General features: G+C 32.9%; 2 protein-coding genes and 2 long non-coding RNA genes across 4 annotated transcripts; 2 read left to right on the forward strand and 2 right to left on the reverse strand.

The window, feature by feature from the left end:
- Positions 1–435: 435 nt before the first annotated feature.
- LOC148602418 (uncharacterized) lies at positions 436–11,266 on the forward strand. The gene is made up of 3 exons (XR_015916842.1): positions 436–616; positions 1,201–1,361; positions 10,896–11,266. It is a non-coding gene; the product is annotated as an uncharacterized LOC148602418 (long non-coding RNA).
- A 2,590-nt stretch (positions 11,267–13,856) lies between these two features.
- On the reverse strand, positions 13,857–26,575 carry LOC148602419 (uncharacterized). Its single transcript, XM_088552497.1, has 3 exons — positions 26,154–26,575; positions 16,397–16,486; positions 13,857–15,693 (listed from the first exon to the last, which is right to left on the reverse strand). The coding sequence occupies exons 1-3, from the start codon at positions 26,205–26,207 to the stop codon at positions 15,418–15,420; spliced, it is 420 nt and encodes a 139-aa protein (XP_088408623.1). The 5' UTR covers positions 26,208–26,575; the 3' UTR covers positions 13,857–15,417.
- Positions 26,576–42,487: 15,912 nt separating this feature from the next.
- Positions 42,488–49,942, reverse strand: LOC148602420 (retinal homeobox protein Rx-A-like). The gene is made up of 5 exons (XM_088552141.1): positions 49,827–49,942; positions 47,227–47,290; positions 45,285–45,408; positions 44,610–44,679; positions 42,488–43,098 (listed from the first exon to the last, which is right to left on the reverse strand). The coding sequence occupies exons 1-5, from the start codon at positions 49,846–49,848 to the stop codon at positions 42,791–42,793; spliced, it is 588 nt and encodes a 195-aa protein (XP_088408267.1). The 5' UTR covers positions 49,849–49,942; the 3' UTR covers positions 42,488–42,790.
- A 1,698-nt stretch (positions 49,943–51,640) lies between these two features.
- LOC148602421 (uncharacterized) lies at positions 51,641–57,179 on the forward strand. The gene is made up of 2 exons (XR_015916448.1): positions 51,641–51,772; positions 56,103–57,179. It is a non-coding gene; the product is annotated as an uncharacterized LOC148602421 (long non-coding RNA).
- The last annotated feature ends 9,214 nt before the right edge of the window (positions 57,180–66,393 follow it).

Genomic DNA, 66,393 nt, shown 5'->3' on the forward strand with positions numbered 1-66,393 from the left:
AGTTTCAATAAGTTTGGGGGCATGTTTTGGCGAAAAATGTTGACGATCTTTAGAAACAAATTTTACTACTTAAAAATGGACAAAAATATCAAGAATGATTTTCTAGAATGTTTGCGTTTCTTTAAAGCTACTTAGTTGTGGTCCAGGAAAGAAAGCTTGATAAACGTTTTGACATTGTAGATCGTATTTTTTGTTTTTCGTTGCAGTCTCAACTTTTTTTGTCTTACAATCTTTTAAGATGGCTATATTTCTTAAATGCAATTCATTTTTTAAAAGGATTTTTTTTCACACGTATATACGGTATTTATCAAACTTACCCCAAACGTATTTATATTCCAAAAAGGTATCACACTTCGCAAATGGTGTGTTTGTTAAAGTATTTCAGCATCGGCAGAAAATCCAACGTAGCTCTTTTTCTTTTCTTTTTAGAAAAAAACATACCGAATTTTGAGGTTTCCCTCAAAGTAGAGAACTACCATGTGTTTTATCGTTTTATTGACCATTATTCTACAAACGATCTGTTTTAATGAAAGGTATTTCAAAGACGATACAATGGCTCAGTGGGTTTTTACCGATCTTGGCAGGTTTGGTTTTGCGTATGGCGAATATTGGATAGGTAACTACAAAAGAGCTAGAATTTATCAAATTATTAGAATAAGTACAAAATAAATTTCATTTTAAGAAATACATAAACAACACCCCTTTCACATCCAAACATTAAAAGAAAATGGGAAACCACAGCGTCTGAACCCTAGGAGCATAGGTCCATTAACTGATGCATTAACTGACTTGTATGATATTTCTAAACTCAGAAAACGCTGAGGCTTCATACCATGCATTGAACTTTGTAGAATCTCTCGATGCTGGATTTGGCTTTCTGTTTCGATAATTTTGAATACTTCCTTCCAGCTCTAGCTATAGTTAACGATTAAGTTGTAGATCTTCCTACGTAGTTGATTCTAATACTGCCAATGAGTGGTTACTCCTAGAAACACGTGTACGACATACCATACCGAAATTGTCAATACTAATTATATATATAATTTATGGTGTTTTTGTATTTTAATTATTTTGTACAAAATGTAAAAAAGATGTATAATATAGACTTCTATACTTCATGTCAATTTAAAAGTCTACTGGATATAAAATTTTTTGTCGAATGACATTACAGGACTGTTTCTAAACGTGTTTCATATTTAGGTAATGACATCTAATATCAACCAATGGAAATCATGCGTTAACAATGCACATGGAAATAGAAAATGGAGAACATCGTACAGCCAATTACAGTAATTTTATGGTTGCAAATGAATTTTCAAAGTACCAGCTTACAGTTACAGGGTACAGTGGAGATGCTGGAGGTAATCATCCATTTCTCATCATTTACCTTGATTACTGTTTCACAAAAAAAAAAAAAAAAAAAATGTAAAATGAGAAATCGCTGTAAATGTTAACATGAACCCCAATATTTACGGGAAATGAACCTGGGTTCTTCGGACGGTTGGTATTTTCTGCCCATTATAAAAATTTTCACCATGCTTTTGTAGAAGGTCATGGCTAGTTAAAGAGAATAAAACGGGTATCAGGGGTGGTAGGGTTATGAAGTTAATTTAGAAACTGAAACTCAATTTATTTAATCAGTTCATGATGACCATTGAACTTTTGGAGTGACGAAGTTACCCTGTGGGCAATACCAACTTGTCTCAGTAGCTTCTGTGTAAACCACTGAGTCTAACTTGCATTTAGTCGATTCTATGGCCACCATTTTTAGCACAACAGAGTTTTAGATCAAATATTTCTTAAATTTGAAAAAAAATGAGGTAGCATTGTGCGTTTTTATTAATTCTGTTCTCTGTAACAACAAGCTTATACCTGTATGCACCATTAATTTTTCTGGAATTATTCTATATGTTCATTTGAGTATTATGTGGTCTGCAGCGTGTGCTAATATAGAGCATCAAAGACGGGTTTTCATTGACATTACAGTCTATTGAATTAAAACAAAAATGATATACAGAATCGGGGCAAATAGCGAGGGGCATCGTGCAGAAATTAATAGTCAATATACTGTGATAGTCTTTATACTGCAATCTTTATGATGTTTTAAATCAAGTTTATTCTTAATATCACATGTAATAGGTTGGATGACCCTGACGGTAGCGTACTATTTGTATACAGAAGGCATATTTAATTACATGAGATTAATGAAGAATATGGGGCTTGTTTGCTGTTTATCGAAAACACACAGATTGATTAAAAATTAGCCTCTTATTTAAATGCTGTACAATAAAATGAAAAACATACAAAATAAAGATTACAAAATATATTCACGATATACAAAACCATGTTGCCAAAATAAGCATCCCGCCACCCGAGTGTATGCCTCAATTATTTTGCAGCTGACATCTTAACTATAGAATTATTCAGCTGCATAAGATCAGTCTGAATACCTAAGTGATGACATTCTTGCACAATTTAACTACATGTACTTGTATATTGATATATACGGTATGTTGCACACACATTGTCTTAACATCCCAGGTCTTAAGTATTTCCCCACATTCCGTAACTTAATTAGCTAAATTTTATCATGCATCAGAGTAACCTATCCGCCTAAAACGGTCTAGTAATACCTGTTTATTTAATTAGGAGAATGGAGAAAACTAAGTAAAGCTCTGGTCACCTAAGTCAGTCAAAGCATTTCTATAAAATTTGATAATTCTATAGATAGTAAGCAGTTTTGAAAATGTTCCACTTCTAAAAAGAACCTCTGGATCCCTGCTATGAATTAGAGGTTTCCTTGTGGTTACTGTGTGTCAGTCTTGGCTGTAAAACCTGATCCGGCAAGCAATCATCACTTCACTATAGACTGTGGACATTGGTCATTTTTTTTCTGCTGAAGTTTGGATCTTTACTAGAAGTGGACAAATTAACTTCACCAGCATTCATAGGCGTATCTGAAGGGGCTTCCCCCTTCTCACTAGAGGTCTATGCCTTGCCTTTTTCATCCTGAACTATACAGGCTTCTGATCAATTAAATGTCGTTCTTAAAACTACATCAACCTGGAATATACAGGCTTCCAATTATTTAAATGCTGTACTTGAAACTACATAAACCTCGAATATACAGGTTTTAAATGAACCAAATGCTGTACTCTTGAAACTACATAAACCTGGGCTATACAGGCTTTCAATAAAAGAAATGGTGTACTTTTGACTTTATAAACCAGGCCAATAAAGCTGTAAATTTGAAATCGTACTAATGATGGACTATCAATTAATTAACTTATTAAAGAATTGTAATGAAGTACCACGTACTCATTACCATGATCAATTACTGCAAAATTATCCAATGCAGCAATACCTGTCTTCTAGTTAATAATGTCTTATTTTTCAATAAAGGTAACAAACAAATTTAAGAGTACTAATTCAATCCATAATTAAGTCAAGTAAAAATTAAAATTAACAAAATAAATATTACATCACCGGAGTAGCTGGTACCGCAATGGTCCTGACTGTGATACAGGCATTTCAAACGAAATGGAGTGTTAAATCAAGGTTTTACAGCGCGCTTAACCTCCCTCTTCTATCTTCTATAAAAGAATACTTGAAACTACTATTTTACACCAGTATGGTAGGCGCTTCCTGGGCAAAACCATGAATTGTAATGAAACTTATATCTTAGTTTGTTTTATACGAACATTATGTGCACTTATACCACTTACAAGATTATTGATATAAATATTTAACATAGTAAATGACAATACACATTTCTTTGCTGCAGACTTTTATTTATATCAGTCTTCGAGACGTACAATAGTAATAGATGCTTGTAAAGCTTGCCCTTAAACTGAACTAGAAACTTTATCTTCTAGTTTTTTTTAAATAAATAAATCCTATAAACAGAATCATATGTCTTTTTAAAATCTGTTAAATTCGTAAAATAATATTTTGCTTAAAATGTAGATAATTTACATTTAGTCTGGTTTCAATAACTGGCGTAGAGTGCTGATATTGTATACATTACCTCTTCCCTTAATAAAACAATTCTCTTAATCAATGAGTATATGCTTATTTAACCAATTAAGTATGAAGAACGTCACAATAAGTAATTGGTACCTGTTGAAAGTGTTATATGCCTCTATACGAATACCCATCTCTTCATCTTCAGTAGATCTCAATGGTATGGAGATAATGATTCAATACTCCGTTTAATTGGGATTTTATGAAATTTTGATAGTATAAAGTATAAATTACATGATGAATTTTCCACAATGCAAAAGCCTTACTTTGATAAGGAAAACAAGACATCAGACAGACAGACACACAACCTAAAATTAAAGTACAATTTAAACTCCTACAAAACATGGTAAGCGTGTCCTGTGGCGCCCGTCAGTGAGTAATATTCTGGTAAAAAATGCAGCTCCCTGACACGAGTCACTAAGGGGACCCGTCAAAACGATTTACTTGGGTCTATAAAGTATTATGAGGTAAATAGATTATATAATATGGAAATTTTAGAAAATATTCGAAATCGACATATTAAATTAAGATAATATAAAATCGCCAAGATACATGGGGCCATATATCACATTGCTTATTTTCCTTGGCTTGATATTTCCTACATTCTTCGTTAGAATCTTGAACTGTTGTTTTTTTTATAACTATAATTATAGAAATTGTTTTTCGTCTTTCATGACCAATTCCCTATACTTATATTTCCCTTTTCTAAAAATGTCTGGATAAAATATCGTATCCTGCATTTAAATCAAAGTCACTATATTTTAAAAATAGAAACGTAATGCATATTTTCGACCATTTTTTAAAAATAATTATGGATCCCGTCGTTTATAATATCGAATTATCATTATAATTATAACTGTTATTATTACCACCCTATTTTAACTTAAATACAATCCCTTGCCGTTTTCAAACAACCTTTTCTGATTTTTTCTGATTTTACAAGGCTCTAAACAGATTGTGTACATAGACAGGTAAGTGATAATTAACATTACATCTAATATGACAGTACTAAAGCAAGTAAACCATGACTCCTGTGGGCACCTATGCACGAATAATTTTCTTGATTTCATTGATTGAAAAAAAAAAAATCACTGGAAGCCTAAAAGTTCTATTGTTCTCATATTGTTTTCTTTAAGATCCAGCTCTGTACTGCTCATTTCTTAATATATCTTAAAAGTTCCATTAATACAGCTTGTTTCTTACCCGATAAGTTTGATATTGAGGCAGGGAAAATATTTAACTTGACTACAGCATGACTCTCCGTAAAACATTAAAACAAAAACATGCAAACATATATTGTTAAACTTGGGAAAAAATTTAAAGGCATTATTATGAAATAACAACAACACAAACGAGTTTGTCGTATAGTCTGTTCATGAACTTTCCTCCTCTATCGATCCTTAAGTGTAGATCAAAATATAAGGCAGACTTCATAGGGTCTGTAGTTTATCTCAAGTCCTGTAAGGAAGATGCGATGTAGGAAATCCCCAAACCTACGATTGTTCAGAAACAAACGTCCTGTGTATAGCGGAAACTGAGATAAAAAGATCTGGCTAATTGATGTTTCTTTTTTTATATTTAGAGCAGCTATAAAATCAGCCTCGCAATTTATTAAAAGTGTAAATAATAAGGGGATAAGCTTTATTGTGTTAAAAATTAGAAAAAAGAATTTATTGATTTCATTATTTTTTATGAATTATTTTCCAATAATTTTCATATTATGTTACAGAGGCCTAATTGTATGATGTCTAGAACAGTACAAATAAAAAAACTGTTTTAGCGGCCTACGGGCCGAACTGTCACTTGTTCTCAATTTTCAAACGCAAAATCGTAAAACTCAACTAATTTATAAATGCCTTTAACAAAAGTCTGGGACAGATCTTGTTTCCAATAATGTGCCGTGAGATATAAATAATCTTTCAAATTTTGTGTTGTGCACAAACAATTTTTTTTGTGTTTAGAGGCTTTCCGTGTCAAAAGTGAAGAGCCATGGTCTCTCTTGACTAAGATTTATTCAAAACCTTGGAAGACCATTCGTTAGATCGTTTTTTATGTACCACTCTATGTAAATAACATGCAATACATTTAGACGAGTTTGTACATCAAAAGGCAAGGTACAAGTCTCTTTATGTCTTACACTTGTGGTCCTTGTTCTTCCTAAGTTGCTTTCTGACATGTTTTAGTGATCAAACGTCTTTTGTGCCATGCCTAAGGAGTTAAATTCATCCGATCTAGGTGCATCTGCATGGGTTCTTAACGAGTTGTAATACCGATATATTACTTTCGGTCCCCTTTATGGTTTATCTAAGTAGATTTCTGTTTAATGAAATCAAAAATTCATTCCATAGATAAGTGTGTTCATTTAAACATTGATAGCAACATCTTGAGTTCATATATGGTTGACAGAATAAGAAATAAATTTTTAAAGAAATTTCGTTGTTTTTTTTCATCTATATATTGGAACTTGTATATGTAGTTTATTGATATATCTTTGTATAAAATTCTCTTTCTAAATATCGACAAAATAATAAAATCTGGAATATTAAATCAGAAAGACTATACAGAAATTTTAGAATCCAAAGACCAGATTATGTACATATAAAATGTAGACGATCACGACACACAACGCAGACAGCAGTAAAAAATACAAGAACGAATAAAAACTTAGAATAATAGGTTTGTTTGTTTGTTTGTTGGGGTTTAACGTCCGAGCAGCAATATTTCAGCTATATTCAGACGATGAACATGAAATTGATGATAAAATGAATATGAAATGATGATGAAATGACAGAGGGATGGGACACAAGGACAATGGGGTCGACAAATTTTGATTGCCTCTGGAAATAGGGAGAGTTTGGTAGGGTCGGGCAATTTAGCCTCCTGTGGCGGAGCCCTATGGTTCCTACTCCGGGAGAATACCACAGTAGGGTTCTTTAACGTGCGAGGAACGTGGCATCTTTCCCAACACGGTGCACCACTATTGTTTGCTAGAATAATAGTTAGATGTGATGTTTATCTCTTGCTTTATTCTTAGATTGAGTTATACATACGTAAGACTTCGCAATTTTCACCTGTCATTTACTTATTTACCAACATTGGAATTATGTTCATGATAACATGTACTTAAATATGAACTTATAAGTTTAAGGGACAAATCATAGGAATAGTCCAGAAATATGAAGAAAGGTAAGACAAATGGTGGCTCATATTATCCATCATTTTCTTACAATGATTTCAGGAAAACTCAAAATGTTGCGAATAATTTAATAGTGAAACATCTCAAGGCATAAAATGTAGCTAAATGGGTATGTAATAGTGTTTTCTGTATTACTTTAGCCTTCTTCATTATAAACCTTCGACGGAAACATTAAAAATCTGAAATAATATAGCAACCAACTGCACGCCTTAGCCTTACTCATTACTCAGTATCAAACACAAATGATTTAATCCAGAAATAATTTATAGTACAATGTATTAACACTGTCCTAAATGAGTACCCGCTTGATCAGACTGTTACAAAAGGTCTAAATCTACGTATATACTGCTCCAAAATAATTTACGTCCTTACAGAGCGCACATAACAAATCTGAAAATCATCTCAATTCATAACTATTGTAAAAGTATTATTGTTCGAGGGATACTAATATTCGTAGTTTTTAGGAGTTTGGCAAACCACAAAATTTGGCTTTCAATGTAACGGAAATTTTCCGTTCGTTTGTATATTCAAGAATATACAAACTGGATTTTTCCCTCATCACCGAAAAATGGAACCCACGAGTTTGAGTTTTTTTCACAGCAGTTCTCCCAAAAAATATTTAGTCATGAATTCAAGAACACAAAACCTTAAAATTCCTCCTGAAACAGTACTTTGACAATCGATAAATAAAACAATTTTGCTGAGTCTACTGTTCAAATGTTTAAACCAATACTGCAGAGATTTAATAGCAAGTTTTTCAGAAGTTGCTGTGACGTCAGTTTTAGTACTTGCCATCTTTTTGTAATTGACAGGTAATTGTTCATGGTCAAAATAACTCAGTCATACAACGTTTGCAATGTTTATGGTGCTAAACAAATAATCAGGATTTTATGAGATGTTAAAGGCATTCAATAAAACATGAAGGCCTGAATGACCAGGGTTTAACAAAATGTACGTTTCAAAGTAACATACTTATGATCAGGACATCACTGTACAACTAATACAAAAATGTCGTTACTCCTGCGTATACTGTTCATGTGAATTTAGTGTCAAAATTCTCATATGAAATTCACGAAAATTTCACATGCAGGCTCAAACATCCGAATTTCACGGGAACTCTATTACATCTATTTTATTTGATAAATTTAGGAGATGAGATACGGGTAAAAACCAAAAAATCATGTGGAAAATAATAATTTTTTGACAGAGTTAAGCTTTTACCGGGCTTGGGATTAAAAAAATCCAAGTACATCAAGATTACGTATAATATGTTATTTTTTTTAAATTCGAAGATGATAGTGGAGATGCCTGAGAATTTCATTTAAAAAGAATACCCGTCTTACATTTCATGTTCTAAAAGAAAATATAGGGCAAACGAATTCTAAAAACACAATTTTAATTACAAATTTCCCGTCTATCATATCCCCGTGAAAGTGACCTATAAAATATATGTCTAACGCTGTCATTTATATATAGTAGTTTGTCCGAAAATTATTTTTATATACAGGTACATATATATAACTGAAAACGTACAAGTTGTTGCAAAATACCTATAAAAATGGTTCATTTAAAAGGTCAGCTCAGTTGGCAAATATCGTTAAGATGTCAAATCTAATATACCGGATACAAGGGATAACCGCTCATCTCATCAAGAACAAAATACAACGAAAGTTTACGATGATCTACAAAAAAACAATATAGGCTAGAAACCGCTAATTCCACTTCCCATAGGCTTCTATGCTAATTTCACAATATTCAATGGCTTCACTGGACTTTACCTTAACTTTAACCTGCAGAGGACTATATATCAGCATGATTCTACATATGTCAGCTCACAATCCTCAGAATGGCATGTGGGGTTAGCAGACTTGCAGTGCAGTATTGGTCACCGGAAGTGAAGGGTCTATAAATAGCATGGGAAATCCCAGTGTTTTTACAAGATAGGGGTATATATAGAAATCATTATGGAGATTAGGCTTCAAATCACAAGAAGCAAAATGCACCTATAAATTGTACAGAAATGTTTTTCCTTTCAGAAACTGTTTAATTTTTTAAAATAAGATGAGAACTTTTTTCACAGCACTATGAGGAACAGGGGTAATTTCTGCGTAGGACTATTTTTGCGTACGTTCCAAATGCTCATTGGTTGAATTGGTGGTCTGTAACCTATATACAAGAAGTACCCAAAACCAAATATATCGACATTTGAAGCCAAATCCTGCACCGTTAAGTTCTATCCAAGTTTTTCAACATTTGTAGTATGTTATAGATTTCGTTAATCTGAACTCATTTTTGTTTAACAAAATTTACTTTTGTCTTTACAAAATTGAATTTTGTATACAAAACCACAAGTCCCAATCGGCGCCCCGTGGTAATTCGGGAAAAAACCATCCAAATACTTACCGATATATTACACATGTAAGTTATTCATGCGATCAAAATCGAAATTTAAATTAGCTTTCGTTTATATTTGATTCGTTAAATAATATGGACTTCAGTAGCACTCCCACTAAGAATCAGGCAAAATGTAATTCATGGCTGGGAAGTTTACATATTTTATTGTTGATAATTTGTTTTAAATGTTATTTTTAGTAAACAGGAAGTAACATATAACTGTTCAAATAACCCTTGTTCTTGGGATATAAAATTATATATATTATATTATATCTTGGGATATAAAATTATATATAAAATTATAAAAGAATGTACTTTAAAATTCAAATTTGAGGAAGAAAAAAGGCACACAAATGCAATAGAAACTGTTGGATTTTCAGTGTGAATTATCTCAAAAGAACAGATTGGAATGAATAAATGCATTTCATCACATGGACCCACAAAACAACTTAATAACAAATATAAAAAATGTGTAGCATTTTTTGGGGTGTATTACATATTACAGAATTTGTATGACTCTTAGCTGAAGGTTCTAAGGTATAAAATGTACCACAATTATCATTAAACATTATTTTATAAAAACAATACCACTTCGTCGGATTGGTCTACTTTCCTCGTAGAAAGCAGTTATTATTCATAATTAACTGATATGCATTAATCGAATATCAAATTATGTACATTGCCCCCGAGAAATAATTTTGTCTTAAATGATATTTAAAAAATGAGTCTAGAATGACCGAGATAAGTGGAATGTCCGGGAAAATGCATTATACACGCGCCTTATCAACTTATCAGCATATTTCAAACTATGGAAAAGTGACCATTTGATTTTTAACTGAGATATGATGCAGTCCAATAGTTCATAAATAAATAGTTTTATGGTCGTCATCATGAACTCGTGGATCATTATGGTGTATCCATCAGCACCATGAAAACTGATGTATTCAACGGGTCATAGTTTTCCTTTCCTCGTTTGTCTACCCCAGACTTGACTTTTTATGAGCAACTCGACGGGTGTTTCTAGAGAAGCAGAGGACGCTTACCCTACCGGTGCACCTGGTCCATGCTCCCAGTTTTTAGTGGAGTCCGAGTTGCTCATTTACTTTTGTTACTTTGTATTTATGATTTTAGTTAATTTATGTTCTTTGTTGTGAATGTCTGTTTTCCATGTCTGGTCTTTGTCCCTGGATTACATTCTTTTGATTACCGCTATAACCTTGGTTCCCTTGATTACTCTTTCATACTTTTCATATTTGTTAACTTACCTTATTTCTATTTTAAGCTTGTTTATCAACCGCATTTGTGAGAAGCACCGTTTTGGAAGAAGCGGATTATTGTAGCCCTCAAGTTTCATACAAAAGTAAAGAATACACGCGGGAACCTATGGCCCACTAGCAGTTGCATCAACCCAGAGTTTTCTAATAAAAACAAAAATAACAGTTATATAAAAATCACAAATTTCAGTATGCTGTGCATGTGTTTCAAGGACTAACCTCTCATCAATAGAATAAGAACCAAGTTAGGAAGACATTAGTACTAAATCTTAGTATGACCTAACGTACGACAGGAAATTCAAGAGATTATGACTAATAAAAGTCTTCTAACAACGAATACATTGCCTTCAAAACGACAAATGTTTGAAGATCATTTGCTGATATTTAAGGTTGCACCATTCTCGTTTTAGGTATGACACACCTTAAAAGCCTCAAATATTTATTTCGTGTTACATTTGTTTTGGTCTAGAAGCTTATTTTCTACATAGACTGAGATTTAAAAAAAATGAGAATGTTATCAGAAATCAGTGAAGTTCTAAATTGCCAATGTCTATTAATTTCCGAGGAACTTGTGCGTTCCACTGATTATCCTTGAGATTTTAACCAAAATGCAGTTCCTCGACAGTTCGTTATTAGTGTGTAATAGCCCCTTTAAGTCCCATAAACAAAATTACAAATTTATAGGAAGAACGTTTTTTTTCTTCTAATTTTGTTTTCTTAATGTTTTATCAGATATAATATCTATTTTAAGTCGAGAATATTTTCTTAAAAGAATAATGCGCTTGACTTATTGCTTTGCTGTACAGAAACCCTTGAAAACGTAAATGACGTTAGCAGTGATATCAAATTTAGTCTATATCAGTAAAAGAAAATGAGTTATGCCTATAAAATGTATAAAATTTATAACGAATTCTAAGAAGGCCCCCTTTTTACGATTTTAAAAAAACTTCAAAAGGAAAATGTAAGCACTTGAATTGATCAGATATGTTGTGTACATTATTATTCTAATTATGAATGCCTTAAATAGAGTGATGTGTTTTTGTAATTGTTTTGGTACCACTGAAAAGCTGAGACGTTGGGCTACATGATGCTTTTTTTTTATATATATATTTAGTTTTTTTTACACGTGATGTCCTAGGAAGATTAAGACACTAGAACTATTGTGTCCCAAATCTTGGATTTTTGTGCCAGTAGGATACAACTATAAATTTAAACTGAAACCTAAATGAAAATATTCTTTGACGACCCCCTTATATAGTAATGGGAGGTACAAAGGTACATGAAAATCATCATGACGTTGATGAGTGTGTGTGGGGTTGAGGGCACGGTGGAGTACTTCTTATACATGTAATTATATTATTTTTTAAAATATTTTTTACAAAGTCTTTTCTGTTTTAGGAGACAGTTTGAATTATAGTTGGTTCCCTATTTACAATAATAACGACAATTCATTAAATTGTGCAATTCCACGAAAAAGTGTATGTAGTCGATTCAATACAGTAGACCTACATAAAAGAAGAATCGGTGAAATGTTATGGACCGACTACAGTTCTTCAATAACAAAGTGTTTTTTGTCTATAAGGAGAGTATGACGGATTTTCATGGGAAACGAGAGGACTTGATATGTTTGAAAGGAAAGTCATATTTTAAAAAATCACTGGATTTTATGACTTATTAATTGAAATTTTTGAAAGCTCAAGATTTCACTGTGTTAATTATACATTATCGAAAAGAAAAGGGTAGTTTTCCCACTTTTTTGTGAGTGTATTTTATCGTTTTATTTGCTATTACGTCACAAATCATTTTTATATTTTTCGGATATTTTTTGATTTAAGTTTTTGTAATTTAAAAGGTGTCAAAATTCAAAGCATGACTACATGAAGGTATGGCGTATATGTCAGAGAGAGACAACAACACCACCGGGATGAAAATGTCAGCCCAAGGTCGACTATTGGTCTTCAATGAACGACGAGAAAACCCTCATACCACAAGCCCACCTGGGCAGACTAAAGCTGGCTTAATACACACATAATACACACTTAAAAAAGAATATTGGAAAAAAAAAACTTCAGAAAGGCCTAGGACAAGAATGTTCGTGAGCAAAGGTTTACGGCTCTCTATAAAACTATGATATAACGGAGAGAAATGAGAGTACATGAGGAAAAATATTTGTTTATTTTAAAAATCATAGCCATAACAGTTCAAGAACATGGGAAGACATGTTGGTAAAAGTATACATTTGTTTTCTAAAATTTGAAATTTTCTGCATACATTTCATATTACTTAATTTTTAAAACTTTTTAGCCACTTTGACCTATTCAGAAATTGTAAAGAATTTAGTCACCATTGCGGTGTGCGTATATCATTGGTGGTTAAATAGCATTTGCATGCTATTGTCATAATCGGTAAACCAGCGGTCACATCAGCACAAACGGTAAACCAGCGATCACATCAGCACAAACGGTAAACCAGCGGTCACATCAGCAAAACGGTAAACCAGCGATCACATCAGCACAATCGGTAAACCAGCGATCACATCAGCACAATCGGTAAACCAGCGATCACATCAGCACTAAGAGTACTAGTATTTACAAAAAAGCAATCATAAATCAATATCTTAAGATAGATATATAGATTTGAAGAAAATTGTATGTAAAGTTATAATATTTTAATTTATGTTTTAGTGATCATTTTTTTTATCTAATTCCTATAACTATTTTAAAAAAGTTATTTTTAGTTTATACAACTTGTTAAAAGAACTATTTTTTATAATTTTCAACGATAGTTGAATTTAATTTCAGTCATTGCTGTGTCTGTGTAATTTTCATGTATTTTTTGTCATTCTTTTGTTTATTTTCTTTTCGTTTTCTCCGTTGCGCTACGTAATGTTTCATTAGGCGGTATTCTCAGTGTTTTTTTTTCAGTTTTGAAAAAGACATAGAAACACCTATCTAAATAAAAAGCAATAGTTTAAAGTTCTATTTTCTGTATTTGCTCAATCATCACTCATAACAAATATATACACAAACATTTTAAACAAACATATTATAATATGAGGCATGTATTGTTTAACCTGTAAAAGGACAAAGTTGGAATATATTGAAATTTTTATGTCTTTTACATTTTTAAATTTACTGTGATTTATTTTTCGTTTTTTGGTGTAAACTAAGACTTTGAACATTTGTTAAAGATACGAAACTGATAAAGATATTTGCTCTGTGTTACAGGTTAAATTCAAATTGATTTCCTTCGTCCTCTATAATATTGTACTTAGACTTCTACTTAAATAAAAAAAAATATTATTAAGTCTGACCCGAACATTATGTTTTTAGCAAAACCAAAAACAGAACAAAAAAGAGATCAAAAACAAACAAAAATAAAATGTAAACAAACAATGTCAGACGCTACTTTTCTTTGAATTGATGTAAATTAAAAGGATACTTCTATAAAATGCATCATCCAAATTGAATTATCTCCCCTACTACACCTTGAGATTTATGAATGACAGTATTTACATAAATGCTAGGTCATTGCACATTAACAGACGACATATGATAAATAAATAATAATGATGAATTACAAAGGACTCGATGAAAATAAAACAGTTATATAACAAGTCAATCTACATCATTTATTTTACACTCCATTTCAAAATTTGGCAACACTGCAAGGCTAAAGTTTTCATCTCCAACGCAGAGGTTATACATGTACGCTATTTTTAGGCAAACGGAACTACTCGGCCATTTCCGCTACAGGAAAACAATTAGCCTGAGTATTTCCATTTGTTTCATTTCTGCCAGATTCACTACTAAAGCCCACTTCGTACTGAGTATAATACACCGAAAAGTGCTCATATCGTAGTTGCGATTTTTGTTACGTAATGCTTTTTAAAGCAAGCGGAGTGATACGTAACTAAACTGGAATCGGTTATATGCTCTGCGGAGGAGATTGTTCTAAAATATAACAAATTCGTTCAAAGAAGTTATAATATATGTTTTTACAAAAAAAAAAAAAAAAAAAAAATATAGCTTTATTTGATAGATTCAATATTTTCAATGTGATTGTATTATAAGGTTCTTTCAAGTAGACATTATTTAGGAATACAATATTTATTATATTAAATTATTTTAAATTCAAATTTAAATATAAATGCAATTGTTTGCACAGTTTCTAACACTTTTGACCCGAAAGAAGTAGAATGATTAGTTCTATAAGGAACATATAATTTTCTTTAATAGAGAGTACACGTGTGTGGTTTATCAGAGTGTTTTTTAAGCACTCTTGCATTAAAGCAGTAGTTCGTGGTCAGGTTTCTATTAATATGTCAGTAAAAGTTCCATGAAATGGCGACCGTAACATATTCAAATATAGTTTTGTGATTTATTGAGTTCATTCCCTGGAAGCACTGGTTCATAGAACCAATCTACGTTATTATCTGCTTCACAAATTTATTAATTAATGACTAGAGTAGGCGAGCGCGTTTTGTGCCCATTTGCATTCCTGTGTGCGAAGTCGAGACTACAAATACCGTTACGGTGATCCGACTACTGAATCTGATTGGAAGTTATCTAAGTCAATATCGTGTATAACGTCATAATTGTTGTCCTTGCTGCACTGACTTTCAGATGAAAGATTGGAGTCTATACTTGACCGCGAAGCGGCGCTATTCACGGAGCGTTTAGCCCAGGTGGAGCCATCGTCTTCCGGTACTATTGAAATTTCTTTAACTTTTGTCTCCTTGTCCTTACGTCCTATCCGTATATGATTTTTCACATATTTATAGAATCTTCTTGAATCGCTCTTTATCTGTAAAGATATAATAAATGCATTTTTTTATTCTATATAGAATAATATGATTTTGGCAAATGTTCATCTTTATCGTTGTATATCCATCTAAACATACCGAACATTTCAATGTCAGATAAATATCAAGCATGTATTTCAATTGGACAATATTGGAAAATTTCCAGTTGTCCGATGGATTCTCTTTTGATGTTTGAAATATCATATGGCTATAAATTTTAAAATGCACATTCATTTGAACAGAATATAACTGTTTACAAAAATATCAATTATATGAAAATACCGGGGCATGCAAATTCAAGGCCTCATTCAAATATTGAGAGCTTAGTTTGAAGGCTATTGAACTTTTCCATCTTTATTCATCATAACTTGACAAAGTACAGTTGAGTTATTTACATTTCATGATATCAATTGTTTTTTTGGTATTTTGATATTTCAATGACAAACGTCCCACGTGACCAAAATAAAGGCGATCTGATGCTACAAAACACAACCTTTAATGCGCGTTAATGTGTGTGTTCCATTCATTGGTGGTCGCAATTGAATTTATATAGTTCATAGTTTGTTTGTGTTGTTGTTGTTGTTGTTGTTGTTGTTTTTGTTATCTTTAGAAATGCTCTCAAAGAGCTGATACTGCACGAATCTTTGCTCAATTAATCAAACATTTATAAAAAAAAAAAAAAAAAAAAAAAAAAAAAAAAATTACATTACTAACTGTCTCGGTGAGTGTTTCTTTTGTGGTTTTTTGTCGGTTCATCTTTTTCTTTTCGTCTTCAACGTAAACACTCTTCAGTTCCTGGAAACAAAGAAAAAAATGCTTAAAATTGACTGTAAAGTTGTTAAAGTTGCTGAAAATATACAGCAGTTGATTTAAGAAAAACGCTCAAAATTAAAATATAAGAAAATGTTATGATTGGGCTTTTGCTTACTAACATGAGCGGCCTTCAAGCAGGATTAATGCTTTATAAGTTAATTTCGTAGGATGTGGTTACATGTGAACAAAACAAACCAAAATCTATTTCAATGTTACTAATATGTTATCATATAGTGCAGGATAAACACGATACGTATCATATGCTTGTAACTACCAAGTAAAGGTTTGATATCGCTACTTATTTACGAACAATTGCGTTACTTTCATTGTTGCATGTAGCAAATATCGAGGGGTGCAAAACGCCGAGCGGAATGTGTGTTTTTGGCGTGGTTTAGTTACTCCATGTATACGATTTACATACTTCACAACCCACGCTTTGCCGAATAAGGGTAACAACAAAATTACAGAACACTTGCAGTCAAGTTCAAAACAACTCTGGAATAATAAATATTACACCTCCGGAGCAGGTGGTCTCACAAAGGTCCTGACTTGGTGCGGCATTTCAAACGAGTGGGTTAAATCTAGGTTTTACAGTGCTAAACCCCCTATTCCATTGCGGCGTGAATATACCGGCGGTAGATGAAATAGCTTTTACATGTATTGCGTCATAATAGGTAAATCTGAGGTCACATTAGCACAAAGAACGATTTCTATATATTAAAAAAAAAAACAATCATTACTCATCATTTTAGAAGAAACAGAGTATTTTGTCAACCAAGGACTGATATCTAAAAAAAGTAATTTGGTAAGAGACCTTTTGAGACGCATTTCCTCATACCCCGGATTCAGGAATCTGTCAATTGAAGGAAACTTAAGGTACACATTTGCATGTAACATGCCCCCGTTTACATCAACCCTATTTTGTATGCCCTTTTGTTGGAAAACTGAATCTTTCATTAGTCTATCATATGCAAAGATAAATCTCGAATAAATAATAGCCTTGTGATACTTAAGGACATGTTTACACAACGTCTCTATACTGTTAACATAGGGTTAAACAAACTAGGTTTATATTGTTAGGTCTATCAATCAAGTTTCGACAATATCTGTCTCAATATTTTAAAAGAACTTAAATAAACTGTTTACTTTTATATATATAAAGTTTGATATATAGTAAATTAATAAGCTAAATATAGGGCCAAAGTGTTGGTATCTGGAAATTAATACAATTTCTACATTTTTGTAGTTCTTCAGTATCGTTAAAGCTAATTCGATAATTTCTGCTTTGAACTACATGTACTGTTAATTGCTAAACTAACACGTTATGAATTATACTGAAAGAAGACATGTTTTCTATTACTATTTATTACCATGATCGGTATAAGAGGAGGTTTTTGTTTTACAAATCTTTAAAGTTGTAATTTTGGAACATGTCTTTTTTATCATTTTATCAAATTTTACTTTCTCCTGTGTTTATTTCAACGTAGTATTTAAAGTTTTAATCAACATAATAACGAAGTTCCACTTGAATGATTCCGTTTTTATTGAGAAAGTAGTTCAATTTTTTTCTTTCAGTGAATGGTACATGAACAAATATCCCACGAGTTCAAGTGGTATGGTGTACAATACTGAATGAAACCGTGTGCGGGTTTAATTTAAAAAAAAATAAATGAGATTTAAATTTTTGAGGTACAATAAATAATGATTCAATTTTGGAAAAGGCATGTCATTGTTTAGGACTATGTTTTACCGGTTGCTACCCACGTGTGAAGTAATATCAAATTATCAAGTGCCCAAGTGGGGTCTGCAGTATCGCCTTCAACGAGATACCAAACTTAGGATTCGACATTATATATGTTTTATTGTATTGACACAGTATACTCCCTGCAGTTATAATGATCCAATTCGGGGGAAAATCTCATAGATAAGCTCTACGCATGACTACCCTGTTTGAAATAAAAATAGAATCTCAATGAAAGAGGAATTACATGTACGTATAGGTCTGCCTAAAAACCAGACAGAAGATTATGATAAGTGATTCACGCACATCCTAATCCCAAAAATCTTTTGTTTGAAATTTTTCAGTAGAGACTGTATTCGACAATAAGAACGCAAATGAAAGTTGGTTTCTTGGGATCTAAACACTAAATGTACGGTTACGTTCTACTCTAAATAAAAGAAAGGGGAAATTTCCCGCCAAAATTTGTACACCAGAACAGTCAAAAATAGTTTCACGATATACAGCAGATCCAAAGAAATGGGCATAAGAAGAGTTGTTTTTAGGACGTTACATGTACAAATGTGTTTGAACAGTTTCATTGATTATCTTGAGAGATAATGAATACCTAGTGCCTGATTTTTAGAAAGACCCATATTATTATGTAAAAAAATGAATAAATAAATAAAAATAATAATGATAATAAACCCCCCTCCCCCCCAAAAAAAAACAAAAACAAAAAACAGAACAGTGTGGATCTAATATAGACTTGCTAAAACGAAAAATGAATGCATAATATTGGCAGTGGTAGGTTTTCCTTTTAAATTCGAATTAATACACACTTAGTTTTCCTGATAAAATTCAAAAAATTAAAAGAAAAGTTATACTTCAAATTTGTATTTAACATTGGCATATTAGGAACCATTTCTATAACATTAGGTCTGTTGATGGGTTGGTTATCCTTCATGCAGTAAATCTTCATTAAATATTATATTATACATGCAAGTATCCAACGCTTCCTGGTAACAAAAAATCTTATCAATTAAATTATATGAGTATAGAAAGTGACTTGCAATTACAAAAATTCCTTTCCCTCCACGCATCTGATAAAAAAAACGCGAGTTCGCTTAATTCAGCTTTAAAAAATAAATTGTATATGTGTCGCTCACTTATAGGCACTTTAGAACAAAGAAGTCAAAACCCTAAACCACAAATCTGGACACTTTCATACAATCGATTTCTTTTTTCTTTCAGCGCAGACCGGAATTCCGACTCAATAAAGTGTCTAAAATCACATCTAGTTCCTACCTTATCGCTTTCATCTTCAATATAATTATCATGTAGAACTTCTGCCATTTTTGTATCTATATACATCTATTTATTATGAATCATAATTCCTTATTCAAACAATAATCTAATATATTTGCACTTAGTTACAAAATATACAAACATGTACCATTTCACGATTCTGTGTACCGAGCACGGAATCAACTGACATTATTTATGTCTGATATACTCTTGTGTGCTGGCGACAAGTTATCGTTTCTATAGTTACAAGATGCACCAATAGCTTCAAACTTCGATTGCACTAAGATTCTCCTTGATATAAAACAACTATTAAGAATTAAGTATAAATAATTAATATTGATAGGACGATTCAATCTAAGCTGTCATGCAATAATGGCAGCCGAAAACGTTCTAGGTGCTTAAAAGTGCATTCTTCTTTTTTTTTCACTATACACGGCTACATTTTGTTTGATATTTTCCATACATATGTTTTCGCAAGATGTACATGTATCCGTGTCTAGTCAACTTAGTCAAACGAAACTCATATAGCACTTAATTGTAACATGGTCTCACATATATGTACACGTTATAAAAATAGTTTCGTTTGGAAATACATGAATGATAATGGCAGAGGAGACAATTTTTCTCGGCATATCTTAATTAATAGTATTAATATTTTAGATATTTCGGTCTTATCAAAAACTTGCTGAAATAAGACTAAAAGTACTTAAAATTAAAGAAAACACTACAAATCTGTGGTTCACAGGCAGACTAAATAGTATAAAAAAACTCTTTTAGCAGGACTGCACCGGGGTCTGCATTTTGATAGTGGGTGCAACCCGGATGCAAATGCCATTGATTATTTCATATTGCATTTTCATGTGTCACTTTAAAATCAAGAAATTGTTAATATTCAATAGCATGATCTTTATTTTACTGAAATTTCTCAATTTATTTCTGATATATTTTGTTCAGTCAAGTTTAATAGGCTTTCGTCGATCGAATAAGGTCTTGTTTCTTTTCTGTTTTCCTGTAATTGTTTTAATTATGTGTTTTATGAATGGAACCCGATAGATAATATCCTTCAAGCTAAAATGGATTTCGAACCGTTCCTAAACCGGAAACTAAAGATTGATCGGCAGTTCAGAAACATTGTCAGGTCACGTCTCAATTATTTCTTCATCAAGGTCAGTAGGTTAGTGCATACACATTAAAGTTAAGTAATTATTCCTGTCCCAAGTAAAAACTTCGTGTACCGAAACATAAACTACAGTTTTTTTTTATGGAGTATTCATTTCTTTTAAATAAAACTACTCTGAAGACGAATTCAATGATAAAAGTACCAAGATATACTAATCTTAAAAGCAGTTTAAATTTGTTTTTGAATGAACGAACTAACGTTAACATGCAGTGTGCAGCCACCTTTATGAGGTTTTATGGCTGTATATGTGTGCATAGTGGAAGCAAACCCCCGTGTTCGAAATGGCAATGTGTAGAGTGTATCTAGGTACACCAGCGGTTTTTATTTTGCAAAACTGTGCTCTGGCACAATGGCCGACTATCTGAACTTCTTATGAAAATATTAAATTCATACAGGGTTAGTCAGATTTAACGATTAAGCATGTCATGTTTTTTTTTACAATGGCGTCAAAAGTACCCGTATTATTGTTTGTAATGTAAATCATTGTTTTATGGGCGGAATGAGTTGAAAATCAAAGTTTGACCGGGTTTTGATCTGGCTTATTAGATTATGAAGTCGTTTTACTTGGTTGAAAAAAAAACTGAAGTTAGCAACAGTGCAAATCCGGGGGATGAGGGTGTTGAAACACCCCTCTGTTGGAAAATTTTGTAAATTTTGGGCAACGTTTTGGTGAAAATGAGCAAATGTTCGTCTGTAACCTCCCTTTCATAAATATTTGGATCGGATCCGCCCCCTTGTGGATCAGTTATCACATAGGATAACAAACATCAAAACTACTTGGCAAATACAATAAAAGGCATTCGTTAGGTGTACCTTGTACATTTGTAAGTGATTTTAGACTTTCAGTTTTTTTTATATTCTACCTACAATGTACACTGTATGCATATAAAACATTGGATCTAACCAGCAAGTTAAACTCCTGAATATCACAAACTCTAGATTCCACCTTTGAATTCATGTTTGGCCGAAATTTGGCTGTCGTGCAATACAATGTACCACATCACTCGGTCATCTTATTGTGCTTTTTATACACAAGCCAATATATACCATTTTATATCAAACTCACACATAGAAATATTGCCATGGTATTGAAACTTGAATTTTCCGCTTTAATCTGGAATGGAAGAACCTGTGGAAACGTCACATGTGTAGCGTGAAAGTAAGCCACTTTTACGTCAATGGTTGTTGTGTGAATTATTGTGTCCCTGGGTTCATTGGTACGCTTAAAAATATATATTTTTTTATTTTTGTTCATTAGTCTAAAAATTAACTAAGAGGAAGTTAATTTGATATTAAAAAGGCGTAAGATATATTGAGTTAAGGGTTGAATGACTTGCTTTTTAAATACAACAAAATCATAACAGATGACAGTAACTCACAAAGTAGAAATCTCATTCACTTTAAATAACGTAAGTAGATATACGTATTTATTGATTTACATGGAAATATTATGTAAATATTGAAATAGTAAGCCTTGTTTGTAAACAAAAACAATTAACTAGAAATCGCCGATGTTTAAACTCATGGGTGTCATCTTCAGCATTAAGAAATGGGTGAGATAGTTCTAACTTTTCATAAGATAAACAATTAATGTGATATCGAGTGAAAGGTACATTTAGTGAAAATTGACCACATCAATGTGAATCGGAGCTGGATTTGATCTTACGTATGATTACATGATGTACATAATTTATTTCAGGGAACATACATGTAGTTGACCCTCCCTTAATTATAGATAGTAAACTGGACAATTGACCAGGATAAAGACCTAGCTAACTTTCATTACTCCTTGAAATACGGATTGCTTATTCGCCAAGTGAACTTTCGAGGTAGTATAAGTTATATAGTCAAGGACTTTGAACATGCCGTTTACTTTGAAGGAGAGTATGCATATATGTACATGTATCCATACAATAAGGCAATCATCTATTCAGGCACTGATTCCCATGGGGGCTGACTCGGCGTACACCCTTCACCTTTCCATCAAATTCTGATATTTTTTACATGAAATTTAAATTTTTCACAAATTCTACCCCAAAAATGTTCAGTCTTTAATACCAATTACATATACGCTCCCCCAAACCTAAAATCCTGGTTGCGCCCAAGCTATACATTGGTATATGTATATGATTGGATTTGTCCTTATATCACGTCCCCATGATGCTCGGAAAGTTTGGTTGCTTATAAAAGGGGAAATGAAAATTACTTTTAATGCAGTAGGCGGGACCCTTCTGGAATTTTTGGTCTTGATCCGCAAAATGAGAACGCCGTATTAAATGTATTTACTAATCAGTCAGTGCTAGTTTATAGAGGTAAAAATAATTTTAAGCATCTAGAAAATTCTCGGGACTTTAAGAGACACTTTCTATGTGACATTCGTATCATGTTTATATTTCGACAGTCATAGTTCCTGCTACATAGAATCAAAATCTAACATTCCGATCTTTCCGTATTGGTTTCGGGTTTACAATAGGATTTTTAAAAAAGGTTGGACAAAAATAATGAAGCGAAATTTGATCAGGCAACAGGGGGGTCACTTTAACTACCACCAATATCATCGTGTACTTTATAATTAAAGACTTTCGATTTAAATATCTCTTATCCACTTGTCAAATCTGAGGTTTTTCTTAACAATTTAAATCAGTTTTAATTCGATAAACAATAAAAATAGTAATTTTGGATATTCAATCTCGTCAAAAATGGAAGGGTTTCGAAAGAAGATCATAAAAATGCTATATTAAGTGACAAAATATTTCTGTTCTGCCTATTTCTCAAATTAGTAATACAGTACTTGAAATAGACATGAACATATGCGTGTAAAATAACTTTGAACAGAGTACGTTTTATCAATCCTGCTAGCGGAATGATACATAGTTACTCGAAAGGGGGTTATGGATATGATGAGGAGATTGCAGTTGATAAACTGCATTACTCTTCTTCAGATCTCTCAATACTTTATTTTCAACATTTCATACATAAGTAAAATGCGACATTTTTATAAAAAAAAAATAATTACTTCAATTAGTTAAATCATAATCACGCGCATGGTGATTTGCATCCTCACAAAGCCAGGGCTCCTGTGTCCAGTTGTGACCTTTTGTCAGGGGTGCCACGGAAACAAGTTGACACAGGAGCATTGACATTATTGTGAAGATGGATGATTTCTTAAAATTAATTTCTAGGCGATTCCAACAGGTCAATACAAGCAAACAAAAAAAATCGGAACAATGTTCAAAGTAGTCCATAGTGTGCTTCAGAAGCAGTTTAATATAAAAATTTGAAGGTGACACATTTTTACTAAGAATACTTTTGACGATCCCAGATTAATGATCGTATCGTGTAATGGGTAACATACCTTCCACATAATGGATACATTATTTTTTAAAATCATTTTTACTATTGTTATTATTCTAACAAACCGAAGTACGTATTGGATTGTCGTCTATTTACATCGTGCAGCTAACTGATTTATGACGGTTAGACATAAATTATATAGATCCTTTATTATTCCTTTTATATACATAAAAGGGTAAAATTAATAATTAAAGGGAGTCTACAAATTAAGTGGGTGTAACGCTGGTACACCACCATAAAAGACATATTTTAATTAAATCCAAGATGAAAACAATTCCTCAAAGACATAAACAATTCAAGCATACATCGATTTCGACATTATCTCTTTGTAATCTTAGTACCAATTTCACTTAATGATTTTGTATAAAAGCTGTTAAGTGTCGATGTTATACGGCCTGTTTGAGAACAAAAACCTCAATGATTAAAGAATCTGTTGTCAAGTTGTTTTTTGCTTCTCACTACATGCATATTATCTTCAAGGTTTTACACTTCGGAGAAAAAATCAGAACTAGTTTAAAAGTAAATGTGTTAATTCGTTTAGAATATTTTTCATCTCTTAATTTCAATTTCAATAGGAAACTGATCGAACAAATCTATTCAATAATGTCGATGTCAAAATGTAGAATTATTCTGAATCATGACATATACATGTATAGTGACTCGCATACATTTTTGTACATCAACTTAATACTAAACTAACCAGTCGTTACATCTGATAAATTAGTTTGATTTTCAATAGACACTTTTGTCAAAATATTGTATTATGTTTCAAACCATTTTGTCAAGATTAGATGGCCCTCTGACAAAAAGACGTGAAGTACCTCATAACAACACTGATAAAAATCTACCAATCAAAAGAAATATAATTTTGATATTAAATATTGAATAACCTTATAATTCCTCTTTTAAGCGTTGTGTTTGTGCATTTTAAAGAAACATTTGCTCCGTAAATTAAAACCACACAGGGTTTCGTATCTGCATATAGGGGTTGCAATTATTTATAAAGATAGAGATGTTCCGAAAAGAGCATTGAGACTGACGACACGCCGCAAAGGTACTTTAACTATTCAGTGGAGGTCACTGATAGTACTTAAGATTTTATCAAAGGTCCCGAAGAACAAAAAGTCCCATTGTTGTCGATCTTAGAGGAGGTGGTAGATGTACGATTTTAATCTGAACTTTGGAAGTTTAGAATTAATTTGGCATAAGATTTTACTACTTTTTGCAATGATAAACTTTACCAATTTTATCTCATGAACAAAAATTAAGATCATCAGTGATTTACATATTTATAAGATTAAAAGTACATTATTTATATAATACATATTATAGGCAAGCATTTTCAATAAAATCAACCAATTTTCGGATACCTCTGGTATTTCATCTCATTAAACGTCATTATTGTTGCATACATGAGCCAAATGATATCAAATTCTTCATAAAAAGTGTTCATTACAAACTCACCTCAGTGTAAAGATCACTATTGATGCATCATTTAGAACAGAATGATTTTACTTTGTTTTGTATTTTATGTTTCACCACGACCTTATAAAGGACCGTGAGTTTTCCTGCGGTTGCGACTGATACAGAGCTAGATGGTAACAAATGGCCTCATATAAATGAAGTTAAATATGTGTATGCTTAGAATTGTAAATGAAGTTAATTAACTTGCGTTCACACGTCGCACGTCCGAAGCGATCTCTGAATATGTGTACCTTTGGTGAAAACAAATTTACATACGTGTATTTGTAAGAATGTACATATGATACTAAGATCAGTTTCATTCAATGTAATTTTTCGACTTTTTGGAAAGTATGTAGTTGATAACAACGGCCTACAAAAAAGTTTGTACTACTTGCACTGACTATCTGATGCATAGGCTGGTACCAGGGCACGACCCTCTCCTTTCGCTAGAAAAACATGGTTGATTTTATATAAAAACAAGAAATAACTGGTTCCCGCCCACACCCCCTCAACCCCTTTCGAAATTTTTTGACCCACCACTAACGGTTATATCATTGTCGGTTTTTTTTTGGCAATAAAACCAACAATAATATAATGATAATGATAATAATTGTGTAAAAACTCACCTTCAAAGTATTAAACATACTGAAGTCCGTAAAAGTGTGGTCCGTTTCACTCATATTTATAGCTGAGCTTTTTCACAAAAATAGTACAATGCCCTGTATAAATAGATACTTCACTTGTCTCTAAGACACAAAATTGTGACATCAAGTCCTTCTATTACAACTACTGTTTTAAACTATTTCCAACATTAAATTCTGAATCAATGTCTTCAACTTCCTCCAGACATTCACGGTCAATGGAATAGTTTTCTTATCAAAATCCTCGGAATCTTGGCTGCAATTCCAATCAATGATTATTTCAACGAGTGTGAAATACAAAATCAAAATTAATGTCTAAGACTGACGATAATTAATGAAGTTTTAATTACATGTAATGATTCCGATGAATAACGGTTAACTGAAATGTATACCTGTTGTAAAAGACATTTAAAGATCAAATGAGCACCTGACCCCCTGCAGTTCACCTTGTCAGGTAAAATACTTTATTATCAAAATATAGCAATACAAAAATAAATCCATAATCTCGGCATGCGACAAATAAGATCAGAATTGTACACTTCAATGTACGATATACCAAAGCGTTGATCAGCAAAACATAGCAACACACCCTGTTGAAAACATTTATCTTTTGAACAATACTCTCAACCTTGAACATGTAATCTGAAGAAGATTTGTAAAGGATGATTTATTGTTGAAGTGCAAAGGTGTCCTACTGATTGCACTTGGGTTACGTGCAGGTGACACTGGAAACAATCAGTCTTCGTCGTGTCAACAAAATCTATCATGTTAATTTTGAGACGCAATTTTAGCAATAAAATTTAAAAAAAGAAACAAACCAACAAAGAAGAAAATGCCTTTAACGTAAAAAGACAGGTAATATTTTAGATGCTTTGTGACTTGTATTATAAAGATTTTCTCTGTAGAAATTATAGCTTTAGATGTTGGACCCTGGACCAAATTTCTTGTCGGCGTCTTTGTTGTGGTTATTTTACTTGTTTGGAGGATTTACGTAGATACGAATACGAAAACTTTACATCTCTAAAACTACGTAGAGACACACATGTATGTAGTTACAGAGAGTATATATTAACATAACTTTTCTTCCTTATCTGTAACTCTTTGTTAAAATAGTCTGATAGCGCTGTCCATTGTATATGGACTTGTAAAAATTTTCGCTCCGGCGTGTGTGTTCTTTAAAAATGTTTTTTTTACCATATTTTTAACAAGTTTTATCTCTCCTATAATTTGTTGCCGCCCCGTGCAGGTCCGGGTGTTAAAAGAATAGGCCTGCAGCAGCGCTAAGCTTGTCGTAAAAGGCGACTAAATAGTGCTCAGAAACCTAGCCGGAGGCTAGGCGCTCTGCCCACAGAGCATCTGGGAGGTGTACCCCAGGTGGTGGACTGGGGTACCCCTGGCGTGTTACATGCTGGGGTTGTCAGGCTATAATACGGAAAACCTGACCGCAAACCATAGTGGTGCACCGTGTTGGGAAAGATGCCACGTTCCTCGCACGTTAAAGAACCCTGCTGTGGTATTCGATAGGAGTAGGAACCTTTGCGCTCCGCCAAAGGAGGCTAAATTGCCCGACCTTACCCATCCCCATTTTTCCAATCAAAATTTGTCGACCCTATTATCCTTGTGACCCATCCTTTTTTTTTTTCATTTCATGTTCATTTTATCATCCATTTCATGTTCATTGTCTGAATATAGCTGAAATATTGCTGCTCGGACGTTAAACCCCAACAAACAAACAAACAAACAAATAATTTGTTGCCGTCTTGCAATCACAATTAAACCAATCTTTATTTTGGCTATTGCATTTAAACCTTTTCACTATTTTTATTTATATGAAATGCATCAAAAGTTGTCTTAGCAGAACTCGACAGTTTTTATAGCTTCATCAACAATTAACAGTCATATTCAATACTACCATTTGGCATTTAACACAAGACTTTCATCTCTTATCATCCCAGTTAATCTCTGTATGTAACCAATTGTCTGTCTGTCTGTTTGTCCATCGCTCTTAGATTAAACTACATGATTTCATGTAGGTCAATATTCACAATAATTGAAAATGGCCCGGGAACTTGTCAAAGCGTAATCAAGGGAACCAAGGTTATAGCGGTAATCAAAAGAATGTAATCCAGGGACAAAGACCAGACATGGAAAAACAGACATACACAACAAAGAACATAAAGTAACTAAAATCATACATACAAAGTAACAAAAGGAATAAATGATAAATCAAATTTCAAAACCTTTCAAAAGATCTAAATGTAGGTTTGTACAAATAACTTCTTTGGACGGACTCATTGCACCAACAGCACTAAATATTAAATCATACCAGTACGTATTTATATTAATGTTGCGTTGACATGCGCAAAATCTATTTCATACCCTTGTGCATATTTACATTTATGCATTTACATCTGGTCCCATTTAAAGTGATATGTAAATTAATTTACATATGGTGTAAATTTACAAATGTATGTATTTGCATTTACATGCAGTATTTGCACCCATGTATATTTACACGCGTGTGTAATAATACATGTGCATGTAAATGGGGCTAGAAAATTTCATCCCTGACGTTTCGGGTCGAGCAATAATTACCCGATTAACACAACAGGTTTGTTTCAATTGTATGCTATAATGTGGGCGTCATGCTTTACTTCATATTTTGGAAATATTCTTTTTTTTCGTTGCATTTCATTTGCACCAAAGACTAATTATGCCATGTGCGCTATTTTCCGGTTAACAGAATTATAAAGTTTCAAGTAAATTGTTTTAAATATAACAGTACATGTAAGCCTCGAATGTTGAACCAGGGACTATATGATACTAATTATGAAGTCATTTGGGATAGAACAGACCTGTAAAGTAATTACACTAGGTTTATAGTAAACAAACATATATAGTGCTTTTAGGACGTTTTAATATGACGCAATACTCTGTTTTATGCTGTACATGCAATTTCAGTGTTTTAACCTTCAACATTATATGACTGATATCCTGCTCAAAGTCTAACCTCCTCAGGGGCGGATTCAGGCGGGGGCATGGCGGGCGTGCGCCCCCCTAAAATTTGCAAAGCATGGGTTGTCAGGGGTAGATTTAGGCGGTTCTAAGTTGAAACTTTAATTTCTCGTTAATTTTACCACAAAAGATATATACATTCCACTCACTCTAGAAGAATATTTAAAAAATTAAACCTCGATTTTTTTTCGCCTCGCTCCGCTCGGCAAAATTTTTAACTGTGCATCCCCCTAATCTAAAATCCTAGATCCGCCCCTGCTCCACTTCCGCATGGTGAGTAGGGGTACATTATGTTAATCAGATATGCGGACTAGGAGAAACCTGTAATTTGCGTAAATTAAATAATTTATTTAAATATGGTTTGCGGTGCAAACGAAAGATTTTGTGGCGCCAATGAAATACTAATTGGCACAAAAGCAATACGTCGATACTGCTGTATTTATCAAGATTACCACCAGAACCAGGTATCAGATCGTCTGGTCATTACACAAATTTGATTTTCGTTCAACCCTATTTAACACAAACAAGAATTCAATTTAGAAATCAACCACCATAACATAACCATGAAATACATGTATCCAACATAACCATGAAATACATGTACCCAACATAACCATGAAATACATGTACCCAATATTCACCTTTAAATCTTTAAGAGTCGAAATAGTACCATGTTCATTCAAACCGATTAACACAAACAATGTAAACAAACAAACCTATACAGTGCTTAAAAAGAATCAATCAATGCATTATTACTAACTACTCATCGCTGAATTTAGAGATTTTAATCTCCTGCGGGGAGATCTAAGACTTAAAGACAACTTTAAGCTAATTTGCAAGCATTAGAAATGTTACAAATTTGAAGACTCGTGAATAAAGGATAGTGGTAAATATGACATGTTTGCTAATGTTTAAATAATCTCATTGTCTAATGACAACATTCAATTTCCCAACAACAGACTGAATTGCGAAATTAATATACAATACATATTCAGTGTCCTAGCATATCGGAAATATGGGTACGAGGCCAAGAAACGGGAGTTTCGCGAGGCTTTGCCGAGCGATTTACCCCCGTTTCGAACCGAGTAACCCATATTTATGATATGCTAGGTCACTGGTTTTGTATTGTGTTTATCCTGCAAGTAAAAAAAAATATTGGTTGAAGTCAATTCTATGTAAAATCGCTTTTTACGTGGTTTACAAAAAGTACCCCTATCGAGCCTCTAACGACACAGCGCGAAGTAATATCTCATCGACAGTAAGGATATGCAAATCCGTACGAGTCTGCCAATTCATTTTAAAATAATACTTTCGGGAGAAAATGCTTTCTGTATTTATAACCTAAATATTTTTATAAATGTAAATGACTTTAAAAGTATTTTGAAAAATATTTTCTTTGTAATTCCATGCCCAAAAATGATTCTTATACAACACTACGGATGCGGGGCTGAGTTATTTCTTGTTTGCGTAACCAGTGACGCACTCTTCTGAAGAAATTGTTGACAATGGGCGCTAAAATGAGTTCATAAATTTATGATTTATTTTGAACTTAATATCGTGAAAACCACATGTCACAATACTATAAATGAAAGAGGTAACTGTTTTACACCTGTCTTGTCAAACGCTTTTACTGTATCATGACGTCACGAAACGAGTCATTCGTGCATGGAATTCGACGGTGGATGCATGCAAACATTAAGATTCTGGAAATTCAACATCGGCGACCAGTCCATCTTAAATTGCGATGCAGGCTCCGTTTCTCCGTCGGAAGACATTTGTGGACGACTACCGGTCGTCTGCTGTGGAATGCGGAACGAGAGGGATAGACCAGCATAGGGTTATACAAAACACAAAAAATACCCAGACACCATTTATTTATACATCACATAAAAACAAGTCACGCATATAAAACATGTGAATAAGTAACTTTCACAAAGCTCTAGAAAAACATTGATGTCCATCGGCTAACCGGCTAACCAAGTCAACATTTTGTTCTCGGATTCATCCAGACAATATGTTTGGGTCTTTTGGACTGAGCTGTGATCTTGGTTCACGTGGTGTTCTATTTTGGTTATATGATATGAAAACAAAGTTAAAACAATACAACTTTTTGAAATGTTATGTTATGGTATGGCGGCCGTTGTCCAAGTGGTCGAATTAACCAAACATAAAGTTAAGTTTTCATTAAGTTTTCATTAACTAAAGGTTTAAATTTGGCCTTTCACAGAAAACCAAAAATGTCATGTGCAAGATGTGTTAGAGGTGAATATCACTCAATCATAGGTCCTATACCTTTCACGTCTTTCCAAATGTGCATTCTGATCCTCGGATTTAACTTTTATACAAAAACTTAGAATAACATTGGTTTTACAACACATACATACTTTACACATCCAGAACCAGACACTGAATATATTCCATGTATCAGTGAAAAAGACACATGAAAATTAAACCAGTGTTTCAAGTTGAAATTAAGGTGTCACACGTCAAGAACACCATTGTATTCATAGAACCCTTACACAACCTACCAAACGCAGTCACAGGTTCAAAATGCTTACATGTATTATCAAACTACATGTAGATGAAACTGGTGACTCATGCATCAGGATCGTGAATCCAACAAAGAAAGGCATACATTTACCAGCAAACGAAGTTGTCGCATCTGTCTGTCAAGTTGTGTTGCATCAGTCTGTCAAGTTATGTGACATCCGTCTGTCAAGTTGTATTGCATCAGTTTGTCAAGTTATGTTACATCCGTCTGTCAAGTTGTGTCGTATCAGTCTGTTAAGTTGAACCCAATTCAATTATACCATTACATGAAACACCAAATGATACAGATCAACATACCACAATGAATCTAACAGAAGATGGATCATGTTTTAGATTTCGACTTGAGTCACTTAGACATGACAGAATAACAAAAATCATTGGTCCTAACATTTTTGCACAAAAATATAAAAGCATTTGCGTGTTCTAGGTGAATTAGGATTATCAGATCTATACAAATGACACAATAGATAAAGAAGATGCAAAACCAATGAGAATTGTTTAACAGACTATCACCAAGTCAATGAACAAACAACTAGAAAACATACTGAATCATGACATCATTGAAGAATCAAACAGTTACTGGGCATGTGCAAAAAGAAAGAATCAAACAGTTAGTGGGCATGTGCAAAAAGAAAGATATACAAGTATGGATATTACAAAATATACGTACAAGAAGAGATGATGGCTTGTTGTTTTTTTCTTATCACAGAGATCTGACAAAAATGAACTAGAAAAATACGGCCAGCCACATATACTTGATTATAACTGATGTAACAAAGTAATTCTAATATCTTTTTAGACCACAACAATGGTAAAAAAGTGATAAACACATGACCAAAATTTCCTGCAACTCATAGGCTGCGTCTACTCAAAACTATGAAAAAAAAAACAATCCTACTAAAAGTCGAAACAAATCACGGAAACTCTATTTCATCATTGTTTTATCACATGCTTGTCGTTATTTAACCACTCGCTAACGCTCGTGGTAAAACAATGCGACATAAATGGTCAGCCTGTAGTAAAACAATGATAAAATGGAGTTTCCGTGATTTATTTCTTCAATGCAGTGCGCGATGAAGCCGAACATTACTTAGACAGCCTAAGAGTGAAGGGCAACATTTGCCTTTCATGGTCGGGCATCTTTAATTGAATGTAGTTTTAACGATCTTTATTGTCTATCTGGGTCTCACAAGGACGGGCCTCTATAAATGATGATTAGGGTTTTCACGGTCTTAACTGTCTTTATGGATCTCGCACGCCTGCCCCTAACGCCCATATATATTAAGATTTTTTTCATAGAAAATGATGCAAGCAGCTTAGAAACAATTGCTACAGAAGGTTAAGAAGGAATAGGGTTTTTGTAAAAACACACATATATATATTTAATGCTGATGATACAATGCCAATATCTGAGAGCGAAGAGGGCTCCCAGAAATGCCCTTAAAACATTTGAACAATTTCGTAATGAGTATAAACTCAAGGAGAATATTCACACACACACACACACACACACACACAATTCAGAACTTCGAATTTCCCACCAAAGTCTTACACAATTCAACACTAAACTTTATTCATTTCAATAACTCTGCAATATTCCACTACTTCCCAAAAGTGCTTATGTTCAATTTAATTTCAATATATAGATAATATACATTATCCACATGATTCTAAATAATATACAAATTGGGCAAACCATGGGCGGACTGTTTAGTACATGTGCTACCATCTTGAGCTGAATCCAAGAGGTACTAATATTGATATTCTTGAGCGGGTGTACGATGTACGTCAAAACATGGAGGCTAATAAAACTTTCCTTATTTTAACTTATTTTTTTAGCTGCATGTAATTTTGAACTTGAATTTTGGCCATATTTAAAGATGTATCAAAATAGAAAAAAAATGTGTGAGTTTTATTTACAGATTCAAAGACAGGAAAGAGGAACGATATCCAGTTGATAGGGAGTACTGCAGCACAACAACAACACCAAAGTGAAAGTAGAAAACATGTGCATTTGACTTCACGGTTTGACGATTTTCCCATCTTCGTGGACTAGTCTAGGTTTTTAAAAGTCAAAATCAAATTTGAACATTTCCTGAAACATGCTATACGTATGAGAAGTTTAATTGAATCAAATTTTCAATTTTTAAACAAAATTTGAAACATGCATCGTTAGCATTGGAGCCAATGGAGAAATCTATACGATACTGAGACCAAGAAAATATCGCCTGGAAGAATTTAATTGCCCTGTATTTCAAGTTCCATAGTTACATTGCTCTGACAATATTCTTAGTTTACTCCAACTCAAAAGTTTATCCTACCATGTGCCAAGGTTGGCACATACTACCTCTCCACTGTCCAGCGCCCAACTAACTGCCTAAATACTACATCAGTCAATAGCTCACAGAACCGTTATTACTTTTAATTAACACCCGACATAAGACCAAAGGGGAATAATTCAACGGGAATATGAAGCGTGTTACAATCGATTACAATTCCTGTTTATTTACGACCTGAGTTGTTTGATTCTCTTGTTGCCCCTAACCTTGTTCACTCTTAAACTGTTGACGTAGTTGTTGGTTTAGAAATAAAGAGTTGCCCCTATCCTTGTTTACTCTTAGACTGTTGACGTAGTTGTTGATTTAGAAATAAAGAGTTGCCCCTATCCCTGTTTACTCTTAGACTATTGACGTAGTTGATGGTTAAAAAATAGAGAGAAGAAAAGATTGCATATTCAATTCTGCAAGGAAATTTTCAGTTTGAGAAACAATACACCCAACTGCATGGCATACGGAGAGTAAGGAAAGCTTCCAGTTGAAATTAATATCAAACTGATAGTGTCAGTGGCAGATTCAGAGTGGGTGCAGGCGGTTGGTACCCCCTTTTTAATTGAAAAAAATCCGTTTGCAAGTGTAAATTTACAACATTGACAAATAATGTTCTAGCATTCCCCTTTTTCTGATAAACATTGGTTGGCACCCCTCTTTTTCAAAGTGTCTGAATCCGGTCCTGAATGTTAATAACAGACTGTTCAGGATGGTCGCTGCTCTATTTAAGAATAGAATGTCTTTTGTACTAGAATAATACGAGAAGAGTCTGCTCGTTTTTTTTTTATATATAAACATTTGAAATTTTGGCGGGATAAGGATTTGTCTTGATTTTTCATAGGTTTTGTCTTAGTCTCATTAAAACCGCGAAGAAATAACAAGGATTTCATAAAATTGTAAACATTAAAATTAATAAAAATGGGGGTCACTGTGAAAAAAAATATATATATATTATATGAAACGGATAAAACCAGAGGAGTCCGAAAATCTAACAAAATCGCTAAACATGAACAGCAAACATCCTGAAGTTACTTTTAGGAGTTCAGTAGAGTAATTAAGGTTGCTTCATGTGGATGTAGCATATGTAAAGTCAAGTTTTGATGATATAGGATTTAGCTTCATATGGAATGATCAAGTAGATGTATAAAAAGTATTTTTAAAATCAAATATGAAGCAGAAAATAGTTGACAAGTTCTTTCAAAAAAATGGTTTTATTAGATGAATAAGTCGTCAAGAGGAGAATTTTTATGCATCATTCAACCTTATTTGCTGAGGATGAACAAATCTGACAAAATACGTTTATTTTTAAATTCAATTTTCGAATATAAAATTTTCAACAGAGAATACCACACTGTACATGAATATCCGAAGATATATTACAGTTAATTTGATTATAAATATTTTAGCAGTAATCCTTATGCACAATATATTTATTTGAGTATACGTAATGCAAAACAACGTGACTATAGGACACTGGAAAATCACGTGAATTTAAATGCAAAATGTACCACCAAACCACCTTCAAAACTTGTAACTTCTATACTCACAACTGTCAAAGAGGGTCTGCAGTCCTACCACAACACTTGTTATTCCCGTAGTAGTATTATTTCAATGTGGGTCCTGAAAAATTCGAAAGATCTTTTGGAGACAATCAGTTCAAGACTATTTTCTGAATATAATAGCATTAAAACCTATGATTTTTCAACACTGTATACTTCTATTCCCCATAGTCAGTTAAAATCCCGACTTAAAACATTATACATCTATGTTTTATCCAAAAAAGATGGTACACCTACACAAATATATAGTCCTTGGTAGAGATTTCTCATACTTTGTAAGAAATAATTCCAAATCATCTTCCAAATATACGGAGGAAGATGTTTACAAAATGCTGGAATTTTTCAACAAACGGTCGGCATTCCAATGGGAACAAATTGTGCTCCTTTACTTGCTGACCTATTCCTTCATTCTTATGAGGCTGAATTTATAGCTGATCTGATCCGAAAGAAAGAATATTGTTTGGCTAGATCCTTTAATCTCAGTTTCCGCTATATAGATGACGTATTATCTTTAAACAATCCTAATTTCGGGGATTTGATACATCGCATCTAACCCAAAGAACTTGAGATAAAGGATACTACAGACACTGTTAAGTCGGCCTCATATCTTGACCTACACTTAGAAATCGATGGTAAAGGAAAACTATTGACCAAACTTTACGACAAACATAATGACTTTTTATTCAGAATTGTCAACTTTCCTTTCATCTGTGGCAACATCCCTTCAGCACCTGCATATGGAGTGTTCATATCGCAAATCATACGTTATGCCAGAGCTTGCCGAAACTATGCAGACTTTTTGTATCGCGCTAGAACTCTAACAAATAGGCCTCTGGAACAGGGTTATGTTGCTACAAGATTGAAGTTATCACCACAGAAGTTTTATGGTCGTCGTCATGAACTCGTGGATCGTTATGGTGTATCCATCTGCACCACGAAAACTGATTTATTCAACGGGTCATAGTTTTCCTTTCCTCGTTTGTCTATCCCGGACTTGACTTTTTATGAGCAACTCGGCGGCTGTTTCTAGAAAAGCAGAGGACGCTTTTCCTACTGGTGCACCTGGTCCATGCTCCCAGTTTTTAGTGGAGCCCGAGTCGCTCATTTGCTTTTGTTACTTTGTATGTATGATTTCAGTTAATTTATGTTCTTTGTTGTGTATGTCTGTTTTCCATATCTGTCTTTGTCCCTGGATTACATTCTTTTGATTACCGCTATAACCTTGATTCCCATGATTACTATTTTAAAGTGCATTTTTGTTCAATTCGAATTAATATGACTATTGTCAAAGTGACCATACAGTGGCCAGATTTAAAGAGATGGAGCGTTGTGATCACGACAAAGTACACTTAGCTAACCATGTCGCATTTTTGGGCGCCTGTCCCAAGTCAATAATTTCTGGCATCTGTATGTCTTGTTTCATCACAGTTTTACTTACAGTTTAAATTATGTTGCTGGAGTATATAGAAGCAACTATTTCGGTTTTTTTTTTTTTTTTTTTTTTTTTTTTTTTTTTTTTTTTTTTTTTTTTTTTTTTTTTTTGGGGGGGGGACAGCTGCAGCCTGCCCTGTAGTGTGAGGGTTTCCTCGTCGTTGTCTCTTTTACATATCCATTCACCTTATCATTTGTTTCAAGTAAATGATTCTGTTAATTTATTTGGTCAAGATGATCCTTAATGACATTACAGGTAATGAATTGAAATCTGACATACGCATCAGTTAATGCTATGCGTTGTAAGTCACATACTTTAAAAAAAGTCATTTTTAGTTAAAATTCAATATCTAACATTGTACTGAATACATGTTATATACCTACTACTCTGTATTTTAACACGCACGAGGTCAGAAATTGTAATGTGAAATATTTCATACATTCATATAAATTTATGTTAAAATAGTATGATATCAATTTTTGTATGTGCGTGTCCATGTGTTTCTAGTTTTCTTGTCTTGTGATGCGACTATTGTGTCATATTTGTGCTTTTTTCATGCTGTGTAAATCTCCATCTTTTATGGGAATTCAAGAATATCAATAAAAAATACCCAATGGTAGACAAACAGGTGAAAATACAGACCCATTGCCACGGAAACATTCCAATGATACACCGATTTACACGGGGATATCAAATCTAGCGATAAAACTTAAATAAAAATAAAATATCCATTTGTATAGTCATTCTACACATGATGTACATAATTTTTTACAAGATTACAAACTTTTGATTGAAATATACCCTATATTCGACAATTCAGGACAATTAAATCATATGCAACCCTACAAATAGTTGGAAGCTACATGTAAATACGGGGAACCAGTCGCTTTACATGGTTAACAGTCAAGGAAAATGGATGCTTATTGGACAAGTCGCTTGTTTGGCAGAAATGAGGATGAGAATCCGCACTCAACACGGGATGGCGGCTCTTAAACTAGGTAAACGCGAACAATAGAAAGATAAGAAGACAGGAAAATTAATGTTCTTGAGAGATGGATATTACTTGGAATAACTTAGATAAACATAACTATCTTGCGTGTGTTTAAAAATATTGTCGATAAAAGAATACAGAAACGTGTTACGGAAATATGCGGAATCTACCGAAAATACACGATACAGCTACATTTCGCCGTTTCACACTTCAAACAAGTCACCCTTTACTGCTGCACAAATTTAACGAAACTTTACTAAAAAAGGAAAGTCTGCATATGAAGATTCGCATGAAAGTAAACTAATTCTCAAATTATCATGAAAGTAAAATATTAGATTTTAACGTTTTGGTCAATATTTTTCTTTGGCAAAAGTCTTCCTATACCTCTAGGTTTAAATGAAACTTTACTGAATTTTACGACACTAATGCATGAATAAATATGATTCCAACACAAATATATATTTAGAATTGAACAGTTTTGTTCCACATTTATCATAAGCATAACTCGTAAATAACCATGGATTTGAATGTATTGAAACTTTACACAAAGCATCATTTACAGATGTGTTAAAAGGAATATATTAATCATCCCTTCGCCAACAAAATTGTGATGGGATATACATGTAATAACACAACCACCTGTCCATAATATATTGGTGATGCTCGTTTCTTCTCTTACTAACAACTGTAGACAGGCCTTTCAAAATTATCCGCCATAATACCAACCAAACGTCGTTTCACAATCGAATAATGATGGACACTTTAAACCGGATATATAATTATTTAACAAAAATAATCATTTCCAATTATCACACTAACACAATTAATACAACATATCAATTTAGTAAGTAACATGTAAAGTTGAATATTTACCGCCTGAATATAGCTGAAATATTGCTGCTCGAGCGTTAAACCCCAATAATCAATCAATCATTGAATATTTACTTGACTACTTTCACTAGGAGGAATTTCGTTCAACAGATTACCAATTCTCATTGAGTAGTTATATTTGTGACTCCTACATTAATTCAAGTATACCATAACAAAAGAAAAATAAGCTATTGTTTGTTACAGCTTCCTTAATTCATTCATTTCTTCACTTGATCAATTTAATTTTGTTTTTGACAACTATAATAACATTTTCATCTTCAATTACATAGCAAGTATATAACCAACGGAAATCATGTCTCAATATCGTAGAAGTCAATATTTTAAGTATCTTAAACTACGATCAAGGCTAAGAGGCGGACAGCTTTTAGGAAAAACCTATAATTACTTGTTTGAACGTAATATTCGGTCAATATATAGTGAGTACCCCCTCCCGGTACTACTTCAATTAATGAGAGTTGTCTTTCTTTTTTCAATGGTTCTCTCAATGCTCAGTTCCCGTTTGATAGCATGATCAGGTGATTTGACGACAAGCACAAAAGATAAGTGGGATTAGATTAGTATGAAAATTGTTCACCTAACTAAAAGTAATTTATAAAACTCGAAGATGAGTATAAAGTTTTATTAATATAATAGAAATAGAAATAGAAGTGCATTTTAAAGTTAGACAATGATCTTGAATTGTATTATATGACAATTTATACACTGGGTTGTTTGTTGTGTTACTTTCTGTGGCGTTACCTTCAATAAAGTAACACCACTGACAAATTTGCCATTTATTTCTTATAGTTTTTAATTACATTTGATGTCTGCCAGGAAGAAGTTCTTGACATCTTTCACAAATTAAAATGCAGTTTAAAAAATATTTTTAATTCATAACTATAATTATGCAGGCTTTAATTGATCAAAAATAGGAACACCGGGCGTTCAATGTAACGGCAAAGAAAAATCACAGTTTTTGTAAAATAAAATGAAATTTACTAAAACAAAGTATTTTCACCAAGCAAAAAGCATAGCTTACTGATTTTTTCTGACATTTTTTTTCAAAGATTAAAACCAAAGTACAAAAATAACACCACAGACAATTTCTAAAATCGGCCAGATCTATTTGAAATTTGTATCCCCAGACTGTGTGCATTTTCTAGAACAAAGAGCAGTCTTTGTAAGAATCATGCAAAATCTTAAAAATGTGATACACCACAAAAAAAGGTTACATATTTTTATTTTTGTAATTAAGTTGTTTTATGAGTCTATACTATGAAATGTGTAATTATTCATTCAAATCTGCCAATATATATATGAAAAACCACATGTTATTTTCTGTTTACTATGACATTTCAAACAAAATGTCAGAAATAAAAATATGTAGGCTTTTTACCCATGAATCACATTTTGCATGATCGTTAGCTGGAGTGCTACTTAAGTGAAGAAATTTAAAAAAAACAAAAACAGACCGACTATCACTTGTATTAACCAACTCGACAGGTTTTACCCCCACATCCGTGAAAATGTTGGAATTCAAAGAAAATGTCAGTTTGATAAAAAAAAAAAATAATAACAACATCCATGTTGATTGAATCTGTCTTAGATTAATTAAATCTTAACTTCTAAGGTGAAACTAATGCAGCATGTGGGTAGAGTAACATGTAGGTGCACTTAAGGAGGTAGACCTAGGGTGTGGAAATAACTCTTGAAAACAGTGATATGTTTGTAACACATTAATTTCACCTCAGCCTATCAAGCTTTCCATTGAAACAGATTGAAATCAGTCCAAGTTACTTTGATGCTGAATACAAACGTTCCAATGATTTCTAAGAGTTGTGTCCCTTACCCTAGGTCTACCACCTTATAACTGGAAAATGAATAAAAGGAATTTTTGAGAGTTGGTAAGTTTTTATAATTTGAGTGTCTTAAAGAGTAATCAAGGGAGCTAAGATTCTAGCGGAAATCAAAAGAATGAAATCCAGGGGCAAAGACCAGACATGGAAAACAGACACACACAAAAAAGAACATAACATAACCAAAATAATACAAAGTAACAAAAGTAAATGAGCCACTCATTTAAAATAATAATAATAATAATAATAATAATAATAATAATAATAATAATAATAATAATAATAAAACAATTTCAGTGCACTTTCAGAGCGTATTACCAATTCCTCGCTGACACAGGACTTTCAATATTTATAAACTTCATACATACACTCATTCCTTCTTCAAACAAACACCAACAAACAATACCGATTACATGTACCAGGATTTGCATTTTAATGGAAGCTGTTTTTTTCAACTGGTTGTCGTAGCTTAGCATTGTACACATAGGTGCGTGAAAAGTACTATTTAAAATTGAAATGTAATCTCCATTATAGGTCAAAGGATAATTTATTAATTGGAAAGAGTGAATAATCATTATAATCACGAGTGCCGAAGAACGCCTAGAATTAACGAGAATGCGGAACTATATTGCGTTTTTGGCACGACCGGTTATATTTTCGATTGGTTATTCACGATAAACAATTGATTATCCTATTTATTATATAGATTTTCTCACTTATTTGTTGCTATTTTCAACATGACATTCAAATTTTGTGAATAGCGGATTGGTATACATGTGTATTTTATGACGTTTTGGCAGGAGAAAGTCGAAATCAGAATGAAATTACCGAATTCATTTCACAGTGTAAATTATCGAAAAATGCTAGAGAGAGAACATTCGGTAAATCGTGCTATCTATATATAAGAATAATCAATGGAACCAAGGTTATAGCGGTACTCAAAAGAATGTAGTCCAGGGACAAAGACCAGCCATGCAAAACAGACCTACACAACAAAGAACATAGAGTAACTAAAATCATACATACAAAGTAACAAAAGCAAATAAGCAACTCGGACTCCACTAAAAACTGGGAGCATGGACCAGGTGCACCGATAGGGTTATTTGAATTATTGATGGAAATGATGTGGCAGTACACAGTAGTTTAATTCATTTTAATTATCTAACCTGAACTTATAGTGCCAGTACTAAAAGTCTCTTTGGTTTAAAACTAAAGGAAATGAAGGGTGTAAAAATGCTATCATTTTCTACTCTATTGTAATTGTGTAATTTAATAAAATAAATTGTCCCTTGATTCCCGATTATCAAATCGGTTTGTGACGTATTTTAATAATAAATAATTTTTTTCTGTGTACAGAACATCTTGAAAGCTGAGTTGACTCGAGCCCGTTGAAAAAAAAATCACAATGTTGGTTTTTTTTTATAGTAAATATCATGTTAATGCAAAGATATCCAATTTTCCTAATTTTAGGGCGACAAGCGCATCTATTCAGCCTTCTACGTAATGCAAATTGTTGAAATAATGCCTTAGAGTATGATAAATGTTTCGATGAACAGCTATACTTAAGGCAAAGATCAGTGATGGCCAGCTTAGCTTTACATTTCTACAGCTGTATACATTTTTACTTGCATCATATCAAGCAAAAAAACAAAGATTATCAGGGACATGACTTCTAAAATACTTCAAAAGAGCAGTGGTTTGTAATTAGACAAGACTAGAAACAATAACCATTTTGCTTTATTGACTTGTCCCCATACACTTAGAAACAGAACTATTAATTTTGTATAATAACAATTCTCTATGTGGAATTTACAGTAAATACACTTAGTTAAATATGCATCGGATGTAATAACAGCCAAGAGCACTCCATTATAGTTTCGATGATTATTCTATAAACATTAGTATGAACAAATCAAATGCATTTTTTATATAATTATGAAGATTGCATAGTTATGATAAGGATAAGAATATATGATAAATGGATGTAATTACAAATGGCTATAATGATATACAATAATTGTTTCATGTCCTTGTTACTTGTTGTGAGTCATTGTTTAGTTTTTGCGATGAGTCATCTGATTTGACGAGATTCACAGGGGAGCTTATTTGTTGATACATGTGGTCTGGGCGGAGATTAAAATACTGTTGGTACTGATTCCGGCAAGAAAATTCATAGTCATTGTAGTGTCCGAACCACGGTTGGGACAAGAGTGCATAATTTCCGAGAAAGCCCCAGGGATTCCATTCCGGTCTGGGTATCTCTGGTATAGGTTCGTTGTTTTGTTGTTCACTACTAGATTTCTCTATGTCATTCTGTGCAGTTTCGATCTCTAGAAAGGAAAATAAAAAAAAAACAACTTTAAAAGTATTTCAGCTGTTTCTACTTTAAAACTTACGGAATACATTTACAGAACTTAAGTCTAAGTATGAGATATTTAGAATAAAGATGCTACATTTTACAAGGTGTACATTAGTTATATTTGAGGATGTAAAGTTTTGACAGTCAGTATGTCAACGACTCTTTTTAATTACCGACAGTCGAGGTATTTATTCACAAATGGCAGTCTGCCCTCCGAAACTGTCGTCTCATTTGTACATACATTGTACATTGTAGTATATTGTTATAATGTATGTATGTTTGTATGAGGTGATTACAGTAATGGGCCTTGTATAAGAATGACTGTGATCTTCTGTGCGCGCAAGTACAGTGTACTGAACTGAACACGTCACAGCTAGAGGATTGTCAGATGAAAGCTTCGATTGATTAAATAGATAACACAAACCGAATTTTACATGCTTATCAATCCGCGTGTGATATAGGTCGAAGGTTGATACTACATGTGATACAGATTTTGACATGTCATACAATATTTTAAGTACATTTATGTATACTGCAAAATTAATGTGTTTCGAGAAGGGATGTCTAGGCTGTGATATATGGTTTGGGATAAAGGGAAAATGGTATAGGGTTTAATCAGTCAATTTATACACAAACAAGTAAACAGTATTTATATATATACTGAATATTACATGTCAAATTCTGTATCATGATAGTCCTATAGTACACCAAGGACCACCAGCCCACGGGGTGATATAGGTCGAGGGTTGATACCGCATGTGAAACAGATTATTACATGTCATGTTCATTACATCATTATACATGTACTTGAATGTCATGTCCATTATATATCTTATCTTTTAACTATTCTTTAAGTATGTTTTGTGAATGGGTGTGATATAGGGTATGCGATATAAATCTATGCTGCGATATAGGGTATGGTATGCGATATAGGTCTAGGGGTGTGATATAGGGTATACGATAAAGGTTTAGGGTTGTGATATAGGGTATACAATATAGGTCTGGAGTGTGATATAAGGTATATGATATACATGAAGGTCTGGGAGTGTGATATAGGGTATACGATAAAAGATTAGGGGTGTGATATAGGGTATACAATATAGGTATAGGGTGTGATATAGGGTATACGAAAAAGGTTTAGGGGTGTAATATAGGGGGTACAATATACATGTAGGTCTAGGGTGTGATATAGGGGATGCAATATACATGTAGGTCTAGGGTGTGATATAGGGGAAACAATATACATGTAGGTCTAGGGTGTGATATAGGGGATACAATATACATGTAGGTCTAGGGTGTGATATAGGGGGTACAATATACATGTAGGTCTAGTGTGTAATATAGGGTATATGATATACATGTAGGTCTAGGGTGTGATAAAGGGTAAACGGTATAGAGGTCACTTGTAATGCATGCACAAAAAAGTAAATTTTAATCGAAATACATTGTATTTAATAAATGAGTATACATATATAACCTTACCCTCTTGGTTAATTTCCACTCGGGGAATAATTCCTTTCCTCCACTTAGCCCGTCTGTTTTGGAACCATATCTACAATAATACTATGACTGTACTTTACAAATTCGTTTAGAATAGTACTAAATTCAACCAAAATCTAGGACCGGCACAACGAACCCCATCCCCGTTAGGTAGTTAATCAGTAGCGAATCCAGATGGGATGTGTGCGGAGGGTTGGCAACCCCCTTTTTATTGAAAAATTTGTCATTTGACAAAAAAAAATGGCAAATAATCTCCTAGCACCCACTTTTTCTGAGGAACCTCGGCTTCCTTTCAAAGAGTCAGGATTCGGCCATGGTTAATTATATAAATTATATATTTTTTAAACTTTCAAATTTTTCAGATGTTACTCAGACTGGTAACTGTAACGGTTGAGTTCTGTTTCTCTATTTTTTAGTTCGACCATTAATCAGTGTTTTGTAAAAAAAAAGTTGTCAGCCAGGATTGCTGATTCCAGGATCCGCTCTAAAATGTATAAAGGTCTGTATTCTCAAAAAGGGTTGTTTACATACGAGTAAGATCCGACGTATTGAAAACCTCTCGATTTTCTGTTATTTGAAACTGTTCCATTCAGATTATACAGTTGTTCTGAAAAACAACACATGACCAACATATATGACTATACATGTATACTGTACCTGCACTCTTGATTCGGCTAGATTTAATTTCTTTGCCAAGTCGTCACGTGTAACAACGTCAGGGTATGGAGCTTTTCGGAAGGCTTTTTCCATTTCCTTCAGTTGATATGGCGAGAACGTTGTCCTGTAAACATACAGTGATAATAGACGCCATTCTTTGGGATTTTTAAAAATTTCTATTAATTTAAGCTCACTTTTATGGTTTTCACGTTTTTCAGTTATGGGGGCTTAAATAGGATTTACTTATTGGTCGATCATGACAGGTCAATACCTCCCTTATTATGTATTCAAATCATTGCATTTCGTGGGTACCATGTTTTAGGGATTTGGGTTGGTCATATAAACAAGGCTGTAAAACACACTCAGTTGTTCTTAAACATTTATTTCAGGTATAAAGACGACGGGTATATCATGAATGCACTGATGGCTCTTTTGTTTTTTTTAATCTTGTAACGATAGTTATTTTTTAAATTCAAATCTATTTTTCTTCTTGGTTAGTTAACATACTAAAATAAATATGAATAATTTTCAATCAATCGGTCCTATGTGTACGTATACAGAAATAAATTACCCTTAAAATAATATTGAAAACAATATTAAAATTCTTAATCATTCTTTTACTTAAATTGTTTTTTTTACATTTGACTTACTCGCATATTTGGTGCATGTTTAAATGAGCATATTAAGGAGGTACATGTAGACCTAGGGTAAGGGAAATTACTCTTGAAATCAGTGATATGTTTGTATCATATTCAATTTCACCAATGCCTATCAAGCTTGCATCGAAACAGAATGAAATCAATCAAAGTTATTTTGATGCTTACATGAGATTGATGTAAAATGCTGAATACAAACGTTCCAATGATTTTTAAGAGGTGTATTCCTTACCCTAGTTCTACCTTCTTAAGTACGTGTGACATATGTGGACATTTTTTCATTAGCTTGATAGTCTTTGACGTTTAAAAGCTCTTATCTCACATCATGTTTCATAGGGCTCATTCGGTGTAAATTGCATGGTTTTACGATTCTGTTAACCTACTGATCTAGAAAAAAATACCATCTGGTAGTAAGATATCAAAAACTAAAATATTCTGTTTTTGTTTTTCGTTTGATTGTGGAGTTGTAGAAATAGAATTGTTTTGTGGTGCAATTCGTAGACTTCGTAATACCTAAGGATTGTAATTAATATTTGAACAGGTTATGCGAAATAACCACCTTTTGGGCAGTTTACGCTTCATAAACTGCGGAGTGATTTATGAACAAGCGTAAATTGCCCCAAAGTTGGTTATTCGAGCTAAATTGGTCAAAAGATCATAAAAACAGAAAAACAAAAACAATAAAAAAAAACAATCCTTATGATCTAATTTCTAATTGGTTAAAATAAAAAAAAAATTAAACCTGTTCATTCATTAAAGCCTTGTATATAAATTTAGTTTGGAATTTTTTTAATTGCGAACTGCGGTCCGATCGAAAATGATGGAAAATAACCCATCTTGCCCCCAGAGGAGGAACAAACAATCAAATCAAATAATATGAATATATTCCAACGGTATTGATAAAATATAAAATACACATTTTTAAAGTAAATGTTTTCATAATTTCGTAGTGCATGAGACGTAATCTTCAGCTACCTATATCACGTAAACTTTAAGAATTAAGCAGTTGCCAAGTTTAAAAAATTGAAATGCATTTAGGGCATGAAACTATAAATATATATAATATACATAAATAGCTTTAAAATGAGTCGAATGCAGTGATACTGCTGTAGAAAAAAAGTTGAAGGAAATTAGCGCTTATCGAATTCTTCAGTGTGGCCAAAAACAATGGCTTCCAGTATCTATTACAAGTTTTTTTTTTCTGCATGTCAGTGTAGCCCTGTCGTATTGATAATATGCCAGTAATTTTGGAGTTTCCATGGCGACATTGTGTTTAGAAAACATACCTATGACGAGGTCGCTTTGTATCCTCCAGGTGCTGATGGAAAAGTTTCATATCTTGGGCGATTCCTGTAAAAAATAATTTGGTCATAACTGCAGAATTGATATAGTTATATAATGATATAATTAGAAATGTTGCAGTACAGGAAATGTTTAAAGAGTGCGTGTAGCTATGTTCATATTTGTTGCGTACAATAAACGAAACTAAAATAAACTGATGATAAAATGGCAACAATTAAGCTATAGTTAATATACATATAAGCTGGCATAACATATAAACACGTGATAGGTAGTTCAGAAGGGCGAAGGGCCTTAGCACAGGCAATTTTATTTTCGGGGTGGGAGTGGCAATTTCATGCAGCAAACACATTGTTCGCACACTACGCTGATGAGACTATTTTTATGTTCCACTAATACAAAAAAAGATACTTGTATGGACAATTGTTCTTTTCTAATTGGCAAACGCGGACCCGCATATATTTTCATTCCAGATAAGGGCTAAATAATATTTGGACATTAGACAGAGCATTTTTTTTCACGAGAAAATCAAATTGTTTTATACAAATTAGATTAAATTAAACATATGACTGAGAGCATGTATCATGGTATGAAAGCCCATTTGGGTACAAAAGTGAGCGGGGAATATGTAAATTAATCCATGGCCATGAATCGGAATATTTTTGTTTTCGTTCGTTTTTTATTTATCCTAATAAGCTAGCTTTCACAGTATGGACTAGCCATGTTATTGAAATTATAATAAAAGTAGTCATAAGACATAGTTCAGTGATAATTTAACCTCTGAGGCGTCTCAGAAACTCCGATAACCGTCTTCATTCAAGTTTCAAGTCATGTTTAAATTTATTAAAATATTCTAATATTTACATGTATATAAAATATTCATCTTGCAAGATTATAGAACAGTTTTAGAGTGGGCTCTGATAGAACTGTTCTATTGTTCTTTTAAAACTGTTCTAGAGTCGGCATGTCTGACATTTCCTTGAAAGGATAGAACAGTTATCATTTGTAAACTGTATTTCAAGAAGATCATAATTTTTGAATTATTAAAAGTAACAAATAAAATAATAAAAAGTGTTTTTTTTTTAAATTTAGTAAAAATTTATTTTAATTTATTAAATGTTGTATTTTGTATGCTTTGAAACATATTGGTCATTAAAATGGAAAAAAATCTTCAAATACGTAAATAAAAATATACTAGGTCATAGGCGATTTATAGATGTATTCAGTTTTTTTTCAATAACTATCAAACGCAAATTCACAAGTAAATCATGTGGTTTTGTTTTCACGGTATTGCCTAATGAGTAATAAGTCAATGATTGACCAATATATTAAAAAGTACACATGTACATCCCTAGGTGTCACGATTTAGGACTTACACATGTACACATGTACATGTAAATGGCTGTCCATGTAAAAATCTGGTAGATCCTATGATACGGTTGGCACAGAAACATATTTTTACCACTGTTTTTGTTTTGTTTCGATGTAATGTAATATATATATCAAATAGTAAACAGATATTTTAAAAGCGACAAAAAACGATTTTTCAAGTTCCCTGACAGAGCAACAAAATTGTGTGCAAAAATAAATTCAATGAATTACAATGCTTTTTATATGACTGTGTTTCTTTTTAACAGTTGCAGTTATTACAAAAACTGACATTCAACTTTGAGAAAGATTGAATTTGTGATATGAAATGGATGAACAATTTTTAAACAAAATTTTCATGTGCAACCCACTGCCTGGTTTTTGTATGGGCACCTCTTAACATTTGTTTTAATTAACCTCTCATAAAACAGTTCTATGACTGTTGGACATTTGTAGGAACAGTTCTTCTGACAGTTTTAGCAGAGCCTGACCTTTTGAAAATTGTAGCAGAGCCTGATCCTCTGACAGTTACAGCAGAACCTGTTCTAGAACAGTTTTAGTGTGGGCTCTGACAGAACTGTTCTATGGCTCTTTTAAAACTGTTCTAGAGTCGGCTTGTCTGACATTTCCTTGAGAGGATAGAACAGTTATCATATGTAAACTATATTTCAAGAAGATATTTAGGAGTGTATAACTTAATCTCTGTTTATTTTCCATGACACCATCTTTTAAATTCACATTATAATCAGCTATTTTGTCAAAAAAAAAAGATTTATAATCCATGTAATTCTGGAGTAGTCAGAAGTCATTATACACAAATGTATAAGCATACAATATCAATGCATTAATAAATGAAAAACAAAAGCAAACTTATTTGTTTTATAACATGAATATATTCTGACATTTACATGTACAGGTGCAATATAACAGGGGCATCAAAATCATTATTTAAAAACCATTGTCACTTTCAAAAGTAGTTGAAATTTTTAATTACATTTATATTATAAAGCACACGCATTTCGTATTTGAAATTTCAGTTTCAGTAGTCTGAATTAACGATAAGTTCAGAAAACAATATAACAGTACATGGCGCAAAGATAATAGACTATATTTATTATTATACTTGGTGTGTATTTCAAGGTAAGAATTTAAATTTACATTTTGTTTGTTTTGTTTGAATATTACAAATATTTAAAAATAATAATGAAAATGGACATACCGCTAACTGAATGAACTTTCATGACAACCAACTTGTTACTGATAAAACTAAAATACGATTTAGAAATGAAAATTACTTGGTTATTTATAAGCACTTCAAAGAATGGAATAAATCCAAAAATTTATAATACCAATATAATTAGACATAATAATCCCCAATTTGTATAAGGGTCTCGTGTCTACAGTTCTGATAATTGACGATATTCGCACCATTAATTTCGTCATCACAAATGCGTGTCATTTTCATGAAACGAACATCAAATTGATATTTAGCTTTGACAAGGTTGATATAAAGGGTTTAATGCTAAAGGTTAAGAAGCTGACCTCGGATGATTGTTGATCTTAATATGAAAAATTAGTCGGAACGCTCGGAAAGGCGGTTGGCTGATTAAATAATTGTCACAACTGTAATTTTGTTTAACCTGAACTGAAAAATCCTCAAATTAGAATACCCCCTTTTCCACCCCTTTAAACTGTTGTCTGCGATAGAGATATTAACAACCCTCATCTATAAACAATTGGTCGTTTTAATAAAAGATCAACTCGGGCATTAGTTGTATTATCACCACTAACGAGATATTAGATAGATTTTAATTGGCTAATTATACTAATTAATTATCCAATAAAAATAATGGCACAGACCGCTATCAAAAGAACAAGAAGTAGACAATTTTAGGCCATCAAGTAATTTACCAGATGAATCACACTTGTTGAAAGAAATACTTCAAATTCATTAAATTATTCCCACAAATTTGATGTTTGATAAAAATTAATTATCCCATGAATCATGACACGAGTAGTTCTTCCAAGTATTTTAAATTTATAGGTTAATGTTTCTGCTTTGTAATGCATGTACATAAAGTACGTTCTACGCATTTATGAATTATACATTTTTTGAAATCTATAAAGCTATAATATCAATTACATGTATGAACTATACTGGTACATGTATTAGATACATGTATATCAAAATGTTCCAAGCTTCTTACATGTAATACTACAATAGCTTATACTTTACAAATTAGCTTGTGCAATATATGATTATTGTTAAAATAAAAATTATACACTTGTATTCATCCTTAAAAGGAAATGTAATATGAATAATAGTTCGGATTATATGTCCCCGATCTTTATGACCTAAAATAATATTTTATTTATTCCCATGTCGATACTTAAGTATCTATCCATTTGTTAATTTATATTTATCATTTTCTGACATATTTCTAAGATTTCGAAAACAACTCTTGAGAAAAAGTTTGAAATGGTTTTTAAAAACGTTTGAAAAAATCTTCAATATCAACGCAAACAAGACCTTTTTATTCGTTTTTTGTAGTTCATAATACGACGATAAAGATCGGGGAAATATAAATTCTTTATTTCAAAATTCCTTTAAACTTAAAATTTTTCCATTAATAATGTTAAATAATCGTGCCCCTGGATAATAATAAATCGTTACACAATTTCCCATTACATGTACTTCAAAGTTTTATAGGATAGTATTTTCATTTATGGCATTGCCCGTCAATTTAATATCCATTTGCATTGTGGGCGTATGGAGCGTGAAATAATCACGAGCACCTGTTTCTAGATTAATTGAGTTAAAAATGTCAAAATGAAAATGTCAAATGTAGAACAACAATGAATTGATCTGGTTCGATGTCCCAATGCTATAACTGTATTGAGAAATGTCGTTCGGTTCAACTCAAATATTGACTTAATTTTGAATTATATAATTGAAACTAATATGCACGACATGCGTGATATATAGGATTTGATGTAATTACGTAACAATTATCGCGTAACTATAACGCATACCTTCATCACATACAATTTGCGTTGCTTTAGTTTGAATAATTGAAAAATTATTTAGTCCTGATTAAAAAAGATGAACATGATGACAGAGTGGATCAATGTTAAAAGGTGTGCAAAGTATTCAGCATCAGTCAGGTATGATCCAAATCAAGTTTAGGAACATTTTTATCTTCGTCGGTGCATGTCAAACACTTAATTTAGCCTTCCATCATGTTTTAGTTCACTTCAAGTGCGAACTAATAACGCAGTATTAAACACGCGAAGTCATGTTCATTCCACCGAATTGTCAGGTCAATAAAATTTCCACTTTTTCAAGAAGTATCTCCGAAAAGAACTTTGTCCTCGCGTTAAATAGAAGTTTGATAATAGACAAGGTTATTTTTGTCAATTTATAAATGACAGAATATAGAAAGGTCAATAGACAGAAGACATCTGTTACAAAGTATAATAACTAGTCATAAAATAATTAAGAGAATCAACATGTTTTCGGTATAAATGTTACGATGGACACGCTTTTTTATGTATTTACTCAAAATCATTTCCGGATATCTGTCACGTGGTTTAAAATTGCGCTTCAGTTTCATTCATTTGTAGCAGTGTCATGGTCAAAGTTTCAATGCGTACCCGTACAACCGTAGCATGTAACATACGTAGTCATACACATGTATAATCTGATGGAATGAAAGTGTTCTTTCACTGTCTGTGTTATAATAATCGTAACCAATTTATCCTAGGATTCTTAATGGGCGATTTAAAATATTTTCCATGTTTTGAACATGAAATGGAAAAAAAAGTATTCAACGAAGTTAAAGTTAATGCTCATTAATAATCGGTTTTATGAAGAAATCTGTTTTGCAATCAATCAGGATTTTAATTTAATTGTCATGAGCATGGTATTGTTTCCAATACTAGCATTACGAATATTCATGATGCTACATTTTCTTGGATATTCATTTGAACGGAAACATTTTCTCATGGGTGACCTTGAGCTGACAGTTTTCATCCTGATGGGGTTGTTGTCTCTTTGACATATTCACCATATCCATTCTCGTTGTACCTTTATAATAATTATGTTTGTGAAGATTTAAGAAATCTGTTATTAGGATTTGTACAGCACCATATTCCCACAAGAATAAGATATATAAAACGTATTAGGTATCAGTCTTGCATTGATATTCTTGAGCGGGTGTACGTCGATACATGGAGGCTAATGAAATAGAATTCATTCCTTTTTAATTTTTTTTTAAACAAATGCATGTAACTTTGATCTTGAATTTTGCCAATATTTAAAAGTGTATCCAAATAGATAAAATGTGTTACATATAACATGGAATCATCCGACTGTCATATAAATATGAATCGGTTACTGTCATGTAACATGGAATCATCTGACTGTTATATACATATGAATCGGTTACTGGCATGTAACATGGAATCATCTGACTGTTATATAAATATGAATCGGTTACTGATAGGTCAATCAGATATTTTTGCCTTGAAATGCATATTATGTTGAGGTAAAGCTCTATCAATCAATTGGGTTAAATTGGAATGCACTAACGATTGCAAAACAGGGGTACATTTTCAATTTTTAAAATTTAGAAGTTTGATATTGATTATCAAATCATGAACCATTTGATTAGCAGATTTAAATAAACAACGATAGATCACATAAAACCCATAAACAATATTTGTCTTTTACTTTGTAAAAATAATACAAAAGTATTCGCTATTTTCTGTTTATTTGGTTCGACCAATTTAAGTTCAGATTTGTAAATAACACATCAGCATAGCCTATGACCATACATATCTAACTTGACATAGGTCGCGCCATTCTGAAATTGCTTCCTTTCAAAGATGTTATCCTGAGATTAGCTTCCTACCAGTTTTGATCACTGTTCAATACATTATCCATATAGGCTTCTATTTTTGTGCATATATGACGTTCCATGCTTCAGCTTGATTGTAGCGCGTTTGGTGCATGTATCAAGGGTATAATTGATATATCCAAGTTTCTTCCCGTATAAATATAAGTAAATGTTATAGTAGTTTCATTATGAATTAATGTATGAGGTCACATGATTTATTCTAACAATATATACACGTAAGATAACACTAAAGTTTCGATAGCGTTTAATTTGTAGTCTAAGTTTTGCACGTAATGTTGATGCTTGATTTCTTATCTTTCATTTTAAGTATATTTTGTTCGGCAATTTAGATCTAGAACGACATCATTGTTTGCGATTACTTGCCATCATTATTCGTTTATCGTGATAAAAAATGTCTCATATTTATCTCACTCGTTGGCACACACTTTCCAAATAGGCAATTTATAATCTTACAAATGCTAGAGAGTGAATTCTTGGACACATAAGGGTTAGATATTCAGAATCTAACATTGCTGATAGGTCACTGCAGATAATTTCCTTAAAAAACATAAATGAAGCTGAATTAAGACACCAAGGAAAGTTTACCTACAGTTAGAAGTTTAAATCCTTACGCTATCTAGACCCATTAGAATGTATATGCATGTATTTTCATTTCTTTAAAACCTGTGCTATGGTAACATCATGATTGAAATCAATCGGTTTCTGTGACCAAGTGTTGGTGCTTTACTTGAAAATTAACTGCAAATAAAAAACAAGTTTTCTAAGATTTCAGATAGTTTGAAACTACCAGGGGCATAAAAAAATTTTTTTTCTGCTCATTTATACTTGATTTTTATACTCCCGCAAACGAAGTCCGTCTGTCCGAACATTTCTTAAGCAGCTTGCAGCATTGTTATGGAACTTTGTGGGATGTTATATGACTACATGGAGATGTGCATATTATCAGGAATTTATGTTTTGGCAAAGATATAGAAATGACGACTGTTTCACTATTTGGCGTTTGTCAGCACAACGTGGTCTCAAAGGTCCACAACTCCTCAACGACTTACAGGATTGTAACGAAACTTGATGGAATGAAAATTACCATATTATTGGGATGTGCATATTGTCAGAAATTTATGTTTTTGCTTGGTAGGCCGAGTGTACACCAAAATTACTTTCTAAGCTGCTGAATTAAAGTCTTAAAATTGCAAAAAATGCTGTGCAAGAAGTTGCGTTAATCAGATTTGAATTTTGAAAACTTTTAAAGAACTTACTGAAAGTCTTAGATCATAAATCAATTCTTTATCAAATAGCAAAACAATCCGATTTTTCCACTCTTAATACAACTATACAGTTACCGTACGTTCGTAGGAAAGACTGAAAAAAAAAAAGAAAATTCAAAGCTGTTATTTTTACCAAGAAAAAGAAACGCAAGTATACATAGCTTGTCATAAGTGAAGAGAAAGTCTGAATCAACTACAATGCTAAGATGATTTGTATTGTCTGGGGTATTAGTGTTTCAACAGACAATACATACAACTAGAATAGTTATGGTGAATATGTCTACGAGACAACAACTCCACTGGGATGAGAATGTCAGCCCAAGGCCACCTATTGGTCTTCAATGAACGGCAAGGAAACCCTCACACCACAGGACATGCTGCAGCTGATGATCAAGCATCAATTAACACATTTACAGCGAAAAACTTGCCCTCTTTATACTCAAATAACATGAAAATAAACTAACGGTGAAAACGGAACAAGCCATACAGAGGCTAGAAACCTCTGACTTGAGACAGGCGCAAAAAATGCGGCGGGGTTAAATACAGTACATATATATGTGTCCCTAAGTCTATGAACATCGAGCTTAAAATTAAGGTCACAAGACATACACACTTTTATATTGACCTTCATCTTCAAAACTTGAGCGACCCACATGGAGTGTTCGTTTCCAATATGACCTTGACCTCCATTTACTATAGATTTTCTCCATCTTCCTCAAGTCTTCACCTTTATCGTCCAAGCACACATCGGATGTCTTGAAGAAGAAGGAACTGCTAACACATGCATGACTGCATCCCGCAACTTCACGTGCATGATGCCAAAGAGTTCTCTGCTTGCTATATATTAACTCTTTATAATTGAATTGCTTCGTAACAAGAGGACCATTGTGTAGGCAAAGACTTTCTCACATACGCATTATATAAAAGTCATGAGACATGCATTTGTGTACTAAAATGAGAGAAAACATATCTCGCAACAGGGAAGTCATGGAACATTTCTAAACTCTAGGCGAACTGAAACAATCTCAAATGGTATATTTTTAAATACATGTATCTTTGTTTAAAACAAACAAACAAACAAACAAACTCCAAGCAGATTTATAAAAAGGTGATGCTGGAAGAGTCTAATAAACACGGATGTTATAATTCTTATTATTTATCTTAATTTCTTCAAACTTAATGTAGTTTATGAAAATCTAACTTCAACTTCTACATACATGGAACGTATATGACAAGTGCTAATAGAGTGTTGAAAAGGAGTTTTTAATAACCAAAATAAGACTCTTGTATAATTTGTCTCTCTTTTAACAGTGGTCGACTTATGAGTGACATGAAGTCAAATGCTACGTCTCAGGTTCCCATCATACTGACTGAGCGTGAGAAAACCATTCAATTCTATGATCATAGTTCATCTAATTCGATGTGAACTTGGTAAGAAATTATGCGCACGTCAGCAAAGGCATCAGCAAAATTGTCATCTAACACTCTCTCGGTCAAGCCAGAAGTTTGTTCTTGAGAGAAACAGAAACAATGCCGATTATTTGTAAGCCTCTATACAAATTCGTGGATATCATAGTACAGTGAAGCCAGTCTATGCTGAATTCAGAATAATCAGAAAACCTGTCTAAACCAGACACTTTAAATGGTTCCTCGATACCGATTTGAATGCATTTCTAACCTTGATAAACTAAACACCTGTCTAAACCAGACTTTTCATCGTTCCTAGATACCAATTTGAATGCATTTCAAACCTTGGTAAACTAAAAACCTGTCTAAACCAGACAATTTTAATGGTTTTTGAGTGCATTTCTAACCTTGATAAACTAAACACCTGTCTAAACCAGACTTTTTATCGTTCCTAGATACCGATTTGAATGCATTTCTTACCTTGGTTAACTAAACACCTGTCTAAACCAGACACTTTTCATTGTTTCTAGATCTCAATTTGAATGCATTTCTAACCTTGGTAAACTAAACACCTGTCTAAACCAGACTTTTCATCGTTCCTAGATACCGATTTGAATGCATTTCTAACCTTGGTAAACTAAACACCTGTCTAAACCAGACTTTTCATCGTTCCTAGATACCGATTTGAATGCATTTCTAACCTTGATAAACTATACACCGGTCTAAACCAGGCACTTTTCATCGTTCATAGATACCGATTTGAATGCATTTCTAACCTTGGTTAACTAAACACCTGTCTAAACCAGACACTTTTTAATCGTTCCTTGATACCAATTTGAATGTATGTCTAACCTTGGTGAACTAAACACCTGTCTAAAGCAGACACTTTTCATCGTTTCTAGACCTCAATTTAAATGCATTTCTAACCTTGATAAACTATACACCGGTCTAAACCAGGCACTTTTCATCGTTCATAGATACCGATTTGAATGCATTTCTAACCCTGGTTAACTAAACACCTGTCTAAACCAGACACTTTTTTATCGTCCCTTGATACCAATTTGAATGTATGTCTAACCTTGGTGAACCAAACACCTGTCTAAAGCAGACACTTTTCATCGTTTCTAGATCTCAATTTGAATGCATTTCCAACCTTGGTTAACTAAACACCTGTCTAAACCAGACACTTTTTGATCGTCCCTTGATACCAATGTGAATGTATGTCTAACCTTGGTTAACTAAACACTTGTCTAAACCAGACACTTTTTAATCGTTCCTAGATATCGATTTGAATGTATTTCTAACCTTGGTAAACTAAACACCTGACCAAACAGAACAATTGGTAAAGTCCAAAAAGGATTCGGTTTAGACCAGTTTCACTGTATGTTAAAACAAAATAATTTGACCTTCAAACGAATGAGATAAACAAACGTTACAACGACACAGAATATGTCTGTCAAATTGTTATTTTGTTTCAGCTTTGAAATACTCTCTTTACAGAATATGTCTGTCAAATTGTTATTCCTTAGCTTTGAAATACAATTCCTACTCTCTTTAATAAATGCTACTTGATAGCCAACTTTGTTTCCTTACAAATAGGTAGTAAATTCTATTCCTATCATAAATCCGAATTAATTCAGTACGTCTTGTAATTTTGGATTTTGCTCGACACATTCTTCATCTATCATATCTAACCCTCGTTATTTATAAGCGATTGTTCTTTTTAAAGATTTGGACTTGTTTGATTTTCTTTATTATGTTCTCCAACGTATTGTTTTTGTCATATTTTTATAATTCTCTTTTCCTTTATACATTTGTCTGCGTACCTTTTCAAAAATCGGCCGAATGGATTGGAACAAAACATAGGACACTATAAGCAAAATGTGCAATCACTATCAGAATTTTCAAACATGGCCGCCATTTAAAGAGGAAAAAATTATAAAAATATAAAAAAATAATAATCGTAGACGAAGACTTGATATTTGGTTTAAATATAGGTCACTGTATATAGGTCCGCTCGACAATATTGAAAAATGAAAAATGACCGTCATCATAAGATGGCCGTCGGTTGAAAATTAAAATAAAAAAAATAGAAGAGCCATAGAAACTAATTTTGGGAACTCTTGGGACAATTGGAAGATTTTGAGAACATCCGTGTTGGTGTCCAACATAATTTAAACTAGTTTTTTTTTATTATTTTGTGCACCAGGAATTAGCCCTAGAAATATTTTTCTTGAGGATTTTTTTAAAAGCACTGGTTAAAACCTTTATTTTTGAAGAATGATTCTTGCATGTATTGTTCAAATTTAAGTGCTGTACAAGTTATGTACGAATAGATTCTAATAGTATTCTGTGACAGACAGTAAGAAAGAAATGCCAATCTAAAACTAATACTAGTTCAAACTATGTATGTTGTCTATATTTGAGAAAGCCAAATAGCAGATTACAAATACATCATTGTAATAAACAGTATATTCGGCTTTGTATAACCACAGTACCAATTCTCATTTGACCATAACAAATGTATATTCTTTTTAACATAAATGGTTCTAAGTTCACCCTTATGCAAATGCAGTTGTCCCACCAAAATGCCAGCACTTGTTTCTTGTTTATGTAGGAAGAATATCATTCAGTATGTACACGATAGTGAAGACACGTAAACTTAAAGTTATGATCGCAACAGGTAGTGAAATTCTTAAATACTTGTGCCCTGTTTTGATAGTATCTAAAATCTCCCTATATATTGAACACACTGTAATGTAAATTTGACTTCTACTCCTTAAGTTTGTCAACAAAATGTTCCAAATTGATAAGTGATTAAGAACAAAACTCGTCTAATAAAGTCAGATTCAAAACTGCAACTTTTAAAAGCAAAGCTAGGGTGTCTATCAAAATGATTACCATTAACAAAGGATATGAACTAAAATGTAATGTTTCATTGATTTTGATGAACAGTTTTTCAGAAAATACAAAAGGTAACACTTTGCTCCTTGAATTTTATCATGGAAGAGATCGCATTTTATCAAGATTTCTACAATTAATTTTCCTCAATTTTGCAGGCAATTAAGATTAACATTGTACATGTATTTCTTATCGAGGAATTACGTTTAAAATGTTTATCCAATATCATTTTTTGATTTTATTTTGATAAACTGTATAAAATGATCGAATTAAAATTGTACCTACGTGAAGGAGGCGGTTAAAACATTTTGAATCGTTAATCATATATTTGATTTAATGTGCAACTACAATAGATACATTGGCTTCTTTTTAATTCAGCTTAAACATATTTTATTGTCAGTACATCAGTGGCAGTTTGATCAAGCACAACACTTCCCCCATACATTACATTGCAACATAATATTAAGACTATTTTTACTTAATACTTAATAATTATTTTATCTAAAGACAGTGGGGAACATGCTGCCTTTGTTCGGTTTCTTCTCCTTCTTCCTCTCATTCTTTATATAATTAAATGTATCTACAACATATCCTCTTGTAAATGATGATCATTTTGACAGAAAATTTAAATTTGCTGTTTGAAAAAGTTGCAGTTTTGAAAAAATAACAAAATTTAATTGAAAAGCTCCTAATATTAGTGATTCACGATCCATTTACGATCAAGTTGTAGTACATTGTACTTGACTTATATTATTGATCTGTTCACGATCATTTCTCTCGCTTGACAGTGCGATGGGTTGTTGTTATATAGTAAATGCTAGCATTTGATTTATAGACTTATGTATTTAATATAGTTGTGAAAGCTTCTTCCTTGAAACACTCAACATTGAAATGTTATCAATTAAATAGCGTTAGGACCCATGTCGTGGAGGAAACAAAGATTTGAAAAGATTATTTCTGACAATGTTTTATAGGCTACAGAAACGTTAGTTCCAGTAGATTTCTACGGTGTGCTAAGTGTCTGTCTCAGTAAGAATCAGGCTGTCGGTGAAACACGCAGTAGGATAAAAAAACACCTTTTGAAAGTTTAATTTGACTATTTGCACCATCAGAATCAAGGAAAAAAGGCAAGATTGTCCATATTATTTTGATAAATTTAGTTATAATGTCATTGAAATGTACTAAAAACATTTCAAGGACAGATAACTCTGACAAAAACCTCATTTACGTAATATTCTATTGAAAAAATTCTGATCAAAGCCAGTGATACAGAGATCAAATAAGGTTTTTTTTTTCAAGTAGAGAAAGCATCCTTTAGGCAAATTGCATTGTCAGATCGATGGGTTTTTACATGCATGTTTCTGATTTTTCCCATTTTGCCTGATTTTTACAAAAACTAACACTTAAATGGTGGCAAATCGGAATATAGTAAAAGTTCCTGAATAATGTTTCAATACCTACAAACATTTCATGTATATCTTTATACAGTTATGTGTTAGCTTTGGACTCAAAATGAATTAAATTATCTTGCGATGCTATTTCTATAGTTCTTCTCTCCTTTTTCAACGTGCTTGTCTTTACCTAGTAACATAACTCTTTCTCAACACATTGATTTATAAGTAACTAAAACTTGAGACATGTTACATTGGTTTTAACGTTATTTGTTTTATGTCCAACATTGACAAGACATTTACATGACCCAGTGGAGGTTCTTTACATAAACGTTTCCGCACTGAACAGTTTAGTTAACCTTATATAACCTTTTGGATTATATTGAAGTTCCAGTGATTAGGTTATGCTATGATTGTAACGTCTCGGACATCGTCTGGCAATCAAAGTAAATCAATATCTCAAGTCAGTTATTTTATCAATTGTTTGTGTAGATTTTCAATAAAGTTCTCACAGACTTTCAAATAATTTTTGATAAAACTGAAATTACTATTTAAAGCAATTGTTTTGTTGAATACTGATATATTCAATTTCTTAAAATCTAGATAAATTTAAACGATAAGTAAACCACAATGATCATTATGATTATTTTTTTTTATATTAAACATTTTTACATCGAAACCTTTGCAGAAATTTAATCATTACTAACTTGGGTCATTCTATTTCCTGGGTTGGTGTTTTGAAAAAAAATTCAAAAAAGAATGGTTCTAGGTTTTTTTTGGACTGCGGATTCCAAATATTCATCGTCCAAAATATCTCCACAGTAAGTAGAGTACAAATCCGTCAAAAGTTAAGATGTGTGTTAAAATTCATCAGCAAATGTCTTTGGTATAACACAGATTGTTTTAGTTATTGTAAGAAAGGAATAAGTCATATAGACCGTTTTTAAACATTAGACAGTTTGCAATGTAATATGGATTCAAAAGTATGGAAAAAAACCTATATTTAAGCTTCATGATTTTTGCTATTGGTCTTTTTCATATCCAGGTACAAAATGTAGCCGAAATCAACCACGTAAAACCTCCAGAACAATGCCTTATTTCAAAATATCCTTTGAATTTCTGTTATGGCACCATAATGTTAGTGCGAAGCATTAATACTGTAACAATCATTTTAAAAAGAAATGTTTCATCATGCAATTATTGAACTTTTAACGGGTGTTACACCGTGGACAAATTTGTTATACCAAGGACAATTTTCAAGAAATTTAACCGCCTATCAAAAACTTTAGAAACTCCTGGCATTCCAATTGAATACCAATCAATTCAGATAGGGGAAGCAAAAACCAAAGCACACTGAAATCCAAATATTATCTAGAAAAGAAAAGAAAATACATTATTAATACTGTGCTGCCTTACCCTCACGTGCAGACATTGACTGTCCTTGACTCTTATTATTGATACCTATAGTTAAATGTTCGTTTCTTTCCCCGTATATTCATTCCTCCGATATTTGTTTTGACGACAAAATGTACATTCATGTCTTTTATAATTTTTGATGTGTATACCTGATTTTAGCACAATGTAAGTTTTTATGCCTATTAATAGTTATGATATACGATAAGTTCAATGTGTATTTACACTTTTTTTCTTGGTTTAAGGTAGTAGACCTGGGGTACCCCCAAAATTTTCCCATTATTCAAGTTTCTTTGATTTTGTACATTATATTACACTTACCGTGGCGCATCATTTGTCAATTTTGTTTTAGAAAATTCACCGTGCTGATTTTGAACAATGAAGACTAAAATATTGGTATTTTTTTTTAAACCTGAATCATTGGCCAAACTGAACCATATCTGGTATTTTAGGGTCATTTGACAATATATTTAAATAAATAACTGAATATTAAGTCATATACACTTTAAAAACGATTAATATATCAGATTTAATATCGAATTTTATTCTGTCCATTTTGTAGAAGAGATACTAGGCTTTTAATTTAACAAAATAATAAAAAAATTTGCAAAAAATTAAAAATGCAATTTTCGTACAAAACTGATATTATATGGACTATTCATATGCAAATCAATAAACAAATTTTCAGAAAAGTTCACTGTGCAATTTTGTTTTTTAAATGTTTTAATGATAGTAGAGTAAGGCATTGAAATATTTTTGTGATAATTAATCATTATGGCTAAAATCATCTTAATATTTAATAAGGTTACCAAGTATCAAATTATGATGACTTATATTGATGAACGGGCATTGCCAGGCACAGCTTGAGTCAATTAATTTCACACAAATATTTACACTTCTGCACGAAGGGACAAACTTATATGCTAAACCAAGTTCAATGCTGGATAGTGCTATATGCTTAACAAAGCAATAAATGAAAACAGGAAGCTTAAAGTCTTATAAAGAATTAAAGATAATGTAATTTATTTAAACTCTAAAGGGTTAAGGAGTTATAAAACTGGCAATGTCATTGGTTAGCCGTACTGTCTCACGACAGAGATCACTTCATTTCAATTTTGATATCATATCTAAAGGAATCTTGGTTTGCCGTTAAGGTATCATTTCAAACGTTTTCCCACCTTATAAAATATACTCCTCAATGTACCCATTTGAAACATTTAATCAATACTTCAAAAGGGCAGAGTTACTATGGCTGGCATCTTTGTTCTAGAAGTTGAACCCTTTCTTGGAGTTATTTCCCTTTAACATCAGTATCATTTTGAAGCTTGCATATTAGGAGTTATTCAAACGCTTTAGAGACTAAAATCCTTTCAATTTGGATCACCTCCCTTACCCCAGGTCTACTATCTTAAACATGATTTATTTCCGGTAGTATGGCCCCATGAGTCAAAAAAACGTTATTGTGGTTTTGTTTATATTTTCTTAGATAATTTAGGGCACCCCTTTTAATGTTCCCTTGACCTGATTCATTCTTTTTTTGTGTAAATGTTGACGTTTCATACACCTCATGGAACGCCAGTTTGTCACTTTAAATTAATGTCATTTTTCAAGTCTTGAATTTAGGCTAGAACATACATGTATTTGGCATATATTTCATGATTTAAAGTTAATTGAAGTAATTTCACGATATTTCTTATAAAAAAATATGTTTCATATTATTGCATATGTATTGTGGGCATTTAGGTTCATTTTTACATGTTGCATTTTGACTTATTATGATCGCATGTGTTATGATAGGTTCTATATTGTCACTTTTTCTTTGATTTCAGCTTTTTACCGTTTTCTTGTTGTTTTACGTGAAATCCTTTGAACATCAGCATACTTTTATGTCTGTATGCTACTCGTGTTATTGGAAGCGTAAAATAAAGGTTAACGGTAGTGCAATTTTCATTTGTCCGCCCCTTGGGAATGATGGAGGTATTACAGTAAAAAGACTATTGGATCTGGTAGTACGAGTAAGAATGACTTTTGAATCTGAATGTACCAGTAAATAGACTCTAGATCTAACTGTGTAGATGTAATTATGGCTTCTGTCGGAGATTTGAACAATGAGGACTTGGACAAAATGGAAGCTCCCTAAAATATGGATAATATCGATCAACAAGGACAAGACACGTCCGACGATTTTTCGGAGGATAGAAGCAGGAGAATTCGCACAATGATAGAAAGATGACAATCTGTATTTGAAGCGTCTTTGCGAAAATTCTTATTGGAAATTCAAATTGTGAAAAGTGAGTTACAGTTGGTTTCTCGAAATATTGAGCCATTTTCGAACGATCTCAATGCACTTATCGATGTAAAGGCAGAGTTCATGAAAGGAACCACAAACTATGATGACATTTGCAAGAAATACTTAGACTTTCTTAAACGAATCAACGCACATAAATGTTTATTGGAAGTCGGTCGCACGACATCAGAGGTCAAGGACTTCTCGAGTATGATGCGACAGGATGTTGGGCTCATGAACAAGTAAATAAACGATTTACGATCACTAGAAAAACAACAGTAGGCATTCGACAAGGCGATCAACTAGCTCCACCGCTTCTTCAGCTTTAAGTAGAAAAAAGGCTAAGGCAGAAGCCGAGAAGGTCCGCTTAAAATTTTCTTAATTAAGTAGCTAAAATAGTCAAAGAAAAGGTCGACCTTGAACATACGCGTGCGATTGAAGCAGCCAACTTTGACAAAGAGCAGGCGAATATAGATGCTGATTTGACTCCCTTGAACACAAAGAAAGAAGCCGCAGTGGTAGAAGCAGAAGCCGACGCAGGTGAAATTGACGATAGTTTATTGCAAGTATTACTGGATCATGTACCGATAAACGCTCACGAGAGGACCGCTGAATACGTTGATTCTGTGAACACTATGTCGCCAAAAATGTTGATAAAGTGCATAAACAACCAACGATGACTTTGGATCCACTTGCTACACCTTTCACTTCGATTGACACAAATCTTGATTATCCTATGGACTCTAGAATTCGTACTTCCTTTGATCCTCAAAAGCTGAAGTGACAATGATATAGCCTCGGACTTTACGAGATTTCTACTCAAGAAAGATCTCCTAATGTCACGTATTCATGCGTTTAATGACAAACCCGAGTATTTTCCATTGTGGAAGGATACTTTCCAGAATATTACTCTTGACATCGGAGCCGGATAGTGAAGAGATCGGTCTTCTGCTCAAGTGGACCGGACCACAGTCCAGAACTCACGTGCAAAGTATAAAGGCCGCAAACATGTACAATCCTTCAAACGCTAAAATTCTCATATAGGATAGACTTAACGAGAGATATGGAAGCCCAGTACTAATTGTAAATGCGTTGAAAGTGGAACTTGCTGCATTTCTTTGTATCACGAATAAGGACTATTCGAAGTTATACGACTTATATATTAATATATCAAATATTCTGTCGGAAATATCATCTGTTAAGGAGAGTGACAACTATAAGGTGATCTTTTCCTATTTTCATACCGCGATTGGTGTTTCTTCCATCGTATCTAAACTTCCATATCAGCTTCAGGAACGTTGGACGTAGAATACAATTTTCAACATGACAGAATTTAACCACCGTTTCACTTTTATTTTTGCGAACTTTGTGAAAGAGCAGAGCAAGGTGAGGAACAATTCCAGTTTTATCTATGACAACAGTGCGAATCAGAAATCAAGACATCTCAAGATAAAACCAGAAGACAAGAAATCCGTACCAAGAAATCAATACCGACATTTGCGGTGATAAACCTCAATAAACCTCACAATCTAGTAGTGATGCATCAAAGAATCGAACCAAGTGCGAAATGTATTCTGCATGGCACAAGGCATAATTTGAATGACTGTCGAACATTTAAATCCAAACCCATCATGGAACGGAGACGTCTTCTCAAAACTCACAAAGTCTGCTTTCACTGTTTTATGTCAAACTCTCATGTTCAGCGAGACTGTCCAGTTGCCGTCAAGTGTGATGAATGTGGACGGACAGATCATCCAACAGCGCTACATATCACGATCCGACCTTCAGATTCCGCTGAAGGTCATGGCGGGGGCATTCTAGACAAGACCAAGATACGGTAGAAACAAAACACACAGATATGTTTGGACAAGTCTGGCGGCAAATCCTGCGCAAAAATTGTGCTTGTGGAAAACTTTCTCATTGACAATCCGGACAGGAAACTCAGATTTTATGCCATTATTGATGACCAATCAAACAGAACTTTGGCTAAGTCCGAAATTTTCGACTTCTTTGGATCAACCTCTGATTCCGACTATGTCTTGTCAACTTGTTCAGGAAATACACATGTAACCGGACGTAAGCTTAGTGGCCTCATGATTCAGTCATTAGATGGAACTACATTGAAATCGCCTGATATAGAATGCAACCAAATTCCTGACTCTTGAGATGAGATACCGACACCAGAAGTGGTGATAAACCATCT

Source organism: Perna viridis, chromosome 11, assembly GCF_037379345.1.
Source record: "Perna viridis isolate PV_CMFRI_1.1 ecotype Kerala chromosome 11, ASM3737934v1, whole genome shotgun sequence".
Classification (NCBI taxonomy): domain Eukaryota; kingdom Metazoa; phylum Mollusca; class Bivalvia; order Mytilida; family Mytilidae; genus Perna; species Perna viridis.

Bases quoted from the DNA above. Each gene is read 5' to 3' on its own strand.
- LOC148602419 (XM_088552497.1), bottom strand. From the start codon at position 26,207: ATGAGTGAAACGGACCACACTTTTACGGACTTCAGTATGTTTAATACT. The intron at 16,487-26,153 runs GTGAGTTTTTAC...CTTTGTTTCCAG, and splicing joins GTATGTTTAATACTTTGAAG to GAACTGAAGAGTGTTTACGT. The intron at 15,694-16,396 runs GTAATTTTTTTT...ATATCTTTACAG, and splicing joins TCACCGAGACAGTTAGTAAT to ATAAAGAGCGATTCAAGAAG.
- LOC148602420 (XM_088552141.1), bottom strand. From the start codon at position 49,848: ATGAAAGTTCATTCAGTTAGCG. The intron at 44,680-45,284 runs GTACAGTATACA...GTATTATTGTAG, and splicing joins TAGCCGAATCAAGAGTGCAG to ATATGGTTCCAAAACAGACG. The intron at 43,099-44,609 runs GTAAGGTTATAT...TTTCCTTTCTAG, and splicing joins AGTGGAAATTAACCAAGAGG to AGATCGAAACTGCACAGAAT.